We start from the raw sequence: 72,089 nt of genomic DNA, 5'->3' as shown, positions 1-72,089 counted from the left end.
AAAATTGAAAATTTAGGATTGTATGTATCTTTTGCTTCTACATCTCATAAAAATAGTAAAAAACGGTTTTTCCAAAAATTAAAAAAATATATCAGGGGGGGCAACACCCCTTATGACGTACGGGTATGAAACTCCATATTATCCTATTCCCAGACCGCTAGAATATACATGTAAAATTTCATAAAAATCTGTTCAGTCGTTCTCGAGTTATAAATGGTGTAACTAACACAACCTCGACTTTCTTTTATATATATAGATGTAAAATATTTAAATGGCTATTAAAAAATAACGGTCTGAGATAAAAAATTGAAAATTTAGGATTGTATGTATCTTTTGCTTCTACATCTCATAAAAATAGTAAAAAACGGTTTTTCCAAAAATTAAAAAAATATATCAGGGGGGGCAACACCCCTTATGACGTACGGGTATGAAACTCCATATTATCCTATTCCCAGACCGCTAGAATATACATGTAAAATTTCATAAAAATCTGTTCAGTCGTTCTCGAGTTATAAATGGTGTAACTAACACAACCTCGACTTTCTTTTATATATATAGATGTAAAATATTTAAATGGCTATTAAAAAATAACGGTCTGAGATAAAAAATTGAAAATTTAGGATTGTATGTATCTTTTGCTTCTACATCTCATAAAAATAGTAAAAAACGGTTTTTCCAAAAATTAAAAAAATATATCAGGGGGGGCAACACCCCTTATGACGTACGGGTATGAAACTCCATATTATCCTATTCCCAGACCGCTAGAATATACATGTAAAATTTCATAAAAATCTGTTCAGTCGTTCTCGAGTTATAAATGGTGTAACTAACACAACCTCGACTTTCTTTTATATATATAGATGTAAAATATTTAAATGGCTATTAAAAAATAACGGTCTGAGATAAAAAATTGAAAATTTAGGATTGTATGTATCTTTTGCTTCTACATCTCATAAAAATAGTAAAAAACGGTTTTTCCAAAAATTAAAAAAATATATCAGGGGGGGCAACACCCCTTATGACGTACGGGTATGAAACTCCATATTATCCTATTCCCAGACCGCTAGAATATACATGTAAAATTTCATAAAAATCTGTTCAGTCGTTCTCGAGTTATAAATGGTGTAACTAACACAACCTCGACTTTCTTTTATATATATAGATGTAAAATATTTAAATGGCTATTAAAAAATAACGGTCTGAGATAAAAAATTGAAAATTTAGGATTGTATGTATCTTTTGCTTCTACATCTCATAAAAATAGTAAAAAACGGTTTTTCCAAAAATTAAAAAAATATATCAGGGGGGGCAACACCCCTTATGACGTACGGGTATGAAACTCCATATTATCCTATTCCCAGACCGCTAGAATATACATGTAAAATTTCATAAAAATCTGTTCAGTCGTTCTCGAGTTATAAATGGTGTAACTAACACAACCTCGACTTTCTTTTATATATATAGATGTAAAATATTTAAATGGCTATTAAAAAATAACGGTCTGAGATAAAAAATTGAAAATTTAGGATTGTATGTATCTTTTGCTTCTACATCTCATAAAAATAGTAAAAAACGGTTTTTCCAAAAATTAAAAAAATATATCAGGGGGGGCAACACCCCTTATGACGTACGGGTATGAAACTCCATATTATCCTATTCCCAGACCGCTAGAATATACATGTAAAATTTCATAAAAATCTGTTCAGTCGTTCTCGAGTTATAAATGGTGTAACTAACACAACCTCGACTTTCTTTTATATATATATATAGATGTAAAATATTTAAATGGCTATTAAAAAATAACGGTCTGAGATAAAAAATTGAAAATTTAGGATTGTATGTATCTTTTGCTTCTACATCTCATAAAAATAGTAAAAAACGGTTTTTCCAAAAATTAAAAAAATATATCAGGGGGGGCAACACCCCTTATGACGTACGGGTATGAAACTCCATATTATCCTATTCCCAGACCGCTAGAATATACATGTAAAATTTCATAAAAATCTGTTCAGTCGTTCTCGAGTTATAAATGGTGTAACTAACACAACCTCGACTTTCTTTTATATATATAGATGTAAAATATTTAAATGGCTATTAAAAAATAACGGTCTGAGATAAAAAATTGAAAATTTAGGATTGTATGTATCTTTTGCTTCTACATCTCATAAAAATAGTAAAAAACGGTTTTTCCAAAAATTAAAAAAATATATCAGGGGGGGCAACACCCCTTATGACGTACGGGTATGAAACTCCATATTATCCTATTCCCAGACCGCTAGAATATACATGTAAAATTTCATAAAAATCTGTTCAGTCGTTCTCGAGTTATAAATGGTGTAACTAACACAACCTCGACTTTCTTTTATATATATAGATGTAAAATATTTAAATGGCTATTAAAAAATAACGGTCTGAGATAAAAAATTGAAAATTTAGGATTGTATGTATCTTTTGCTTCTACATCTCATAAAAATAGTAAAAAACGGTTTTTCCAAAAATTAAAAAAATATATCAGGGGGGGCAACACCCCTTATGACGTACGGGTATGAAACTCCATATTATCCTATTCCCAGACCGCTAGAATATACATGTAAAATTTCATAAAAATCTGTTCAGTCGTTCTCGAGTTATAAATGGTGTAACTAACACAACCTCGACTTTCTTTTATATATATAGATGTAAAATATTTAAATGGCTATTAAAAAATAACGGTCTGAGATAAAAAATTGAAAATTTAGGATTGTATGTATCTTTTGCTTCTACATCTCATAAAAATAGTAAAAAACGGTTTTTCCAAAAATTAAAAAAATATATCAGGGGGGGCAACACCCCTTATGACGTACGGGTATGAAACTCCATATTATCCTATTCCCAGACCGCTAGAATATACATGTAAAATTTCATAAAAATCTGTTCAGTCGTTCTCGAGTTATAAATGGTGTAACTAACACAACCTCGACTTTCTTTTATATATATAGATGTAAAATATTTAAATGGCTATTAAAAAATAACGGTCTGAGATAAAAAATTGAAAATTTAGGATTGTATGTATCTTTTGCTTCTACATCTCATAAAAATAGTAAAAAACGGTTTTTCCAAAAATTAAAAAAATATATCAGGGGGGGCAACACCCCTTATGACGTACGGGTATGAAACTCCATATTATCCTATTCCCAGACCGCTAGAATATACATGTAAAATTTCATAAAAATCTGTTCAGTCGTTCTCGAGTTATAAATGGTGTAACTAACACAACCTCGACTTTCTTTTATATATATATATAGATGTAAAATATTTAAATGGCTATTAAAAAATAACGGTCTGAGATAAAAAATTGAAAATTTAGGATTGTATGTATCTTTTGCTTCTACATCTCATAAAAATAGTAAAAAACGGTTTTTCCAAAAATTAAAAAAATATATCAGGGGGGGCAACACCCCTTATGACGTACGGGTATGAAACTCCATATTATCCTATTCCCAGACCGCTAGAATATACATGTAAAATTTCATAAAAATCTGTTCAGTCGTTCTCGAGTTATAAATGGTGTAACTAACACAACCTCGACTTTCTTTTATATATATAGATGTAAAATATTTAAATGGCTATTAAAAAATAACGGTCTGAGATAAAAAATTGAAAATTTAGGATTGTATGTATCTTTTGCTTCTACATCTCATAAAAATAGTAAAAAACGGTTTTTCCAAAAATTAAAAAAATATATCAGGGGGGGCAACACCCCTTATGACGTACGGGTATGAAACTCCATATTATCCTATTCCCAGACCGCTAGAATATACATGTAAAATTTCATAAAAATCTGTTCAGTCGTTCTCGAGTTATAAATGGTGTAACTAACACAACCTCGACTTTCTTTTATATATATAGATGTAAAATATTTAAATGGCTATTAAAAAATAACGGTCTGAGATAAAAAATTGAAAATTTAGGATTGTATGTATCTTTTGCTTCTACATCTCATAAAAATAGTAAAAAACGGTTTTTCCAAAAATTAAAAAAATATATCAGGGGGGGCAACACCCCTTATGACGTACGGGTATGAAACTCCATATTATCCTATTCCCAGACCGCTAGAATATACATGTAAAATTTCATAAAAATCTGTTCAGTCGTTCTCGAGTTATAAATGGTGTAACTAACACAACCTCGACTTTCTTTTATATATATAGATGTAAAATATTTAAATGGCTATTAAAAAATAACGGTCTGAGATAAAAAATTGAAAATTTAGGATTGTATGTATCTTTTGCTTCTACATCTCATAAAAATAGTAAAAAACGGTTTTTCCAAAAATTAAAAAAATATATCAGGGGGGGCAACACCCCTTATGACGTACGGGTATGAAACTCCATATTATCCTATTCCCAGACCGCTAGAATATACATGTAAAATTTCATAAAAATCTGTTCAGTCGTTCTCGAGTTATAAATGGTGTAACTAACACAACCTCGACTTTCTTTTATATATATAGATGTAAAATATTTAAATGGCTATTAAAAAATAACGGTCTGAGATAAAAAATTGAAAATTTAGGATTGTATGTATCTTTTGCTTCTACATCTCATAAAAATAGTAAAAAACGGTTTTTCCAAAAATTAAAAAAATATATCAGGGGGGGCAACACCCCTTATGACGTACGGGTATGAAACTCCATATTATCCTATTCCCAGACCGCTAGAATATACATGTAAAATTTCATAAAAATCTGTTCAGTCGTTCTCGAGTTATAAATGGTGTAACTAACACAACCTCGACTTTCTTTTATATATATAGATGTAAAATATTTAAATGGCTATTAAAAAATAACGGTCTGAGATAAAAAATTGAAAATTTAGGATTGTATGTATCTTTTGCTTCTACATCTCATAAAAATAGTAAAAAACGGTTTTTCCAAAAATTAAAAAAATATATCAGGGGGGGCAACACCCCTTATGACGTACGGGTATGAAACTCCATATTATCCTATTCCCAGACCGCTAGAATATACATGTAAAATTTCATAAAAATCTGTTCAGTCGTTCTCGAGTTATAAATGGTGTAACTAACACAACCTCGACTTTCTTTTATATATATATATAGATGTAAAATATTTAAATGGCTATTAAAAAATAACGGTCTGAGATAAAAAATTGAAAATTTAGGATTGTATGTATCTTTTGCTTCTACATCTCATAAAAATAGTAAAAAACGGTTTTTCCAAAAATTAAAAAAATATATCAGGGGGGGCAACACCCCTTATGACGTACGGGTATGAAACTCCATATTATCCTATTCCCAGACCGCTAGAATATACATGTAAAATTTCATAAAAATCTGTTCAGTCGTTCTCGAGTTATAAATGGTGTAACTAACACAACCTCGACTTTCTTTTATATATATAGATGTAAAATATTTAAATGGCTATTAAAAAATAACGGTCTGAGATAAAAAATTGAAAATTTAGGATTGTATGTATCTTTTGCTTCTACATCTCATAAAAATAGTAAAAAACGGTTTTTCCAAAAATTAAAAAAATATATCAGGGGGGGCAACACCCCTTATGACGTACGGGTATGAAACTCCATATTATCCTATTCCCAGACCGCTAGAATATACATGTAAAATTTCATAAAAATCTGTTCAGTCGTTCTCGAGTTATAAATGGTGTAACTAACACAACCTCGACTTTCTTTTATATATATAGATGTAAAATATTTAAATGGCTATTAAAAAATAACGGTCTGAGATAAAAAATTGAAAATTTAGGATTGTATGTATCTTTTGCTTCTACATCTCATAAAAATAGTAAAAAACGGTTTTTCCAAAAATTAAAAAAATATATCAGGGGGGGCAACACCCCTTATGACGTACGGGTATGAAACTCCATATTATCCTATTCCCAGACCGCTAGAATATACATGTAAAATTTCATAAAAATCTGTTCAGTCGTTCTCGAGTTATAAATGGTGTAACTAACACAACCTCGACTTTCTTTTATATATATAGATGTAAAATATTTAAATGGCTATTAAAAAATAACGGTCTGAGATAAAAAATTGAAAATTTAGGATTGTATGTATCTTTTGCTTCTACATCTCATAAAAATAGTAAAAAACGGTTTTTCCAAAAATTAAAAAAATATATCAGGGGGGGCAACACCCCTTATGACGTACGGGTATGAAACTCCATATTATCCTATTCCCAGACCGCTAGAATATACATGTAAAATTTCATAAAAATCTGTTCAGTCGTTCTCGAGTTATAAATGGTGTAACTAACACAACCTCGACTTTCTTTTATATATATAGATGTAAAATATTTAAATGGCTATTAAAAAATAACGGTCTGAGATAAAAAATTGAAAATTTAGGATTGTATGTATCTTTTGCTTCTACATCTCATAAAAATAGTAAAAAACGGTTTTTCCAAAAATTAAAAAAATATATCAGGGGGGGCAACACCCCTTATGACGTACGGGTATGAAACTCCATATTATCCTATTCCCAGACCGCTAGAATATACATGTAAAATTTCATAAAAATCTGTTCAGTCGTTCTCGAGTTATAAATGGTGTAACTAACACAACCTCGACTTTCTTTTATATATATATAGATGTAAAATATTTAAATGGCTATTAAAAAATAACGGTCTGAGATAAAAAATTGAAAATTTAGGATTGTATGTATCTTTTGCTTCTACATCTCATAAAAATAGTAAAAAACGGTTTTTCCAAAAATTAAAAAAATATATCAGGGGGGGCAACACCCCTTATGACGTACGGGTATGAAACTCCATATTATCCTATTCCCAGACCGCTAGAATATACATGTAAAATTTCATAAAAATCTGTTCAGTCGTTCTCGAGTTATAAATGGTGTAACTAACACAACCTCGACTTTCTTTTATATATATAGATGTAAAATATTTAAATGGCTATTAAAAAATAACGGTCTGAGATAAAAAATTGAAAATTTAGGATTGTATGTATCTTTTGCTTCTACATCTCATAAAAATAGTAAAAAACGGTTTTTCCAAAAATTAAAAAAATATATCAGGGGGGGCAACACCCCTTATGACGTACGGGTATGAAACTCCATATTATCCTATTCCCAGACCGCTAGAATATACATGTAAAATTTCATAAAAATCTGTTCAGTCGTTCTCGAGTTATAAATGGTGTAACTAACACAACCTCGACTTTCTTTTATATATATAGATGTAAAATATTTAAATGGCTATTAAAAAATAACGGTCTGAGATAAAAAATTGAAAATTTAGGATTGTATGTATCTTTTGCTTCTACATCTCATAAAAATAGTAAAAAACGGTTTTTCCAAAAATTAAAAAAATATATCAGGGGGGGCAACACCCCTTATGACGTACGGGTATGAAACTCCATATTATCCTATTCCCAGACCGCTAGAATATACATGTAAAATTTCATAAAAATCTGTTCAGTCGTTCTCGAGTTATAAATGGTGTAACTAACACAACCTCGACTTTCTTTTATATATATAGATGTAAAATATTTAAATGGCTATTAAAAAATAACGGTCTGAGATAAAAAATTGAAAATTTAGGATTGCATGTATCTTTTGCTTCTACATCTCATAAAAATAGTAAAAAACGGTTTTTCCAAAAATTAAAAAAATATATCAGGGGGGGCAACACCCCTTATGACGTACGGGTATGAAACTCCATATTATCCTATTCCCAGACCGCTAGAATATACATGTAAAATTTCATAAAAATCTGTTCAGTCGTTCTCGAGTTATAAATGGTGTAACTAACACAACCTCGACTTTCTTTTATATATATAGATGTAAAATATTTAAATGGCTATTAAAAAATAACGGTCTGAGATAAAAAATTGAAAATTTAGGATTGTATGTATCTTTTGCTTCTACATCTCATAAAAATAGTAAAAAACGGTTTTTCCAAAAATTAAAAAAATATATCAGGGGGGGGCAACACCCCTTATGACGTACGGGTATGAAACTCCATATTATCCTATTCCCAGACCGCTAGAATATACATGTAAAATTTCATAAAAATCTGTTCAGTCGTTCTCGAGTTATAAATGGTGTAACTAACACAACCTCGACTTTCTTTTATATATATAGATGTAAAATATTTAAATGGCTATTAAAAAATAACGGTCTGAGATAAAAAATTGAAAATTTAGGATTGTATGTATCTTTTGCTTCTACATCTCATAAAAATAGTAAAAAACGGTTTTTCCAAAAATTAAAAAAATATATCAGGGGGGGCAACACCCCTTATGACGTACGGGTATGAAACTCCATATTATCCTATTCCCAGACCGCTAGAATATACATGTAAAATTTCATAAAAATCTGTTCAGTCGTTCTCGAGTTATAAATGGTGTAACTAACACAACCTCGACTTTCTTTTATATATATATATATATATAGATGTAAAATATTTAAATGGCTATTAAAAAATAACGGTCTGAGATAAAAAATTGAAAATTTAGGATTGTATGTATCTTTTGCTTCTACATCTCATAAAAATAGTAAAAAACGGTTTTTCCAAAAATTAAAAAAATATATCAGGGGGGGCAACACCCCTTATGACGTACGGGTATGAAACTCCATATTATCCTATTCCCAGACCGCTAGAATATACATGTAAAATTTCATAAAAATCTGTTCAGTCGTTCTCGAGTTATAAATGGTGTAACTAACACAACCTCGACTTTCTTTTATATATATAGATGTAAAATATTTAAATGGCTATTAAAAAATAACGGTCTGAGATAAAAAATTGAAAATTTAGGATTGTATGTATCTTTTGCTTCTACATCTCATAAAAATAGTAAAAAACGGTTTTTCCAAAAATTAAAAAAATATATCAGGGGGGGCAACACCCCTTATGACGTACGGGTATGAAACTCCATATTATCCTATTCCCAGACCGCTAGAATATACATGTAAAATTTCATAAAAATCTGTTCAGTCGTTCTCGAGTTATAAATGGTGTAACTAACACAACCTCGACTTTCTTTTATATATATAGATGTAAAATATTTAAATGGCTATTAAAAAATAACGGTCTGAGATAAAAAATTGAAAATTTAGGATTGTATGTATCTTTTGCTTCTACATCTCATAAAAATAGTAAAAAACGGTTTTTCCAAAAATTAAAAAAATATATCAGGGGGGGCAACACCCCTTATGACGTACGGGTATGAAACTCCATATTATCCTATTCCCAGACCGCTAGAATATACATGTAAAATTTCATAAAAATCTGTTCAGTCGTTCTCGAGTTATAAATGGTGTAACTAACACAACCTCGACTTTCTTTTATATATATAGATGTAAAATATTTAAATGGCTATTAAAAAATAACGGTCTGAGATAAAAAATTGAAAATTTAGGATTGTATGTATCTTTTGCTTCTACATCTCATAAAAATAGTAAAAAACGGTTTTTCCAAAAATTAAAAAAATATATCAGGGGGGGCAACACCCCTTATGACGTACGGGTATGAAACTCCATATTATCCTATTCCCAGACCGCTAGAATATACATGTAAAATTTCATAAAAATCTGTTCAGTCGTTCTCGAGTTATAAATGGTGTAACTAACACAACCTCGACTTTCTTTTATATATATAGATGTAAAATATTTAAATGGCTATTAAAAAATAACGGTCTGAGATAAAAAATTGAAAATTTAGGATTGTATGTATCTTTTGCTTCTACATCTCATAAAAATAGTAAAAAACGGTTTTTCCAAAAATTAAAAAAATATATCAGGGGGGGCAACACCCCTTATGACGTACGGGTATGAAACTCCATATTATCCTATTCCCAGACCGCTAGAATATACATGTAAAATTTCATAAAAATCTGTTCAGTCGTTCTCGAGTTATAAATGGTGTAACTAACACAACCTCGACTTTCTTTTATATATATAGATGTAAAATATTTAAATGGCTATTAAAAAATAACGGTCTGAGATAAAAAATTGAAAATTTAGGATTGTATGTATCTTTTGCTTCTACATCTCATAAAAATAGTAAAAAACGGTTTTTCCAAAAATTAAAAAAATATATCAGGGGGGGCAACACCCCTTATGACGTACGGGTATGAAACTCCATATTATCCTATTCCCAGACCGCTAGAATATACATGTAAAATTTCATAAAAATCTGTTCAGTCGTTCTCGAGTTATAAATGGTGTAACTAACACAACCTCGACTTTCTTTTATATATATATATAGATGTAAAATATTTAAATGGCTATTAAAAAATAACGGTCTGAGATAAAAAATTGAAAATTTAGGATTGTATGTATCTTTTGCTTCTACATCTCATAAAAATAGTAAAAAACGGTTTTTCCAAAAATTAAAAAAATATATCAGGGGGGGCAACACCCCTTATGACGTACGGGTATGAAACTCCATATTATCCTATTCCCAGACCGCTAGAATATACATGTAAAATTTCATAAAAATCTGTTCAGTCGTTCTCGAGTTATAAATGGTGTAACTAACACAACCTCGACTTTCTTTTATATATATATATAGATGTAAAATATTTAAATGGCTATTAAAAAATAACGGTCTGAGATAAAAAATTGAAAATTTAGGATTGTATGTATCTTTTGCTTCTACATCTCATAAAAATAGTAAAAAACGGTTTTTCCAAAAATTAAAAAAATATATCAGGGGGGGCAACACCCCTTATGACGTACGGGTATGAAACTCCATATTATCCTATTCCCAGACCGCTAGAATATACATGTAAAATTTCATAAAAATCTGTTCAGTCGTTCTCGAGTTATAAATGGTGTAACTAACACAACCTCGACTTTCTTTTATATATATAGATGTAAAATATTTAAATGGCTATTAAAAAATAACGGTCTGAGATAAAAAATTGAAAATTTAGGATTGTATGTATCTTTTGCTTCTACATCTCATAAAAATAGTAAAAAACGGTTTTTCCAAAAATTAAAAAAACATATCAGGGGGGGCAACACCCCTTATGACGTACGGGTATGAAACTCCATATTATCCTATTCCCAGACCGCTAGAATATACATGTAAAATTTCATAAAAATCTGTTCAGTCGTTCTCGAGTTATAAATGGTGTAACTAACACAACCTCGACTTTCTTTTATATATATAGATGTAAAATATTTAAATGGCTATTAAAAAATAACGGTCTGAGATAAAAAATTGAAAATTTAGGATTGTATGTATCTTTTGCTTCTACATCTCATAAAAATAGTAAAAAACGGTTTTTCCAAAAATTAAAAAAATATATCAGGGGGGGCAACACCCCTTATGACGTACGGGTATGAAACTCCATATTATCCTATTCCCAGACCGCTAGAATATACATGTAAAATTTCATAAAAATCTGTTCAGTCGTTCTCGAGTTATAAATGGTGTAACTAACACAACCTCGACTTTCTTTTATATATATAGATGTAAAATATTTAAATGGCTATTAAAAAATAACGGTCTGAGATAAAAAATTGAAAATTTAGGATTGTATGTATCTTTTGCTTCTACATCTCATAAAAATAGTAAAAAACGGTTTTTCCAAAAATTAAAAAAATATATCAGGGGGGGCAACACCCCTTATGACGTACGGGTATGAAACTCCATATTATCCTATTCCCAGACCGCTAGAATATACATGTAAAATTTCATAAAAATCTGTTCAGTCGTTCTCGAGTTATAAATGGTGTAACTAACACAACCTCGACTTTCTTTTATATATATAGATGTAAAATATTTAAATGGCTATTAAAAAATAACGGTCTGAGATAAAAAATTGAAAATTTAGGATTGTATGTATCTTTTGCTTCTACATCTCATAAAAATAGTAAAAAACGGTTTTTCCAAAAATTAAAAAAATATATCAGGGGGGGCAACACCCCTTATGACGTACGGGTATGAAACTCCATATTATCCTATTCCCAGACCGCTAGAATATACATGTAAAATTTCATAAAAATCTGTTCAGTCGTTCTCGAGTTATAAATGGTGTAACTAACACAACCTCGACTTTCTTTTATATATATAGATGTAAAATATTTAAATGGCTATTAAAAAATAACGGTCTGAGATAAAAAATTGAAAATTTAGGATTGTATGTATCTTTTGCTTCTACATCTCATAAAAATAGTAAAAAACGGTTTTTCCAAAAATTAAAAAAATATATCAGGGGGGGCAACACCCCTTATGACGTACGGGTATGAAACTCCATATTATCCTATTCCCAGACCGCTAGAATATACATGTAAAATTTCATAAAAATCTGTTCAGTCGTTCTCGAGTTATAAATGGTGTAACTAACACAACCTCGACTTTCTTTTATATATATATATAGATGTAAAATATTTAAATGGCTATTAAAAAATAACGGTCTGAGATAAAAAATTGAAAATTTAGGATTGTATGTATCTTTTGCTTCTACATCTCATAAAAATAGTAAAAAACGGTTTTTCCAAAAATTAAAAAAATATATCAGGGGGGGCAACACCCCTTATGACGTACGGGTATGAAACTCCATATTATCCTATTCCCAGACCGCTAGAATATACATGTAAAATTTCATAAAAATCTGTTCAGTCGTTCTCGAGTTATAAATGGTGTAACTAACACAACCTCGACTTTCTTTTATATATATAGATGTAAAATATTTAAATGGCTATTAAAAAATAACGGTCTGAGATAAAAAATTGAAAATTTAGGATTGTATGTATCTTTTGCTTCTACATCTCATAAAAATAGTAAAAAACGGTTTTTCCAAAAATTAAAAAAATATATCAGGGGGGGCAACACCCCTTATGACGTACGGGTATGAAACTCCATATTATCCTATTCCCAGACCGCTAGAATATACATGTAAAATTTCATAAAAATCTGTTCAGTCGTTCTCGAGTTATAAATGGTGTAACTAACACAACCTCGACTTTCTTTTATATATATAGATGTAAAATATTTAAATGGCTATTAAAAAATAACGGTCTGAGATAAAAAATTGAAAATTTAGGATTGTATGTATCTTTTGCTTCTACATCTCATAAAAATAGTAAAAAACGGTTTTTCCAAAAATTAAAAAAATATATCAGGGGGGGCAACACCCCTTATGACGTACGGGTATGAAACTCCATATTATCCTATTCCCAGACCGCTAGAATATACATGTAAAATTTCATAAAAATCTGTTCAGTCGTTCTCGAGTTATAAATGGTGTAACTAACACAACCTCGACTTTCTTTTATATATATATATAGATGTAAAATATTTAAATGGCTATTAAAAAATAACGGTCTGAGATAAAAAATTGAAAATTTAGGATTGTATGTATCTTTTGCTTCTACATCTCATAAAAATAGTAAAAAACGGTTTTTCCAAAAATTAAAAAAATATATCAGGGGGGGCAACACCCCTTATGACGTACGGGTATGAAACTCCATATTATCCTATTCCCAGACCGCTAGAATATACATGTAAAATTTCATAAAAATCTGTTCAGTCGTTCTCGAGTTATAAATGGTGTAACTAACACAACCTCGACTTTCTTTTATATATATAGATGTAAAATATTTAAATGGCTATTAAAAAATAACGGTCTGAGATAAAAAATTGAAAATTTAGGATTGTATGTATCTTTTGCTTCTACATCTCATAAAAATAGTAAAAAACGGTTTTTCCAAAAATTAAAAAAATATATCAGGGGGGGCAACACCCCTTATGACGTACGGGTATGAAACTCCATATTATCCTATTCCCAGACCGCTAGAATATACATGTAAAATTTCATAAAAATCTGTTCAGTCGTTCTCGAGTTATAAATGGTGTAACTAACACAACCTCGACTTTCTTTTATATATATAGATGTAAAATATTTAAATGGCTATTAAAAAATAACGGTCTGAGATAAAAAATTGAAAATTTAGGATTGTATGTATCTTTTGCTTCTACATCTCATAAAAATAGTAAAAAACGGTTTTTCCAAAAATTAAAAAAATATATCAGGGGGGGCAACACCCCTTATGACGTACGGGTATGAAACTCCATATTATCCTATTCCCAGACCGCTAGAATATACATGTAAAATTTCATAAAAATCTGTTCAGTCGTTCTCGAGTTATAAATGGTGTAACTAACACAACCTCGACTTTCTTTTATATATATATATAGATGTAAAATATTTAAATGGCTATTAAAAAATAACGGTCTGAGATAAAAAATTGAAAATTTAGGATTGTATGTATCTTTTGCTTCTACATCTCATAAAAATAGTAAAAAACGGTTTTTCCAAAAATTAAAAAAATATATCAGGGGGGGCAACACCCCTTATGACGTACGGGTATGAAACTCCATATTATCCTATTCCCAGACCGCTAGAATATACATGTAAAATTTCATAAAAATCTGTTCAGTCGTTCTCGAGTTATAAATGGTGTAACTAACACAACCTCGACTTTCTTTTATATATATAGATGTAAAATATTTAAATGGCTATTAAAAAATAACGGTCTGAGATAAAAAATTGAAAATTTAGGATTGTATGTATCTTTTGCTTCTACATCTCATAAAAATAGTAAAAAACGGTTTTTCCAAAAATTAAAAAAATATATCAGGGGGGGCAACACCCCTTATGACGTACGGGTATGAAACTCCATATTATCCTATTCCCAGACCGCTAGAATATACATGTAAAATTTCATAAAAATCTGTTCAGTCGTTCTCGAGTTATAAATGGTGTAACTAACACAACCTCGACTTTCTTTTATATATATAGATGTAAAATATTTAAATGGCTATTAAAAAATAACGGTCTGAGATAAAAAATTGAAAATTTAGGATTGTATGTATCTTTTGCTTCTACATCTCATAAAAATAGTAAAAAACGGTTTTTCCAAAAATTAAAAAAATATATCAGGGGGGGCAACACCCCTTATGACGTACGGGTATGAAACTCCATATTATCCTATTCCCAGACCGCTAGAATATACATGTAAAATTTCATAAAAATCTGTTCAGTCGTTCTCGAGTTATAAATGGTGTAACTAACACAACCTCGACTTTCTTTTATATATATAGATGTAAAATATTTAAATGGCTATTAAAAAATAACGGTCTGAGATAAAAAATTGAAAATTTAGGATTGTATGTATCTTTTGCTTCTACATCTCATAAAAATAGTAAAAAACGGTTTTTCCAAAAATTAAAAAAATATATCAGGGGGGGCAACACCCCTTATGACGTACGGGTATGAAACTCCATATTATCCTATTCCCAGACCGCTAGAATATACATGTAAAATTTCATAAAAATCTGTTCAGTCGTTCTCGAGTTATAAATGGTGTAACTAACACAACCTCGACTTTCTTTTATATATATAGATGTAAAATATTTAAATGGCTATTAAAAAATAACGGTCTGAGATAAAAAATTGAAAATTTAGGATTGTATGTATCTTTTGCTTCATCATCTCATAAAAATAGTAAAAAACGGTTTTTCCAAAAATTAAAAAAATATATCAGGGGGGGCAACACCCCTTATGACGTACGGGTATGAAACTCCATATTATCCTATTCCCAGACCGCTAGAATATACATGTAAAATTTCATAAAAATCTGTTCAGTCGTTCTCGAGTTATAAATGGTGTAACTAACACAACCTCGACTTTCTTTTATATATATATATAGATGTAAAATATTTAAATGGCTATTAAAAAATAACGGTCTGAGATAAAAAATTGAAAATTTAGGATTGTATGTATCTTTTGCTTCTACATCTCATAAAAATAGTAAAAAACGGTTTTTCCAAAAATTAAAAAAATATATCAGGGGGGGCAACACCCCTTATGACGTACGGGTATGAAACTCCATATTATCCTATTCCCAGACCGCTAGAATATACATGTAAAATTTCATAAAAATCTGTTCAGTCGTTCTCGAGTTATAAATGGTGTAACTAACACAACCTCGACTTTCTTTTATATATATAGATGTAAAATATTTAAATGGCTATTAAAAAATAACGGTCTGAGATAAAAAATTGAAAATTTAGGATTGTATGTATCTTTTGCTTCTACATCTCATAAAAATAGTAAAAAACGGTTTTTCCAAAAATTAAAAAAATATATCAGGGGGGGCAACACCCCTTATGACGTACGGGTATGAAACTCCATATTATCCTATTCCCAGACCGCTAGAATATACATGTAAAATTTCATAAAAATCTGTTCAGTCGTTCTCGAGTTATAAATGGTGTAACTAACACAACCTCGACTTTCTTTTATATATATAGATGTAAAATATTTAAATGGCTATTAAAAAATAACGGTCTGAGATAAAAAATTGAAAATTTAGGATTGTATGTATCTTTTGCTTCTACATCTCATAAAAATAGTAAAAAACGGTTTTTCCAAAAATTAAAAAAATATATCAGGGGGGGCAACACCCCTTATGACGTACGGGTATGAAACTCCATATTATCCTATTCCCAGACCGCTAGAATATACATGTAAAATTTCATAAAAATCTGTTCAGTCGTTCTCGAGTTATAAATGGTGTAACTAACACAACCTCGACTTTCTTTTATATATATAGATGTAAAATATTTAAATGGCTATTAAAAAATAACGGTCTGAGATAAAAAATTGAAAATTTAGGATTGTATGTATCTTTTGCTTCTACATCTCATAAAAATAGTAAAAAACGGTTTTTCCAAAAATTAAAAAAATATATCAGGGGGGGCAACACCCCTTATGACGTACGGGTATGAAACTCCATATTATCCTATTCCCAGACCGCTAGAATATACATGTAAAATTTCATAAAAATCTGTTCAGTCGTTCTCGAGTTATAAATGGTGTAACTAACACAACCTCGACTTTCTTTTATATATATAGATGTAAAATATTTAAATGGCTATTAAAAAATAACGGTCTGAGATAAAAAATTGAAAATTTAGGATTGTATGTATCTTTTGCTTCTACATCTCATAAAAATAGTAAAAAACGGTTTTTCCAAAAATTAAAAAAATATATCAGGGGGGGCAACACCCCTTATGACGTACGGGTATGAAACTCCATATTATCCTATTCCCAGACCGCTAGAATATACATGTAAAATTTCATAAAAATCTGTTCAGTCGTTCTCGAGTTATAAATGGTGTAACTAACACAACCTCGACTTTCTTTTATATATATAGATGTAAAATATTTAAATGGCTATTAAAAAATAACGGTCTGAGATAAAAAATTGAAAATTTAGGATTGTATGTATCTTTTGCTTCTACATCTCATAAAAATAGTAAAAAACGGTTTTTCCAAAAATTAAAAAAATATATCAGGGGGGGCAACACCCCTTATGACGTACGGGTATGAAACTCCATATTATCCTATTCCCAGACCGCTAGAATATACATGTAAAATTTCATAAAAATCTGTTCAGTCGTTCTCGAGTTATAAATGGTGTAACTAATACAACCTCGACTTTCTTTTATATATATAGATGTAAAATATTTAAATGGCTATTAAAAAATAACGGTCTGAGATAAAAAATTGAAAATTTAGGATTGTATGTATCTTTTGCTTCTACATCTCATAAAAATAGTAAAAAACGGTTTTTCCAAAAATTAAAAAAATATATCAGGGGGGGCAACACCCCTTATGACGTACGGGTATGAAACTCCATATTATCCTATTCCCAGACCGCTAGAATATACATGTAAAATTTCATAAAAATCTGTTCAGTCGTTCTCGAGTTATAAATGGTGTAACTAACACAACCTCGACTTTCTTTTATATATATAGATGTAAAATATTTAAATGGCTATTAAAAAATAACGGTCTGAGATAAAAAATTGAAAATTTAGGATTGTATGTATCTTTTGCTTCTACATCTCATAAAAATAGTAAAAAAACGGTTTTTCCAAAAATTAAAAAAATATATCAGGGGGGGCAACACCCCTTATGACGTACGGGTATGAAACTCCATATTATCCTATTCCCAGACCGCTAGAATATACATGTAAAATTTCATAAAAATCTGTTCAGTCGTTCTCGAGTTATAAATGGTGTAACTAACACAACCTCGACTTTCTTTTATATATATAGATGTAAAATATTTAAATGGCTATTAAAAAATAACGGTCTGAGATAAAAAATTGAAAATTTAGGATTGTATGTATCTTTTGCTTCTACATCTCATAAAAATAGTAAAAAACGGTTTTTCCAAAAATTAAAAAAATATATCAGGGGGGGCAACACCCCTTATGACGTACGGGTATGAAACTCCATATTATCCTATTCCCAGACCGCTAGAATATACATGTAAAATTTTAAAAATCTGTTCAGTCGTTCTCGAGTTATAAATGGTGTAACTAACACAACCTCGACTTTCTTTTATATATATATATATAGATGTAAAATATTTAAATGGCTATTAAAAAATAACGGTCTGAGATAAAAAATTGAAAATTTAGGATTGTATGTATCTTTTGCTTCTACATCTCATAAAAATAGTAAAAAACGGTTTTTCCAAAAATTAAAAAAATATATCAGGGGGGGCAACACCCCTTATGACGTACGGGTATGAAACTCCATATTATCCTATTCCCAGACCGCTAGAATATACATGTAAAATTTCATAAAAATCTGTTCAGTCGTTCTCGAGTTATAAATGGTGTAACTAACACAACCTCGACTTTCTTTTATATATATAGATGTAAAATATTTAAATGGCTATTAAAAAATAACGGTCTGAGATAAAAAATTGAAAATTTAGGATTGTATGTATCTTTTGCTTCTACATCTCATAAAAATAGTAAAAAACGGTTTTTCCAAAAATTAAAAAAATATATCAGGGGGGGCAACACCCCTTATGACGTACGGGTATGAAACTCCATATTATCCTATTCCCAGACCGCTAGAATATACATGTAAAATTTCATAAAAATCTGTTCAGTCGTTCTCGAGTTATAAATGGTGTAACTAACACAACCTCGACTTTCTTTTATATATATAGATGTAAAATATTTAAATGGCTATTAAAAAATAACGGTCTGAGATAAAAAATTGAAAATTTAGGATTGTATGTATCTTTTGCTTCTACATCTCATAAAAATAGTAAAAAACGGTTTTTCCAAAAATTAAAAAAATATATCAGGGGGGGCAACACCCCTTATGACGTACGGGTATGAAACTCCATATTATCCTATTCCCAGACCGCTAGAATATACATGTAAAATTTCATAAAAATCTGTTCAGTCGTTCTCGAGTTATAAATGGTGTAACTAACACAACCTCGACTTTCTTTTATATATATAGATGTAAAATATTTAAATGGCTATTAAAAAATAACGGTCTGAGATAAAAAATTGAAAATTTAGGATTGTATGTATCTTTTGCTTCTACATCTCATAAAAATAGTAAAAAACGGTTTTTCCAAAAATTAAAAAAATATATCAGGGGGGGCAACACCCCTTATGACGTACGGGTATGAAACTCCATATTATCCTATTCCCAGACCGCTAGAATATACATGTAAAATTTCATAAAAATCTGTTCAGTCGTTCTCGAGTTATAAATGGTGTAACTAACACAACCTCGACTTTCTTTTATATATATAGATGTAAAATATTTAAATGGCTATTAAAAAATAACGGTCTGAGATAAAAAATTGAAAATTTAGGATTGTATGTATCTTTTGCTTCTACATCTCATAAAAATAGTAAAAAACGGTTTTTCCAAAAATTAAAAAAATATATCAGGGGGGGCAACACCCCTTATGACGTACGGGTATGAAACTCCATATTATCCTATTCCCAGACCGCTAGAATATACATGTAAAATTTTAAAAATCTGTTCAGTCGTTCTCGAGTTATAAATGGTGTAACTAACACAACCTCGACTTTCTTTTATATATATATATAGATGTAAAATATTTAAATGGCTATTAAAAAATAACGGTCTGAGATAAAAAATTGAAAATTTAGGATTGTATGTATCTTTTGCTTCTACATCTCATAAAAATAGTAAAAAACGGTTTTTCCAAAAATTAAAAAAATATATCAGGGGGGGCAACACCCCTTATGACGTACGGGTATGAAACTCCATATTATCCTATTCCCAGACCGCTAGAATATACATGTAAAATTTCATAAAAATCTGTTCAGTCGTTCTCGAGTTATAAATGGTGTAACTAACACAACCTCGACTTTCTTTTATATATATAGATGTAAAATATTTAAATGGCTATTAAAAAATAACGGTCTGAGATAAAAAATTGAAAATTTAGGATTGTATGTATCTTTTGCTTCTACATCTCATAAAAATAGTAAAAAACGGTTTTTCCAAAAATTAAAAAAATATATCAGGGGGGGCAACACCCCTTATGACGTACGGGTATGAAACTCCATATTATCCTATTCCCAGACCGCTAGAATATACATGTAAAATTTCATAAAAATCTGTTCAGTCGTTCTCGAGTTATAAATGGTGTAACTAACACAACCTCGACTTTCTTTTATATATATAGATGTAAAATATTTAAATGGCTATTAAAAAATAACGGTCTGAGATAAAAAATTGAAAATTTAGGATTGTATGTATCTTTTGCTTCTACATCTCATAAAAATAGTAAAAAACGGTTTTTCCAAAAATTAAAAAAATATATCAGGGGGGGCAACACCCCTTATGACGTACGGGTATGAAACTCCATATTATCCTATTCCCAGACCGCTAGAATATACATGTAAAATTTCATAAAAATCTGTTCAGTCGTTCTCGAGTTATAAATGGTGTAACTAACACAACCTCGACTTTCTTTTATATATATAGATGTAAAATATTTAAATGGCTATTAAAAAATAACGGTCTGAGATAAAAAATTGAAAATTTAGGATTGTATGTATCTTTTGCTTCTACATCTCATAAAAATAGTAAAAAACGGTTTTTCCAAAAATTAAAAAAATATATCAGGGGGGGCAACACCCCTTATGACGTACGGGTATGAAACTCCATATTATCCTATTCCCAGACCGCTAGAATATACATGTAAAATTTCATAAAAATCTGTTCAGTCGTTCTCGAGTTATAAATGGTGTAACTAACACAACCTCGACTTTCTTTTATATATATAGATGTAAAATATTTAAATGGCTATTAAAAAATAACGGTCTGAGATAAAAAATTGAAAATTTAGGATTGTATGTATCTTTTGCTTCTACATCTCATAAAAATAGTAAAAAACGGTTTTTCCAAAAATTAAAAAAATATATCAGGGGGGGCAACACCCCTTATGACGTACGGGTATGAAACTCCATATTATCCTATTCCCAGACCGCTAGAATATACATGTAAAATTTCATAAAAATCTGTTCAGTCGTTCTCGAGTTATAAATGGTGTAACTAACACAACCTCGACTTTCTTTTATATATATAGATGTAAAATATTTAAATGGCTATTAAAAAATAACGGTCTGAGATAAAAAATTGAAAATTTAGGATTGTATGTATCTTTTGCTTCTACATCTCATAAAAATAGTAAAAAACGGTTTTTCCAAAAATTAAAAAAATATATCAGGGGGGGCAACACCCCTTATGACGTACGGGTATGAAACTCCATATTATCCTATTCCCAGACCGCTAGAATATACATGTAAAATTTCATAAAAATCTGTTCAGTCGTTCTCGAGTTATAAATGGTGTAACTAACACAACCTCGACTTTCTTTTATATATATAGATGTAAAATATTTAAATGGCTATTAAAAAATAACGGTCTGAGATAAAAAATTGAAAATTTAGGATTGTATGTATCTTTTGCTTCTACATCTCATAAAAATAGTAAAAAACGGTTTTTCCAAAAATTAAAAAAATATATCAGGGGGGGCAACACCCCTTATGACGTACGGGTATGAAACTCCATATTATCCTATTCCCAGACCGCTAGAATATACATGTAAAATTTCATAAAAATCTGTTCAGTCGTTCTCGAGTTATAAATGGTGTAACTAACACAACCTCGACTTTCTTTTATATATATAGATGTAAAATATTTAAATGGCTATTAAAAAATAACGGTCTGAGATAAAAAATTGAAAATTTAGGATTGTATGTATCTTTTGTTTCTACATCTCATAAAAATAGTAAAAAACGGTTTTTCCAAAAATTAAAAAAATATATCAGGGGGGGCAACACCCCTTATGACGTACGGGTATGAAACTCCATATTATCCTATTCCCAGACCGCTAGAATATACATGTAAAATTTCATAAAAATCTGTTCAGTCGTTCTCGAGTTATAAATGGTGTAACTAACACAACCTCGACTTTCTTTTATATATATAGATGTAAAATATTTAAATGGCTATTAAAAAATAACGGTCTGAGATAAAAAATTGAAAATTTAGGATTGTATGTATCTTTTGCTTCTACATCTCATAAAAATAGTAAAAAACGGTTTTTCCAAAAATTAAAAAAATATATCAGGGGGGGCAACACCCCTTATGACGTACGGGTATGAAACTCCATATTATCCTATTCCCAGACCGCTAGAATATACATGTAAAATTTTAAAAATCTGTTCAGTCGTTCTCGAGTTATAAATGGTGTAACTAACACAACCTCGACTTTCTTTTATATATATATATAGATGTAAAATATTTAAATGGCTATTAAAAAATAACGGTCTGAGATAAAAAATTGAAAATTTAGGATTGTATGTATCTTTTGCTTCTACATCTCATAAAAATAGTAAAAAACGGTTTTTCCAAAAATTAAAAAAATATATCAGGGGGGGCAACACCCCTTATGACGTACGGGTATGAAACTCCATATTATCCTATTCCCAGACCGCTAGAATATACATGTAAAATTTCATAAAAATCTGTTCAGTCGTTCTCGAGTTATAAATGGTGTAACTAACACAACCTCGACTTTCTTTTATATATATAGATGTAAAATATTTAAATGGCTATTAAAAAATAACGGTCTGAGATAAAAAATTGAAAATTTAGGATTGTATGTATCTTTTGCTTCTACATCTCATAAAAATAGTAAAAAACGGTTTTTCCAAAAATTAAAAAAATATATCAGGGGGGGCAACACCCCTTATGACGTACGGGTATGAAACTCCATATTATCCTATTCCCAGACCGCTAGAATATACATGTAAAATTTCATAAAAATCTGTTCAGTCGTTCTCGAGTTATAAATGGTGTAACTAACACAACCTCGACTTTCTTTTATATATATAGATGTAAAATATTTAAATGGCTATTAAAAAATAACGGTCTGAGATAAAAAATTGAAAATTTAGGATTGTATGTATCTTTTGCTTCTACATCTCATAAAAATAGTAAAAAACGGTTTTTCCAAAAATTAAAAAAATATATAAGGGGGGGCAACACCCCTTATGACGTACGGGTATGAAACTCCATATTATCCTATTCCCAGACCGCTAGAATATACATGTAAAATTTCATAAAAATCTGTTCAGTCGTTCTCGAGTTATAAATGGTGTAACTAACACAACCTCGACTTTCTTTTATATATATAGATGTAAAATATTTAAATGGCTATTAAAAAATAACGGTCTGAGATAAAAAATTGAAAATTTAGGATTGTATGTATCTTTTGCTTCTACATCTCATAAAAATAGTAAAAAACGGTTTTTCCAAAAATTAAAAAAATATATCAGGGGGGGCAACACCCCTTATGACGTACGGGTATGAAACTCCATATTATCCTATTCCCAGACCGCTAGAATATACATGTAAAATTTCATAAAAATCTGTTCAGTCGTTCTCGAGTTATAAATGGTGTAACTAACACAACCTCGACTTTCTTTTATATATATAGATGTAAAATATTTAAATGGCTATTAAAAAATAACGGTCTGAGATAAAAAATTGAAAATTTAGGATTGTATGTATCTTTTGCTTCTACATCTCATAAAAATAGTAAAAAACGGTTTTTCCAAAAATTAAAAAAATATATCAGGGGGGGCAACACCCCTTATGACGTACGGGTATGAAACTCCATATTATCCTATTCCCAGACCGCTAGAATATACATGTAAAATTTCATAAAAATCTGTTCAGTCGTTCTCGAGTTATAAATGGTGTAACTAACACAACCTCGACTTTCTTTTATATATATAGATGTAAAATATTTAAATGGCTATTAAAAAATAACGGTCTGAGATAAAAAATTGAAAATTTAGGATTGTATGTATCTTTTGCTTCTACATCTCATAAAAATAGTAAAAAACGGTTTTTCCAAAAATTAAAAAAATATATCAGGGGGGGCAACACCCCTTATGACGTACGGGTATGAAACTCCATATTATCCTATTCCCAGACCGCTAGAATATACATGTAAAATTTCATAAAAATCTGTTCAGTCGTTCTCGAGTTATAAATGGTGTAACTAACACAACCTCGACTTTCTTTTATATATATAGATGTAAAATATTTAAATGGCTATTAAAAAATAACGGTCTGAGATAAAAAATTGAAAATTTAGGATTGTATGTATCTTTTGCTTCTACATCTCATAAAAATAGTAAAAAACGGTTTTTCCAAAAATTAAAAAAATATATCAGGGGGGGCAACACCCCTTATGACGTACGGGTATGAAACTCCATATTATCCTATTCCCAGACCGCTAGAATATACATGTAAAATTTCATAAAAATCTGTTCAGTCGTTCTCGAGTTATAAATGGTGTAACTAACACAACCTCGACTTTCTTTTATATATATAGATGTAAAATATTTAAATGGCTATTAAAAAATAACGGTCTGAGATAAAAAATTGAAAATTTAGGATTGTATGTATCTTTTGCTTCTACATCTCATAAAAATAGTAAAAAACGGTTTTTCCAAAAATTAAAAAAATATATCAGGGGGGGCAACACCCCTTATGACGTACGGGTATGAAACTCCATATTATCCTATTCCCAGACCGCTAGAATATACATGTAAAATTTCATAAAAATCTGTTCAGTCGTTCTCGAGTTATAAATGGTGTAACTAACACAACCTCGACTTTCTTTTATATATATAGATGTAAAATATTTAAATGGCTATTAAAAAATAACGGTCTGAGATAAAAAATTGAAAATTTAGGATTGTATGTATCTTTTGCTTCTACATCTCATAAAAATAGTAAAAAACGGTTTTTCCAAAAATTAAAAAAATATATCAGGGGGGGCAACACCCCTTATGACGTACGGGTATGAAACTCCATATTATCCTATTCCCAGACCGCTAGAATATACATGTAAAATTTCATAAAAATCTGTTCAGTCGTTCTCGAGTTATAAATGGTGTAACTAACACAACCTCGACTTTCTTTTATATATATAGATGTAAAATATTTAAATGGCTATTAAAAAATAACGGTCTGAGATAAAAAATTGAAAATTTAGGATTGTATGTATCTTTTGCTTCTACATCTCATAAAAATAGTAAAAAACGGTTTTTCCAAAAATTAAAAAAATATATCAGGGGGGGCAACACCCCTTATGACGTACGGGTATGAAATTCCATATTATCCTATTCCCAGACCGCTAGAATATACATGTAAAATTTCATAAAAATCTGTTCAGTCGTTCTCGAGTTATAAATGGTGTAACTAACACAACCTCGACTTTCTTTTATATATATAGATGTAAAATATTTAAATGGCTATTAAAAAATAACGGTCTGAGATAAAAAATTGAAAATTTAGGATTGTATGTATCTTTTGCTTCTACATCTCATAAAAATAGTAAAAAACGGTTTTTCCAAAAATTAAAAAAATATATCAGGGGGGGCAACACCCCTTATGACGTACGGGTATGAAACTCCATATTATCCTATTCCCAGACTGCTAGAATATACATGTAAAATTTCATAAAAATCTGTTCAGTCGTTCTCGAGTTATAAATGGTGTAACTAACACAACCTCGACTTTCTTTTATATATATAGATGTAAAATATTTAAATGGCTATTAAAAAATAACGGTCTGAGATAAAAAATTGAAAATTTAGGATTGTATGTATCTTTTGCTTCTACATCTCATAAAAATAGTAAAAAACGGTTTTTCCAAAAATTAAAAAAATATATCAGGGGGGGCAACACCCCTTATGACGTACGGGTATGAAACTCCATATTATCCTATTCCCAGACCGCTAGAATATACATGTAAAATTTCATAAAAATCTGTTCAGTCGTTCTCGAGTTATAAATGGTGTAACTAACACAACCTCGACTTTCTTTTATATATATAGATATAAGTAAATAAGGAAATAACACTACATGAAAGTAAAACAACTACTTTAAGCAGCAGATGAAAGCATACAAAAACCTTCACAACTGGATTTGTTTTGAAAGTTGGAGTAAAAAATTGTTAATGATTTCTATATTATTGTTGGAAAGGTATGCCTTTATTTTATTTATTCACCATTAAGAAATATATGGATAAAAGTATTAGTGTCTTTTGGATAAATTGGTTTTAAATATTAGATTTATTTACGTTTATATATCTGTATGAAACCAGACATATTGTCCTAATTTGTAAACTGTGTAACTCCATGTTTTTCTGAAAATGACTTATTACTGCCATTTATTTGAAAAAATCCCTATTCGTTTAAAAAGGGATGCACATGCATATTTTTACCAGAAGAGTAAATAGTGACCTCTTCGTATACACTGTATCTCCCCAGTGCCGGATTAACCATTAGGCGGACTAGGCGGCCGCCTAGGGCCCGGGTACTTGATGGCGCCCGCATCCCACACAAATGCATTAATTAATATTTAATTATTTAAGCAGTTATTTAAAAAAAAATTTAAAATGTTGAAAAAATCAAATAAGGCTAATCGAGATAAAAAAAAAGAAAATGGTTAATTTATGATTTCCAATCAAACTCAGTTTTTTGCTTTGTCTTTTGTCAAATATCAGAAAAATACAACCAACTTCAAGACAAAGTTATCTTCCAAGGCATTTTTATATTCCATGTTCTAATCATTCCCTCAATTTGGTAATCAATTTTGTAAGCAAATTTTGATAAAAGCTGGTAATTATTTTGGTATGGTACTTTTTTTTTTCAATTTCTACCCACCGATGGGCCTTGATAGTCCATTCACTCATGGTAAAATATTGCAAAATATCCGGATTTTAAAGAACCTTTGAATTTGAAACAAGAGCTTGGATTGACATGAAATTTGGTATAAGCATAGCTAACATGTCAAATAAAAAAGTGATATTGTGCCAATGTGTGTTTTTGCTCTACGGTTGAGTCCACCCCTTCTCGGGGTTTAAAAAATTATACCGTCAAAATACTTCCGGAAGTGGATAAACTGACTAATTCTAAGCAACTTTTGTTCAATAGAGTTTTTTCATCAATACATTTCGATTTATTTGCAAGTGAATATCTTCATTTTTCAACAAAAAATAACACGTTTTTACACGGTTTTTCGCAAATAACTCAAAAAGTAAGTATTTTATAGAAAAAATATTCTCAGCAAAAATATAGCTTTTAAAAAATTGAAAAAATAGTGTATGTGTGCAGTCTGTAGACCCAGTAGAAGCAGAGTTGTAGCTAATGAAAAGTCTTATTCGTCAAATTCCAAATCGAATATGTCAACGTGAAATAATAAAAAAATGAAGCACTTTTCATGGAAAACTCATCATAACTTGGTTAAATGTTTTAAAAAAGCATTATTCTTGTTTTTTAAAAAAATTTCTATCATAAAAAAAAAGCAAGATACGCTCAGAATAAAGGTGATCCCATTTTTTGGGTAAAAAAAACTGGTGAAAATAACCCCCTAATTACCATCCCAAATGAAATTAATCTTTACCGCTTCACAAGCTACTTTACTTATGTATTGTTTATATGCTCTGTAAGTTTTATCGGTATAAAGTGCTTATTTATAAAAGGGCTGTAGTAGAAAGGTCCTGAACAAGTCACTAATCACGAGTGTATGCAATTTTTTTTATTTAGCTTAATGCCTCGACAACTAATGGCCATTGGCATGGTACAGTGGATTTTTCCAATCAGGTACCTAGTGTAGTGGGTAGTGTGTGTCTTGAGTAAATGTCTTGTTACTTAGCAAAGTCGTCATTGTTTTTGCAAAGAGGCGCTAATTGTATCCGAACGTCTGCGGTCCCTGGTGAGTACCGATCCCACAAGGATAGAAACTATTTTCATTTATTAATTTTTAATAAATGAAAAATTCTCTACCCAGGGTATGCAAATTTTGAACAGTCATATCTTAACCAATTTTTATCTTCCAAAATAGCAAAAATCTGAAATATTCAGAAAATCAAAACCTATATTTTTACTCTTTAAGATTTTTGGTACCACTTAAAATTTTTAAGTTATTTTGAAAAAAAAGACATTTTTTTTCAAAGTTTCAAAAAATTTGTTTTACTTTAAATCGCAATGTTTTGAAATATAAGCAAAGTGAACCGGTGAAACTTACAGATCATATAAATAATACTCATAAGTTTTTTCAAGATTTTCATAAATTTTCAAGATTTTTGTGCCAAAAAAAGGAATCAACATTATTTTAAGCTTTACTTGCTTAATTTTGACACTCGAAACTTGTTTAAAAAAAACATAAATAAAACTTTTTTAACACTTTAAAAAAGTTGTGATGATTTTTCACCGAAAAGTGCTTCATTTTTTGGTAATTTACGTTGAAATATTTGATTTGGAATTTGTCGAAAGAGAATCTACTTTTTATTAGCTCCAGTTCTGCTTATACTGGGTCTACATAAATACACCATTTTTTTAAATTTTGTATACGCTATATTTTTTCTAAGAGTATTTTTCGATAAAATACTTAATTTTGGAGATATTTGCGAAAAACCGTCTAAAAAGGTGTTTTTTTTTAAATGAACATATTCACTCGGAAATAACTCAAAAAGTATTGATTTAGTGAAAAAACTCGATAGAACAAAAGTTACTTAGAATTAATCAGTTAAGTATCCATTATTTTGAATAGGGCAAAATCACATATCGACACAATATCCTTTTTTTTGGTATATTAGCTATGGAATATTAATGAGAAGTTGTTGCGAAATGAAAAAAAAAAGAAAATTGATCTTTTTACATTGTAGTAATTTATTTTTGGAGTAACTACTTCCCAAAACAACATAAATATCTGTAAATTTGTTTTAAGTAAATGGTCGATATAAAGGGGCCTACTTCTTATGGCCGCCTAGGGCCCCATGATGCCTTAAACCGTCACTGTATCTCCCTTGCGGCAAATTTAGTATGAAAAATATGTAAGTCCCCAGTTTGTCATACCACACGACTGACCTCACTGTTTAGAAAGTGATATTTTCAAGAAAAAGTTGGTGGTAAATAATATTAAATATTCATTAAACAATATAGGTACAAATCGCCTTCCGGCAACGATACCGGGACAACTCAAAATTGGTCATTTTTGAGATGTCTACACTAACATATAGAGGATTTTAAGCTCTATAATCCGCGACGACTGAGACTTTTTTAAGTGCAATACTCTCCAAGTGAGGGCACAAGGTCCACTGTTACATTCAGAGTGGTAGGAGGTAAACACGGCGCGAGTAGTGGGCTAACGCTAAAATCCGTCGTGAACCTTTTGAATTGTCTCAGTGTGTATGCCACAATGATCACAAAAATATTCATAATAATGAAATGATTCTTCCAACAATACGGGACAATTCAAAAATTTTTCAATTAATTGCTAATTGTTAACTCGAGTGGTACCAAAAGATTGCCAAAATGAACTGAAAAACAATCTTTGATATCAACTGAAACACAGAACATAGTTTTAGTTAAAAACGAATATAACTCAAAGCATACAATAGCAAAAACAAAAACTTGCAACTCGATTTTCCTGAAACACGTTTTTTTGAGTTGTCCCGGTACGGTTGCCTGAAGGCGAAATGTTAGTGATATGTGTACCTATCTATAAAATATTCCATTCATCCTATCTTTTAAAATGGGAGATACGTAGTATTCACATTAGTCATATTTAGAGAAATAGTTTTTTTGTGTCTCCTGTAAAATTTTGATAAATGGAGTTACACAGTTTACAGATTAGGTCGACGACATGTAATTGCTATGATAGAAAAGAGAATAATAAACAGTCATGATTGTTTGTTCTAAAATTATATTATATGAATGTCTGATTTTAAAATATTCTCAATCATTGTAAAGAACGCAAATACTCTAATAAAAATAAATTTTTGTAGTTGAAGCATTCCCACAAACATAAAATATTTTTTTATGTGAATCATTCCCAAAAAGCTAATGCTAAACCACTAGGTGCTTGGGTAATAGCCAGTTCCAATGGCATAACAAATGCACATTGTATGTGTCTGGCCGGTAATAGTGAAGTTTGCAGCCATATTGCAGCAATCTTATTTGCAGCTGAGTATGCCCACAGCAAGACAGAAGAAAAAGAACCCAATGCATGTACAGATGTTACAGCTATGTACATTCTCTGATGAAAAACTAATGAGTTTTGAAACTGTTCAGTCAGAGTGCTTGTTGCGCTCTCTAAACGAACTGAAATATAAGACGGCTTTGGCTTCATGTTGCTGCGATATGAAAATGGTTATTCATTTTTAATTATAATGCACTTCTTTATCATGAGTATTTATGTATTAGTCTTTTAAGTGTGTATTATCAGATATCACGTGTAAATTCTTTTAATCATTTTCATTTGGTCATTACAGTCCCTTAATCAAAAAATGTGTAATAATTATTTGAAATCAATTTGAGGATTATAAGAGTATGGAAATATATGTGAGAACACAGACTATTATAGTTTTGTCCTATTTTTTATCATTAAATCCTCTTCCTTAAAATTTATAAATATAAAGCAGATAGTTTTCATTGAAATTCAATATATTGGGTCTTATTTGTATGTATTCACGTCGTATATACGTCGTTTGGTGATAATTACGACGTTTTATCAACGTTTTGTAGACGTTATTTGGTTGCCTGGGCCATTGGGATGGACTTTGAGCTCTATACGCTTAACACCGTACCCCTCAGAGACCTTCCAGTAGTTGTAACCCCCCCCTTTCCAGTAGTTGTAACCCCCCTTAGGATCATCCTGGTTACGCCTATGCTTGAATTTCATTAATTATAGATTCATTATTCGAAATTGACGGTGTAGTAGTTAATTGTGGTGTAGAAGTGTTTTTGGCTTCAATACTTTCCTGAAGATGTTTCACCTCGAGGCGTAACTCGCTGACGATTTTGGATAATTTAGGTACAGCTGCCATGCCCTCCAAACATTGCTGACAGAAATACTTCAGTTGACGACTGTTCTTTAGGTCCATGACTCTCAGTTCCGAAGCCGAGAGATCCGTGCATTTTCGATGTAAACTCCTTTCACAGCTATCACAACGTTCGGTGTCACAACTCAGTGCATCCTTGGAGTCACTGATGTCTTTGTCACATTTTAAACAATTCGTTGCCATAATTAAATGTATGAAATAATTGTATTGCAAAGAACGTCGGTCGTAACAGTAGCCACTTCCAAAAGATAAAATTAATAGTAATAAATAAGTACTTAAAGGTTAATGATATTTACTGAATTTTTCTTGATCATCAACCAGTTTGTTTATAAGAACCACTTTTTGCAACTGTTATGGTTTGAGAAATAATACTATCAATTATTTCAATTAATTCACTTATGATGCCAACCTATTGAAAACAAATTGCATTATATTGTAGGTTTCAGACCCAGCAATATTTTGATATTAAAATCACTAATTAAAACGAAAAATTTTCACACAAAAACTTAGTTTTAACAAGAACACATTTATTCAAGCTACTTACCCAGCAAACAGGTTTGAGCCCAGTTACGTGATGATTACGTTAAATTTACGGCAAATTTCAACGAATACGTAACTCGGTGATTTATGACGGGAAAAAAACCTATTTCAGTGCCAAATCATTCACCTATATATTAGTGCTTCCTTTATACATGTTTGACATTAGAATAATATAAAATCATAATGACGAATATTGTACATGTTTTTTATCATAGGTGTGAATGTCGGTTACATCGCAAAGGTACGTTTATTTCACGTAATAATCACCAAACAGAAATAACTTCCTTTGGTTAAATTTTGAGAAATATTTTTGAAAACAAAATTTTACAACGGTGTTGGTTAAATACGTATCGCTTGAATTTTACTCACTGTATTTTATGGACGTCGAACAATTAGATGTATTTCACGTAAAAGTAATGTAAATAATACCAATATTTAAACAAAAAGTTTATGATTTTGTTTTTAAAATCATTTAGCATAACTATTTCAATCCGACCTTGATTTGAAGCTATTTTTGCTATTTTTTTCTTTAAAAATATCACAGGAGCTAAAATGATGTTAAGTCTAATTTTCAAATCGCGCGCGGTGATGACGTACTATCAAGCCTTTCTCCTCCTTTAAATTAAATACTATCACGTGACCACGGTACGTGATTAACATAGTTGGTTCGAAAACTAAATTAATCGATTTATCGAATAATAGATACGTTTCGATAGGATTATTTTTTATATTATTCTGGTATTGAAATAGATTTTTAGTAAGACCAATTAGTTAATAGTAGAAGAAATTTAAAAACAAAAAGAAAATACGTAATACTAATTTAAAGTAAGTAGAATAGTTTAACAGTAATTTAAAAATAATCGATTTTTATAATCGATGATCATAACCTCTAATATCAGCTTCTCGCTTCTCACATTTCTCACAACAAAAAGTGAAAGTGAAACGTGAAGAGCTTTATTTCCCTCGTTTTATTTTAGTCGGGTTTATTTATAATAATGTCTTTCGTATTAACGTTTACCTCACTACTCGAGGGTTGAAGTGTCGTGAAAAAACAAGAAAGTGTCGTCAAAATAAAAAGTGACCTGTGTTGTGTTTTGTGTTGGCAAATTTTATAATGTGTCTGTACGTCGGTAGCATTTTTGGTTCATTATCTTGTATAATAATTATACAAGACAAATGTTTTAAAGTCTCTAAATTCTACTAAATAAATACATTGTTAATACTTTATATGCTTGTTTTATTTATATCATATGAGGATAATAATTACGTGATTCATAAGTTAATTAAGGTCGAATTATTTACCTGAACCGAGGACGTATCTTTCACGTGAATACTAATATATACATTCCCTAAAAGATACGTTAATCAACACGTATTTGCAACGTGAATTTCCCGAAACATTTTATTGCTATTTAAGGTAAATAACACGTCTATTGAAGACGAGTTATTCACGTAATTTAAAGACGTATTTTCAATGTGACATTCCAACCAAATTTTCACGTGAAATTCACGTAAGCAATTTACGTATATTGGTGACAAATGTACCCAAAATTCACGTAATTAACACGTCGGTCTGTTTGCTGGGTATTGTTGCTGTCAACTCTAACCTCTCACTTCTCCCTCTCTAAGCCAAGCCGCACACCAAAGAAACATGAAACGAAAAACATGAAACATGAAACGAAAAACATGTTTCATGAAAAGAAAACACTTCTAAACAAATCTCAAAGTCCGCCTACCAATGAAACGAGTGTGATTCATGCTCATGACACATTTTTATTTTCGGAGAGTTTCTCCGGACATACATACTACTACTACTATATGACATAAATGGCCGGACATATATTTGTTTAGCAGTGGTTTATTTCCATGAAACGTAATTTACGTTTCATGTTTCTTTGATGTGCGGCTTGCCTAACCTAATATTATGTACTATACGTCAAAAAATCATAATTTAAAAATAAAAATCGACCTATCAGAGCTTTAACTCTGAAAATAATTAAGTTGAGATAATAGACCGTTTCCACACTTTATGAATGCACTGTATAATTGTCATGTATAGGTTTTTTATTAAACTTATAAAACACCGTTTCTGATTTTATTTTATACATATTAAAATAAAATTCTAATAGGTTATGTGACCAGTTTACGCTACATATATTTCCACTGTGTGTAACAACTAGCTGATGATTTTCTGTTGGAGTGAATGAAAAGGGAGTGGTAAACTCCAACAGAAGTAGTAAAGAAGAAGATCTACTTAATGTAGCCAAAGGACAAAAATGTGTGGCTTCTCCGTTGAAGAAGCTGGAGTAACTAAAATACAACTTTGTAGTAGTATTTGTATGGAAGGATGCCAAGACAAAGAATATCGAATTGATACAGGACTAGAGATGAGAAATCATTAATAGATAGATATAACTTGAATGGCTAGCTAAATATGTATGAGAAGGGCCACTTGACACTCAAGGAAGGATTCGGCCAATTTGCACGGCTATTTTTGGCCAGACAATAGATTAAAGGAAGTGACAATGATGGCTCGAAAAGAAGATATGAAGATAATGTTCAGAAAATAGATAGAGTAAATATAATAATATACTGAAAATAGAATGAATTTTTGGGCGCCAGAAGAAGGATAACTAGGTTAACGCTCTTCCAGGTATTCTACGCTGCTATAGAGTATGTTAAATTTGTAGTACAAGTATGTGAAAAGTTATTAAAGATTATTAAATTATAAAATATACTACTAAAAATAAAGGAGTAATAAGAAAAAAAAAATCACAATAAATGTATATTTATTGAATGTAACTACTAGATCTTTTTAACAACCTCTGAGTTAGGACAAGTAACTAGTGTGTAACTCTAACATGACAGGAAAAAGTGATACTAGTGAAAGTCAATTACAAAATCATCATACAACTATGATCTAAGAATACTCTTTATAAGGTTAGAAAAACTGACTACGGGTACCTCTAATACAGGAAGTACAACTTACAACTAGGTTAGTAGAACCCTCACCAAATAATAATTGTACGTTTATAATACGTACACCTTAATTAAATACTACCTGATACTATATATAACATATAAATACCTCACTGTGAGTGGGACAGGCACAAGCCTTATTGAATAAATAAACCTACGAGTGGATACACAGATCCTTTTCCTAACTCGTGGTTTATAATAGTAATAATAACAAGTGAAACCAAAAACTAATCTGAGGGATTAGAATCCAGAAGTTCATATGAATTTAATAAATTAAAGTTAAAGTTAAATAAAGTTAATAAGTTAAAGTTAAGTAAAGTTAATAAGTTCAAGTTAAATAAAGTTAATAATTACAATTTTGACTAATATGTGAAGTTAATTTTTAAAAATTTAATTAAACATATACTAAAATAATGGAATGAGTTTAAATAATTATACAAAAGTGGAACACAGCCTAAAAATAATCAAGATAAGAGTACCGACTACTATTATCAGGGAAAATATCTGAGCTCAGAAATTTATACCTTTATAGATTGCAGAGTGTTGGGGAACGCTATCAATTAAATATTATGTTGTAAAGAAAAAAAAACCTATAAAAAATATAAAGCAGGAAAAATGTGTGTGCAATTGAACTATAAAAAAAAATGTACTAAATATCACAAAACCAGTCTGTCTTTAATAAGAGCACAGTAAATGTTCCCAAACAAACCACTCTTTCCTAATCTTGAAGTTGATGTAATGAGCACCCAAGGGTGCTAACTCTCGCTAGCAGCTGTCCTGCTGGAGGTACAGGAGAGGAAGACTGGTAGAAAGCAGCTGAAGGTACTCAAAACTGTTGGAAAGCAGCTGGAGGTACTCAAAAAAAGAAAATGTGGAAATAATCCAGGCTGGTCGCCTATTGATTGTTTCTCTCTGTGTGGTCTGGCCTTGGTGTTGTTGTAGGGTGGCTTTAAGATTTCATGGTAGGTGCTAAAAAAAAACACAGTGTGGTGTTACTACCAATCTACCAATGTCAAAAAAAAGAAGCAAGAGATACGAGGAGGTGTTTTTATTCCTATGGGAATAAGAAGAAATAGGTCATTAAGTCCAAAAACTTGAATGACTAGACAGCTTGACCTTTTATCAGGTTGCTATCAGATGACCTTGGTCAAATAACACAAGTAATTTCCAATTGAAATACAAAATATAATTACTGTGAAAGAATATTTTATTATAATATATACACCGGTATATAGATATATTATACAAGGATGAAATATAGTAAGACTAAGCGATGGATACTTATTTGATCATCGTTCAAAAGATAGGAGTTCTGTAGACTTGAAAGGAATATAAAAAATGGAGTTTAAATTAGCTCTATTTTCCAACTGGAAGCACAAATTAACAACGAATATTGAATTATCTCTAGATGAGTTTGATCCATGAAAATAAAACATAAAAACCATGAAAATAGACTATGTGAAACTTAGTTAGCAAATGTCAAGGACTTCCAAAATGGCTGAATAAAATACTTAATAAAATGTGTATTTACCGGGGTAGAACTCATTGGATATAGTATGCTCTAAAATTCTTCAAATCCACTGCTGCTGGATAACTTCACTATACTTTTATTGTAATATTTAATCAATTTGGAACTGAGAATTAGAGGTGAATAATTGAGTCTAATGACCCCGCACACTACGATTCAGACCGAACACTCGAGAAACAATGGCAATCCAAGGCTCACGTTCACAGCTGAATCCTTCGTACCCCTCTACTAAGCATTGGCTGTCAAAGTGGGGAAACCAATGTTGCCACGTTTTAAATGTGACGTCATCAAGCATTTAAAAATTCTGAGATGGGTTTAAGTTCTATTTGAATAAACATTGAAAGAAAATAATTCTGAAAATAATTAAATAATATTTTGGATAGTTAAATAATATCTTCCCATCAATAATCGATTCTATAAGGGGCGGAACGTCACATTCCCTTTCAACCACCAGAAAAAAAAATTTTATTTAAAAAAAATTTTTTTTTTTTTTTTTCAAAATATTAAACTAGAGTAGTAGTGCTTAGTGTATCATTCCCCGTTGATTCGCAAGATTACAAATAATCACCACTAATAATCAAGGGAAAGTAGGATGGTCACTGCAGCAAATAACGGAAATTGCAAAATATGACCCGAAGTCCTAGTAAAAGTGCTAAAGATGAGACATAATTTATAATGCCAAATAAGTGTCGAATTGGCAGTAAATCCAAAGTTGAACTATCCATGGACATCAGATTTATAAGGAGTATATCCAAGGACGAACAACCAGGCAAAGGTGAGAGCCAATTCATACCATAACGCAAGTACATATACTAAAGTCACCAATGAAATCAATAACTATAATAAGTGAAGAATCAAACACTCAATCCTAAATTGGACTAGCAATGGACACCAGATTCGTAATAGCATATCCAGAGAAGAACAACTAGGAATATTTATAGAATAATTTTCACCAATACCAACTAATATAAATAGTGAACATACCAAAGGAATGCAAACACATTAACCAAAATAAATGTGGAATCAGACACTCAATCCAAAGTCAGACTATCAATGGACAACAGATTCACAAAAGCATATCCAATGAAGAACGACCAGGAAGATTTATGGACCAATTCACATCCATACTAAATCATATAAATAAATTAGGTCTACGTACACCCACATCCGGTAATACGAACCTATACAACCAAATAAACAAAATAAGTGAAGAATCGGACACTTAATCCAAAATCGGACTAGCAATGGACACCAGATTTATAGGAGCATATCCAAAGAAGAACGATCAGGAAGATTTATGGACCAATTCTCACTAATACTAAATAACTAACTAAATTAGCTCTAGATCTACCCTCATCCGGTAATATGAGCCTATCGAAACTAAATAGTAAAAATAAAGGATGAACTTATAAGTTCTATGACTCCATGGTAAATACAAAATATGACGGGAACGAGCTCCCAATCTTTCATAAGACTGTATATTCATGTGAACATACATAGGATTATCCAGGAGATATTCCTGAATCTAAGCAACAATTAATGCCTAAGGAAAGAAGAGGGAATCTACTAAAAAGAAAATCAATAATTTGTCCCAGTGGGTTAATCACTAACATTACGACTCTACGTCTATGGAAAGTCAAGCATCTATATACTATGAACTAAGAGACATAAAATAAGCAAACTAGACTTCCCTATTATCGTGTGAAAATGTGCCTGGAATATTTGGAACAATTGCACAAGAATGGTTAGGAAGTGTTGTACACCATTTCCCAACCAGAAATATTATCATGGATAAACATCTGCCTACTCTGACAAGAAAGACATGGATTACGAAATCGGATAGCAGTGATCAGTTGCTGAACTTCGAACCCACGTATTCACCAACTTTGAGCATTAACAGACTAGTTCATAAGAAGAAATATGAAGGACTCAAGAATTCATTTATAAATCAAAATTCCAAATTCATTCCAGAATCATCCTGTGGAGGAAGTAAGAATCCGAATTAATATAAAGTATTTAAGGTACCTGTGACAAATATCAATAAAGTAACCCAATAACAAATTAACAACCACAACTTCTTTCCAATATGGCAAATCCAATGACATGATATAAAAACAATAAAAAAAAATAATAGGTATGTAATCAAATATCCAAGATATAACACATAATCTAAGATATGGTAGTGTAACATAGCTCCATCTATATTAAGCAAGAATACTTGTATGAGCCCACACATCCAAATATCTTAATATATAATAATCAACAGCCCTTTTATTCTGAGAGGTTGAGTACAAAACTAAGAGTACAAGTGGAGGTTATTAACTTGGTAATACTACTGGCTGGATTAGTATTTGAGAATATTTGTCGATAATGACTCAAATGCAATCTATAATACAAAAAAATAATAATAAACTCATACAAGCGGTATTACACAAGAATTCGGTACCTAATAACTAATACGTGAGAAATCATCAAGCCATGCCGAAGGATAAAAATTGCTATGGTCAGGCATTATCTGGTGATTAACAATTTAAACTAAAATACTATACCATAATAAAACTAATTAAAGGCAAACACAGGAAGATATTAGCTTAAACAACCCTGTTAAGCTAATCTTCTTCCGATGAAGTTGAAGAATCCACATCGTCCATGGTGTTGTCAGGCAGTAAATCCTTTACATGAAATTGACCAATTCGCTTATTAGTCGAATTGTCCTTTAATTCATAAATCAAAGGAGATATTACCCTTGAGACAGTACATGGGACATATTTCTGGCAAAACTTTGCAGAAATGGCATCACCCTTATTGGATTTGACAAAATTGCGCTTTAAGACTCGATCACCAACAAAGAATCGCAGATCTCGTTTCCTCAAATTATAGTGCTGCTGGTTCCTTAGGTAAGAAGTTTTTAACTTCTTCCTAATGTCTGCGAAAATATGAGGTAACGTCTGGAGATCATCTAAGCGATGAAGTTTCTCAGATATTTGAGGAAGATTTTCGGAATTGTCTGAAATTACACCAAAATAATCACCTGATAAAGCCACATTCCTACCAAAATTCAAATATGCTGGAGAGCACTGGGTAACTTCATGGACAGAAGTCCTTATGGCTTGAGCTATGGAATGAATATATTGATCCCAAGCTCTGTGATCAGGGTAAGTATAGGACCTTAGAGCTGTGACAATACTGCGATTTACTCTCTCAGTATGATTTGCTTGTGGATGGTAGGCAGCATTATAAAAGGTCTTTTGAACCTTATATTTAGCTAGAAGATCTTTAAAGGCCTTCGATACAAACTGAGGACCGTTGTCACATGACACAATTTGAGGAACACCATACACCAAAAAGACTTGTTCCTCCAAATATTTTAAAATTGCTGGAGTTGTGGCCTGGCGAAGGGGACAAACTAAAGGAAATTTAGTGAAATAATCCACAACTACCAGGCAATAGGTATTACCCTTGTAACTCCGAGGATAAGGTCCAATGAGATCCATTGAGATCATCTGCCAAGGAAAATTTATGTTCCTGAAGGAACCCATAAGTCCAGCCTGTGGTAGGTTACTTGGTTTACAAGTAGCACAAACCATGCATTTAGAAATGTACCTTTTTATAGACTTCCGCATACCAGGCCAATAATATAATTCGGCAATACGGTGATAAGTCTTATAAAAACCAAAATGACCCGCCGTAACTTCATCATGAAATATATGCAGAATATTTTCCCTATTTGGCGTAGGTACAACTATTTTCCACTCCGACATATTGGATAAGGACTCTATCGGACTTAAGATGTGTTTGTACAGAATATTATTCTCTACCTTAAAATCAGGATATTTTTGTGGGTCTTGAGTGACCCTATCAATCATATTCTGATACCACATATCAGGACTTAAAGAGGACAGATCTAGGACATTAATATCATGGACACGTGAAAGAGCATCTGCGACCACTACCCCGTTTGCCTTTCTATGGACAATCTTATATGAATAGGCAGCCAGTTTGCATATCCATCGAGAAAGCCTCTGTGAAGGGTTTTTCATACTATGAAGCCATACTAAGGAACTATGATCAGTAATTATAGTGAAATTACGACCTTCCAGATAATAACGAAAAGCTTCTAACCCATGGATGATAGCTAAGAGTTCTTTCTCCGTAGTTGAATAGTTTTTCTGGGCCTTGTTCAACTTCTTACTAGTGTACGCTATGGGGTGTTCGGAGCCATCTTTCAACTGAAATAATACGCCTCCAGAAGCTGTATTAGAGCAATCTGTCATTAGATAAAAATGCTCATCAAAATTAGGTGACATCATAACCGGAGCGCTCGTTAAAGCATCTTTAACGCGCCTAAAAGCTTCGTCAGCCTCAGGAGTCCAAGTAATGGTCTGTCCCTTTTTCCTGTTCTTCAAAAGATCAGTAAGAGGTGACAACAAAGTAGAGTAGGACGGTACAAATCGCCGATAATAGCCACACATTCCCAATATCCTACGGACTTGGGTGGTGGTCTTTGGTATAGGAAAATTTTTGATAGCAACTATTTTCTCAGGATCAGTCCTCAGCCCCTGGTTATCCACAACATAACCCAAGAACTTAAGACTAGGGCGACAAAACTGACATTTATCCAGATTGACCGTTAGATTAGCTTCCTTAAGACGTAAAAATAACTTATCTAAAATTTCCATATGAAGGGAAAAATCAGGAGTGACAACCAAAATATCGTCTAAATAATAGAAAACATAGGGCTCTAACGGTGGACCAATGACTAAATCCATCAGACGACACATTGTCTGAGGAGCAGAAACAAGACCGAAAGGCATGGTGACAAACTGGAATAATCCTTTACCACTGACAGCAAAAGCAGTATACTTCTTGCTCTCTTCACTCAGTGGGATCTGTAGGAAGGCCTTAGACAAATCAATAGAAGAGATGTATTTGGCATTCTGAAGTTTGCTCAAAATCACATCTATTCTGGGGATAGGATAAGCATCCCTGTTAGTTGTGATACTGTTTAGTTTTCGACCGTCAAAGCAGATCCTGAAGGATCCATCCTTCTTCTTCGTTAACCAGAGCGGAGAACAGTAGGACGATGTTGAAGGTTCTATGATATTTAAAGCAAGCATCGAATCTACTTCCTTTTCTAAATCTGCCTGCCAGGCTTGAGGTATGGGGTACTGATATAATCTGAAAGGAGTGGGATTTCCCACTTCGATAGTGTGAGAGATTAACGACGTACGACCTAGTTTGTCTTTTGAAGAAAGAGTAGTAAATTTAGAGATCATACTCTCTAATTGCCTTTGTTCAGAGCTTGATAAACTAGCAAAATCGTGAATAGCACTAAGGGTAGATAAATTAAATTCAGATATGGAAAAAGAAAAATCAGAACAACTTAAGGTACTATTGAAAGCATTGAAAAAGTCCATACCTAAAATTATAGAATTCTGCACGGAAGGAATAACATAAAATGTAATTTCCCTACATAAATCTGCCACTGTGATTTTAATTTGGAGTTTGCCCGTAATGGACTGAACTGTACCATCTGCAGTAGATACTTGCAAAGATGAAATGGGCATAATGGGAATACTAGAATTTTTCAATAAATTTAACGAATGTGCCCCTATCAATGAAATATTAGAGCCACTATCTAACAAAGCTAAACACGATTGTCCTAAAATTTGAATAGGAAGATATGGCCTATTATCATTTTGTTTCCTAACTAATAACGAATTAATATCTAGATCTAAAGTATTTGGTTGTCTACAACCGTTATATGGAACTAACCCAGACGTATCATCATCATTAACAAAACTAGAATCTAATATAGATAATGGAACCACATTACTATCACAATTATTATTGTTACGTTGAACACTACCAATCAAAGAAGCGTTTGTAAATGACCATCTGTGATCATTTGAATCAAGCGAATCTAACGTATTATCTATAGAAATAAATTTCTGGTTTAATTTTGTTTTGTGGTGTGTGCTGCTTTCTTGAACGACACCCCCTTTCCCTTTTCGTGAAGATGGGTTTGGGTTGCTGGATGTGCTTGGTCCAGCAGTTTCGTTTGACGATGGGGTTTGATTCCCTGATTGGATGTTGGACGGAGAAACGTTCAGGGGACGGACCTCCGACGTGTCGTTTCCCGAACACTTAGAACAGTTTCTTTTAAGGGTGTTCTCTCGGCCACAACCATGGCAGAAAATACGATTTTGAGGAATCCCACAATTGTAAAATGGGTGACCAGGCTGATCACAATTCCAGCAGACAAGAGAACTAACAACCGAAACATTATGTTCATGACCCTTATTTAGCCAAGAACGTTGCCTAAAGGAAGTTGGCTGAGAAGAAGAGTTAGAAGAGGATCGAGATGTGGATGGAGGTTGAGAAGACCAGGATAACGTTTCCTCCAAACGTTTGCATTTTATAGTAAGGTCATCAATGTTCTGAATGTCCATAAGAGCTAATTGTTGATGATAAAAGGGCAATAGACATTTAAGGATGATTTTAATTTTAGCTAAATCTGACAAAGGAGTGTCTAAACGACTACACATACCTAATATAGTATTAATAAACATAGTAACAGATTCCCCAGGTTTCTGCTTATGATTCTTAATTTGATCTAATAAATCATCCTGGAATGAATACGGAAGAAAATCCGACTTCAACTTTTTAATCAGATCAGACCAACAAGAAAAATTACCCCTGTTATTCATAAACCATGTAAAAGCGGTCCCGGTGAACAACTCAGCAGAAGCAGCAAACAAATCCTCTTCAGAAACACCTCTAGATATTCGAAGACATTCAACCCTTTCTAAAAATGACATCACATCAGTGTGCTGTTTTTCACCTGAAAATGAAATACCCCATTTGTGTACTTGAACAGGTTTGGAGTACGTAAAGCTAGGTACATTGACTGAAGCATTAGGAGTAGAGGTAGCAATGGGGTTAACTCTAGAATCAAGTTCACCCTCTAGTGTTAATATTTTAAGAGAAACAGACCTCTTGAACGGTTCCTGTTCTTCAGAAGGACAGTGTAGCAAGTGTACACGGGCAGAAATATGGCCTAGACGAGATGTTAATCGCGCATACTCTGTATCCTTTACAGTTCCCCTAAACTTTTCGATTTTTTTAGACAAGCTGTCCAATGTTTCAGTGATTCCTTTTTGTTGTTCCTCAAAAGGAAGGGATACAGCTGAAATTTGGGAGAAAACTTCTATTGCCAGCTTCTTGTTTCAAAGCACCTCTCAAAAGATTGCGTTTTTTATCGACAGTTGTCGACTCCTCTGGCATTATGTCCCGAATCTTTAATTCATAATCCAATTCATCCACCAGAAGATGTTCAGCTTTAAAAGCACACATGATGAGAGCAAAGTTATTGACAAATAGTCCAAAGAACAGAAATATGAAAAATATGAAAATATGAAAGTTTGCACGCAAAATATATATAATATAAACCGAGAAAATATCAGCAACACACCAACAAAATCAAAATAGCCAGCAAAAAAAAAAATATATATATATAATGCAGTATATAATCTAATAAATAAGATCAAATAAATATATAAGATCAAATAAATGGATAAATAATCCAATAAATATTGTATACTCAAGTAAACCTACTACCTAAATACTGGAAGTAACTTTTTTTATTTATATGTAACTTACCACCACTCTAGAAAAAATATATATCTATAATAATAATAATAATAATCAACACTTAGTTGTACCTCCAACTATACCACTATTGACTGAAGAAATAAAAATTGTTATATGAATTATATTATTAATAGCAATATTAAATATAAGTTCCCAATAAAAATTCAAAATCTAACCCAGAATGTAAGCTGCACAAACATATACTATAATGAGGTCCCAAAATATAAACAAAAATCAAAACAGCGTTTAAGAATACCTGATATGTATCAGAAATTAAAAATAAAATAAATAAGTAACAATATGTGTATAGGATACCAAACGGAAATAACAAAGAGATTTCAGATAAAAGAGAAGAATTGACCTAAATGAATACTGTCTCAGACCAAAAATAAAGCCACCACGTTGGAAAGCCGATGTAACAACTAGCTGATGATTTTCTGTTGGAGTGAATGAAAAGGGAGTGGTAAACTCCAACAGAAGTAGTAAAGAAGAAGATCTACTTAATGTAGCCAAAGGACAAAAATGTGTGGCTTCTCCGTTGAAGAAGCTGGAGTAACTAAAAATACAACTTTGTAGTAGTATTTGTATGGAAGGATGCCAAGACAAAGAATATCGAATTGATACAGGACTAGAGATGAGAAATCATTAATAGATAGATATAACTTGAATGGCTAGCTAAATATGTATGAGAAGGGCCACTTGACACTCAAGGAAGGATTCGGCCAATTTGCACGGCTATTTTTGGCCAGACAATAGATTAAAGGAAGTGACAATGATGGCTCGAAAAGAAGATATGAAGATAATGTTCAGAAAATAGATAGAGTAAATATAATAATATACTGAAAATAGAATGAATTTTTGGGCGCCAGAAGAAGGATAACTAGGTTAACGCTCTTCCAGGTATTCTACGCTGCTATAGAGTATGTTAAATTTGTAGTACAAGTATGTGAAAAGTTATTAAAGATTATTAAATTATAAAATATACTACTAAAAATAAAGGAGTAATAAGAAAAAAAAAATCACAATAAATGTATATTTATTGAATGTAACTACTAGATCTTTTTAACAACCTCTGAGTTAGGACAAGTAACTAGTGTGTAACTCTAACATGACAGGAAAAAGTGATACTAGTGAAAGTCAATTACAAAATCATCATACAACTATGATCTAAGAATACTCTTTATAAGGTTAGAAAAACTGACTACGGGTACCTCTAATACAGGAAGTACAACTTACAACTAGGTTAGTAGAACCCTCACCAAATAATAATTGTACGTTTATAATACGTACACCTTAATTAAATACTACCTGATACTATATATAACATATAAATACCTCACTGTGAGTGGGACAGGCACAAGCCTTATTGAATAAATAAACCTACGAGTGGATACACAGATCCTTTTCCTAACTCGTGGTTTATAATAGTAATAATAACAAGTGAAACCAAAAACTAATCTGAGGGATTAGAATCCAGAAGTTCATATGAATTTAATAAATTAAAGTTAAAGTTAAATAAAGTTAATAAGTTAAAGTTAAGTAAAGTTAATAAGTTCAAGTTAAATAAAGTTAATAATTACAATTTTGACTAATATGTGAAGTTAATTTTTAAAAATTTAATTAAACATATACTAAAATAATGGAATGAGTTTAAATAATTATACAAAAGTGGAACACAGCCTAAAAATAATCAAGATAAGAGTACCGACTACTATTATCAGGGAAAATATCTGAGCTCAGAAATTTATACCTTTATAGATTGCAGAGTGTTGGGGAACGCTATCAATTAAATATTATGTTGTAAAGAAAAAAAAACCTATAAAAAATATAAAGCAGGAAAAATGTGTGTGCAATTGAACTATAAAAAAAAATGTACTAAATATCACAAAACCAGTCTGTCTTTAATAAGAGCACAGTAAATGTTCCCAAACAAACCACTCTTTCCTAATCTTGAAGTTGATGTAATGAGCACCCCAAGGGTGCTAACTCTCGCTAGCAGCTGTCCTGCTGGAGGTACAGGAGAGGAAGACTGGTAGAAAGCAGCTGAAGGTACTCTGTTGGAAAGCAGCTGGAGGTACTCAAAAAAAGAAAATGTGGAAATAATCCAGGCTGGTCGCCTATTGATTGTTTCTCTCTGTGTGGTCTGGCCTTGGTGTTGTTGTAGGGTGGCTTTAAGATTTCATGGTAGGTGCTAAAAAAAACACAGTGTGGTGTTACTACCAATCTACCAATGTCAAAAAAAAGAAGCAAGAGATACGAGGAGGTGTTTTTATTCCTATGGGAATAAGAAGAAATAGGTCATTAAGTCCAAAAACTTGAATGACTAGACAGCTTGACCTTTTATCAGGTTGCTATCAGATGACCTTGGTCAAATAACACAAGTAATTTCCAATTGAAATACAAAATATAATTACTGTGAAAGAATATTTTATTATAATATATACACCGGTATATAGATATATTATACAAGGATGAAATATAGTAAGACTAAGCGATGGATACTTATTTGATCATCGTTCAAAAGATAGGAGTTCTGTAGACTTGAAAGGAATATAAAAAATGGAGTTTAAATTAGCTCTATTTTCCAACTGGAAGCACAAATTAACAACGAATATTGAATTATCTCTAGATGAGTTTGATCCATGAAAATAAAACATAAAAACCATGAAAATAGACTATGTGAAACTTAGTTAGCAAATGTCAAGGACTTCCAAAATGGCTGAATAAAATACTTAATAAAATGTGTATTTACCGGGGTAGAACTCATTGGATATAGTATGCTCTAAAATTCTTCAAATCCACTGCTGCTGGATAACTTCACTATACTTTTATTGTAATATTTAATCAATTTGGAACTGAGAATTAGAGGTGAATAATTGAGTCTAATGACCCCGCACACTACGATTCAGACCGAACACTCGAGAAACAATGGCAATCCAAGGCTCACGTTCACACTTGCGTCTAGAGAAAACCAAATACTTTGCTTCGGAGCTTCTAGACAATTGACAGTTCTCTGGATTTGACGGGCAATTTGAAAAGTATACATATTGTACCTATACTACTTATACATCATATACAACTTATACATCATTGAGTTTAAGACAGTAAATGAAAAACCTCACTTCGCTTGGTAGATTATCTATATAAATGTAAATTAAATTCAAAATATACTTATTAACCTAATTATATAGTACATATTAGCAATATTTTAAATAAAAAACTTCATGTAGGTACCTTATAATAATATGTACCTATATGTATAGGATATGTTACTTATAGTTCGGTACCTCTTGGGGACTTAGCAATTTTACCAGTATTTTGAAATTCTCTATAAAATAATTAACCATAGGAAAGTTATAAATTACAGTCAAATAATTAACCATTATTATAAAAGTTATATTATTACCACATCAAAAACAGTATATAGGTACCTACTACCAAAGAAAAACATAAATATTTCACATAATAAAAATATTCTTAAACAAAAATGATTGTTTTCAATTAATAAGAAAAAACCTTAAAGGAAATTTTAGGGTTTAAACAAACCATCTATTAGAGAAATTCAAAATACGGGTGTAAAATTTCTAAGTCCCCAATAATTCTAACTGTCAATTGTCTAGAAGCTCCGAAGCCAAAGTATTTGGTTTTCGCTAACCTCAAGTCACGTTCACAGCTGAATCCTTCGTACCCCTCTACTAAGCATTGGCTGTCAAAGTGGGGAAACCAATGTTGCCACGTTTTAAATGTGACGTCATCAAGCATTTAAAAATTCTGAGATGGGTTTAAGTTCTATTTGAATAAACATTGAAAGAAAATAATTCTGAAAATAATTAAATAATATTTTGGATAGTTAAATAATATCTTCCCATCAATAATCGATTCTATAAGGGGCGGAACGTCACATGTGCTACAAAAGTGAAAGAAAACAAAAATTTTAAAATCTTTTCACGTGGTGCCTATATTTTGTGGTGTCTACTAAGATAGGCGTTTTTGCTGCTGTTCCATTGAATTATTTTACTCAGACGAAATGTCTGAACAAGAAAAGAGAGTTTTTAAGCCCCTTATGGACGGCCGGAGTGATGACGTAGAAGTGTCTATTTTTATTGACATATGTCATGTCAGATTTTTCCAAACCTTTCCAAACAAACGTTGTTTAGTGTGGCAAATTTGTATTTTTTATTATTTTTTCAGTTTTTACAGAGAATATTTCTATTTTTTGCAATATGTAAGTATTGTTATAATTACTACAACAATTTTACAAGGTTGTGTAAATAATAAAGCATGATGTTTTATATACATAGCAATAAAATGTATGTATGGGTGAAGTAAGGTTAGAATTTATTTGATTTTTAGAAATTTTAGATTTTATTTTTTTTAGATTTTATACTAATTAAAAAGTCTTGAGATTCGGTAAAACCTTACTTTTCAACGTGTTTACAGTCTTTGTTTGGAAAGTGATCATCATAACACTGAATATAGCCGCAGTTGGCCGTGACGTCACACTACGGCCATCTATTGCAGTAAAGTTAAACAAAATACGCAACTAAATGGGAGTTTTTGTACGTCTCCATCGGTTTTACATCTAGATGGCGCTAAAAGTTTTCTGGTCTGAGAATGTATACGGATTTAGGTCTTAGAATATAAAAGAACAGGAAGGAGTCTGTCATATATCAACAACACCTTAAATTTCTAGCGGAACTGGCCATCTTGAACGTCTGTGGATGACTCATAAGTTTTTGTCAACGAGGTAGAAGGTGTTTGTGTATTGGATCAGCTGTGTGCATAGGCGTACCATCTGGTAAAGCTCCTGTATATGCAATCAATTAACTGAAGTTATTAGTATAATAAAATGTTATTTAACTGACTTTTCAACAAAATATTATATTAATACGTATTTTCTCTTGATCTATAGCGGTTTCTTTAACATCAAAGATGTAATAAAATCGTTAAGAATTTATTTTCTTCCCTCTTTCAAAGGTACGTCACTGGAGATAGAAATCAAATCTGACAGCTGATCACCATTTGCAACCTCCTTCCTGGCTCGGAGTCATTTCGCATTGTACTCCTTCCTGGTTTATTTTATATTCTAAGATTTAGGTAAATTTGTAAATTTCGTGCTGCTATTTTTATTCACTGGGAGCATAATCTCTGAGTAGATACAAGCAGGCGTAGCTACCTGAGTTCGGGATTATAGACCCAACAGTATTGAGATAATTTATTGTATTTACTTATTAATTGTTCTTTTTTTTATTTACAACAATCCGCTTCAACCTAAGAAGGTTATTAGCGGGATAGTAATAGTTACACTTTGTTTAGTAAGTTGCAGTCTTTTAGAAACAAAAATAGTTTATTAGCGTTATTATAGTCTAAAATGTCTTTAAGATTGTTAGCTAAATGGTATTTAATTCTATGGCTATTGAACTTTTACACTTTTCCACTAGCACATGTTTCACTGTAAGGGGTGAACCGCATTCATCACAAGTTGAAGGTTCTTTTTTTTTTCAGCAAATATTCATGAGAAAATTGGGTATGTCCAAGTCGTAAACGGGAAATAATTGTTTGCTTTCGTCTAGATACCTCGGGTGGTTGCCATGGTTCAACGTTGTTTTTTATCTCCTGAAGCTTTGATGATGTGGATTTCCATTTATTGTTCCAATTTTCGAAAATATGTTTTATGAAGTAGCTTTTGAGATCCATACTTACAGATTGGAGCGACATGGGAATACTGTTATCATTTATGGCTTTCTTTGGCATTTCGGTCTGCTGCTTCATTACCTGCTACTCCAACATGTGATGGGACCCAAAGAAACTTGATTCTTAGATCTTCAGTATGCAATTTATGTAGTTCTTCCTTTATTGGTAAAGCTATTGGATGCTGCGTGTAAATTTTCCTTATTACGTGTAGTGATGACATAGAATCTGTGACGATTAATATCTTATTCATCTTGTTCGCATTTGCATGCAGTATTGCTTGGTAGATCGCATAAAGTTCCCCAGTTAATACAGTTGCAGTATCTAGAATTTTATGTTTGTGAATCTCTGTGTTGTTAACAATTGCCACTCCGACTCCATTTTCAGTTTTAGACGCGTCTGTATAGTATACTGTGTAATCGGAATGAGAGTTAATTAGATCTTTGAAGTGTTGTAAGATGAAATTAGGGTTAGTGCTATTTTTTTTTGGAATTGTAATAGACTGCAATTGACTGTTGGAATTTTTACAGTCCAAGGTGGAGATGAAGATATTTCTTTGTATTGATATAAGGGTGGAAATTCCTGCCAGTTAAGTAGCTCCATTGCATGGTGGATTCTGCGAGAATAAGGGAGATTGAACTTTGAAGGGTCATTAGTCATGGATAGATCTAAAATGTTATTTATTGGAATTCTTTTATGTACATTTATGTTAGAAGCGTAATTAAAGGTTAACAGCTGTCTACGAAGCATTAGAGTGGGTTCGCCTATTTCAGCTTGTATGCTATTTATTTGAGTTGTTCTGTATGCTCCAAGTATAATTCTTAGGGAGGTGTTATGTAGCGTATCCAAAGGTTTCAACGTTGTTTTGCTGGCAGATGCATATGCGACACATCCGTAGTCAATCTTAGAGCGAATTAAGGATCTATATAGCATGAGCAGTGTTTTATCTTCAGCACCCCAAGTCCTGTGAGCTAGATACTTTAACAAGTTAAGACCATTTCGACATGAAAGAACTAACTGCTGAATATGACTTTCCCAATTTAACTGTTGGTCAAATATCATTCCTACTAATTTTATTTCGTTTGTATAGGAAAGATTTTGATTCTCAAGCGTGAGATTTGGTTTATCCTCAATACGTTTTTTTGAAAATATTATACATTTTGTTTTATTAGAACAAAAACTAAAACCGGTGCTTAAGGACCAATTTACTAGTTTATTTAAGTGTTCCTGTAATATTGACGCCATATGATTTACGTTTTTCCTTTGATGTAAAGAATCAGATTGTCAGCATATAGTCGTGCCTGAACCGGTTTCGCAATGATTTTTACTATATCGTTTATTGCTATTAAAAATAGAGTAGGTCTGATAACTGATCCTTGTGGGATTCCGTTTTGTTGTTCTCTAAGATAGGATATAGCGCCATTCGCTCGGACTTGAAATGTTCTTTCAGTGAAAAAATTGTTTATATAGGCTAAAATATTTCCTTGATATCCCAACTTGTTTAGAATGTTCAATATACGGTGTTTCCATACTGTATCAAATGCTTTAGTTATGTCAAAGTAAATCGACATACATTTTTGGTTATTTTTAAAAGCTTCGTGAATAGCGTTTTCCAGATCGATAATGTTGTCGTTTGTAGATCTGCCTGGTCTAAAGCCAGCTTGTTCGATAATCAGTTGATCATTGCGTTCCAGGTTCCACATTAATCTTCTGTTGACTATTTTTCCATAAGTTTACATGAGGAACATGTTAATGATATAGGACGATATGATTCTGGGTGTAATTTATCTTTATTTGCTTTAATAATAGGAATAACAATGGCATTTTTCCAGATTTTTGGAAATGATTTTTGTGCCCAAATAATATTGAAAATTTGGAGCAGAAACTCTTTTGCTACTATGGGAAGTTTTTTAATGAATTGTATTGGTATGTCATCTGGACCTGGTGAAGTGCCTTTTATGTTATTAAGTGCATCTTCAAATTCCCCATAACTAAGAGGTATATTAATAGCGTTAAATTCGTCGGAAATTGTAATAGGTACTGCCTCCTCCTCTTGTTTGTATGTTAGGAACTCGTTACTGTAACTTTGGTTGGATGAAAATTTTTGATAGGTATCAGCTAGTTCATTTACTATATCCTGTGGCTCAGTTAGTAGCGTTTTTTCTTTTTGTAGGCTCACAATTTGTTGGTAGGTATGCTGCCCTGTTATTTTTTTAACTTTTTTCCAAACTGATGATATATTTGTACTACTGCTTATGCTAGATATGTATTTCTGTCATGATTCTTGTTTGCTTTTTTTAATTATTCTTCTTGCTTCAGTTCTACGTTTTTTGCACTCTGTTAATAGATCTATATTTTTGTATTTTTTGTAGCGGTTCCAAATTGTTTTACTTAATTTAATAGCGGCCTCACATTGTGAATTCCACCAGGGAACTGGTTTGCGTTTTTTTTAAAGTTGAGATTTACCTATGGCTATGTTAGCCGCATCCAGTACAAGCTGATTGAAGTTCTTAAGTGTGTCATCAATGGAGTCTGAAATTTTAATCTGATCCATTCTGTTTGATACAATTCTCTCAAATTCAATCCAATTTGCCTTTTTAGTTTCCATTTTTGAGTTGGTGTTGTATTTGTGTTTAAATTTACTGTATGCTTTATTAAGATTGGGAAGTGGTCACTACTATATAAATCTTTTAATGTTGTCCAGTCGAGTTGGGTGAGCAATGAGGCTTCACATATGGAGAGATCAATGGCGGAAGAAGTTCCCGTAGCCATAGTGAATCTTGTTGGCGAGCCGTCGTTAAGTAGGCATAAGTTCATAGTGTTCAAAACGTTTTCTAACATATTTCCCCTTGTTGTTGTTTTATTTGATCCCCATGTAATATTATGGCAATTAAAATCTCCCGTGATTATTCGAGGGGAAGGAATTTGTTGGAGAAGATTAAGTAGTTCGGGTTTAGTTAGAGTCTTGTCTGGTGAAACATAAATGCTGCAAATATTGAACTTTAGAGGGGCAAGTATTGTTACAGCAACTGCTTCGATATTAGTTGTGAGGTTTATATTTTGAACAGGTATATTTGACTTTATATATAGAGCTACTCCTCCACTGGCGTAGTTCTGATTGGGTCGATTGGTGCAAAATCCTGTGTAACCTTTCAGGTTGTGTGTTGAGTTATTTTTGAAGTGAGTTTCTTGTAACGAAATAAAAACTGGTGCATATTCTGAGATAAGAAGCTGTAACATGGTTAAATGGGTGTAATACCCATATAATTTCCATTGTAATATACTATTGAAAGTGATTTATTGTTTAGTTGAAGCACATGAATCACTATCGGGTTCAGATACTTCATGTTGTAATAGTCTTTCTAGCTTTTTGCGTAGTCGTGTGATTCGATTTTTTAATTTTGAGTCAGTAAAATGAGGATGAGTGTCTACAAGCATTTTAATAAGTAATGATAAATCTGGTGTATAATCCTTAACAATATTATAGACATCTTTAGCTCCGCATGTCTCATTTAGTAAATCCCGAAATTCATCGTAATTTAGGACATATGATTTTGAATGTTTATTGATAAATCTTTTAGCAGCTTCTTCGGTTTCTACTGTTTCTTTGGTTATTGTGTAAATTTGATTTTGTAATTTCTGATCAACTTGTATCTGTTGTTCTTGGGGTGAGTCTTGAGTGGATGGTATTATGTTTTTTTCGGGTTCAGAATTGTTGTCGGCCCTTATTTTTTTGGATAAATGTCTTTTGGTTGAAGTTGATGTTTCTGTTGTTGAAAGGGTCATATTTGACACCTCCATAGAATTTATTGGAAGAGGAGGACTTGATGAATTATTTGCTTGGTTATCTGTTGTGGGAATCTGCGAGGTGATACTTTGAGATGGATTAGAAGTTGGAATAGTATTTGGCATATTAGAATTGATTAGGGAAGAGGTTTCTGATGAGCATTGTGAGGCAAGAAGGCCATTTTGTTTGCATTTGAACCAAAGCGATTGGTCGCTGGACAATAATATTTTGTAGCTAACATTATCATGATTAACCATGAAAAAAATCAGGTATGGTTATATTATCTAGGGGTTCTATGTATACTTGACGCCTAAAACTGGTATGTGGCTATATTCAGGATTTGTAGCTCCAATTCTCAAACATGTTATTGGCGACATTAATTTCAAATCTACGTTCTGGAGAAGATTGCTCGACATTTCCTGTGCTATTGTTGGATGAACATTAGATAAGAGAAGACGTTCCGATGGGGTGACTAATCTACGTGCTAGAAGTACTTCATTATTTATTTTTATGGATCCTGTTTTATTTAGAAAGTCATCAACTACAGCTATACTTGAAAGATAAACGCATTCTCGGTTATTAGAGATTCTTGATGAATAAATAATATTTTTTGGTTGGACGAGTGGTCCTAGTTGCAAAAGATAATCTTGCAGTTTTGCGTCAACTGAAGATAATGGCTTCTTCTTTCAGTGGCAATTTTGAAGTAGTTTGTTGAGATGCAATAGTAGAGTACATTGGAGTGTTTTGAGAAGTGGTAGGAGTTTCCATTGTTGATAAAGTATTATTCATCATTTAATTTTACTTGAACGATTTATTTTAATTATAAACATATTCAAGTACGGCCCTGGTTTTAATTGTTGTTAATAAAAAACCAGTCCGGTGTAGTGTTGATATGAAGATTTTATGTAGATAGATTTCCAAATAAATATATTATTTCAATCTAATTAATGTTCTTCTACTCACGTTTTTGGGTCTTCTTATAACACTAACCTTATTGAACAGGTAATTTAATATGGTGAAATTACTAGTATAAAATTGCGAATATATCGGAGCTGAAATTAAACACGCTTTGTGGTTCGGAATCAGGTCCGGTCTCCCATTGTTCTTTTCATGCATTTAAATTTGAGTTATCATTCAACTATAGGGCTTTTCATCGATTGTCATTTGTTTCGAGCTTCTGTCAGATGTTGTATAATCTGTGTAGTGTAGGAAACAAAGGTTGAACCTTGCAAAATGGACACAAGTCCGGTTTTATTTTTTTTTCTGGTATATCAAGGGGTGCTTATTATAAGACTAACTTTTTCTGAAAAAATTTCGCCCCGGAACCTCCCTTTTCACCCCTTTAAAGGGGGTAATTTGTGGTTTTTGCGGAACGTAGCCCTTCCTGTAACTTTTACAAAAAATTTCTTTTATAGAAATATGAAGAGGACTATATTTTCTACGATTTATTTCCACACCATCTCTCTATCATCCACCGTTTAGCGGGGGTGGCGCCCTAAAATTGACAAGTTTTTAAAAAAGATGTTTTTTAAAAAATATATATTTTTCCCTAACTGTAACGGAAATTAAGAAGAAATCCTGCGGCAATTATTCACAAATAATTGACTGATTTTTTGGTATAGGTTTCACTTAAGGATAATTTCCCTTTTTTTAATTACAGGGTGTTACATTTTAAAAAACCTCTTTTTATACCATCTGAACCGTTTATGCTAGAGTAAAAAGAATTTCAGCGATTACCCATGTACTGGTGCTATTTACAAATTTGTATAATGCACCCCCATTTTTTCCCCGGAACCACCCCAAAAAAGAGAAGAATTAATAAATAAATTGATTTTCTTGGAATCCTTCACACACAATGCCCTTTATTAATATGCTTCATATATAATTTTGTGCAAGTTATTATTACCCATGCATGGACACTAACAGCGATTTCCTAGTGCAACCCCTGTAGCCAAAAACAATAAATAAAATGGGGGGTTGAAATTTTTTTTTGTTTTTTGCTTTTTGATCCATGTGGGCATATGCTTCATCAATAGTGCTTTTCAAAAATATATATGGTTATTGCAACATCCCTGCGCAAACCACCCCTATCCTTGAAAATATACTGCAGAAACTACCCCTATACCTTATCCAGCATGTTTTTACGATTTTCTCATTACCTATTCATTTTTTTTAAACAAAACTTATACAAGGTTAAAGACCACTATTTACTCTAAAAATTAGATCCTATTCATTTTTTTCGTTTAAGCAACCGTTACGGCACAGTGGCGCCGTAAACCTCATATATGATTTGACGGGCTCCAGTTTTTGTTTTCTTTTTTCGTCATCTGTTCGTTTTATTGATAAAGTACTTATGCAAAATAAAACAACACAGTGTAACCTACAAATTATGACTTATGCTGTGGCCATGATAAATGGCCATGCTGTGACAAAGCCACAGTGGTGGCCCAAAATAAATTTTTGCATATTTTCGCCACCTACATGCATTTTATTGCATTAATGCTACCTTAACAGCACAATATTTACCCTTAGGTGGTCGCTACGCAGTGGCGGATCCAGGGAGAGGTGATGGGGGTGATCACCTCCCCCCCTCTCAAACCAAGTGATATTATATTCAAAGATTATAAAAATATTCATTTATTTTTATAGAAATTTAACCAATTGGCACCCCCTCTTAACGATTCTGGATCCGCCACTGTCGCTAAAGCATAAAAAGTCATTCTTATAAAAATAATATTAATATAATATAAGTATTTCTATAAAAATAAATGAATATTTTTATAATCTTCAAATATAATATCACTTGGTTTGAGAGGGGTGGGGGTGCCATCACCCCCATCACCCCTCCCTGGATCCGCCACTGCTTAGCGACCACTTAGGAGTGAATATTGTGCTATTAAGGTAGCATTAACGCAATAAAATGCGTGTAGGTGGCAAAATATGAAAAAATTTATTTGGGGCCACCACTGTAGCTTTGGGGAGCAAAGAATGTAAAATGTGCATAGATCATGATTTGTAGGTTACACTGTGTTTTATTTTACATAAGTACTTTATCAATAAAACAAACAGATGACGAAAAAATAAACAAAAACTGGAGCCCGTCAAAGCATATATGAGGTTTACGGCGCCACTGTGCCGTAACGGTTGCTTAAACGAAAAAAATGAATAGGACCTAATTTTTAGAGTAAATAGTGGTCTTCAACCTTGTATAAGTTTTGTTTAAAAAAAATGAATAGGTAATGAGAAAATCGTAAAAACATGCTGGATAAGGTATAGGGGTAGTTTCTGCAGTATATTTTCAAGGATAGGGGTGGTTTGCGCAGGGATGTTGCAATAACCATATATATTTTTGAAAAGCACTATTGATGAAGCATATGCCTACATGGATCAAAAAGCAAAAAACAAAAAAAAATTTCAACCCCCCATTTTATTTATTGTTTTTGGCTACAGGGGTTGTACTAGGAAATCGCTTTTAGTGTCCATGCATGGGTAATAATAACTTGCACAAAATGATATATGAAGCATAATAATGAAGGGCATTGTGTGTGAAGGATTCCAAGAAAATCACTTTATTTATTAATTCTTCTTTTTTTCTGGGTGGTTCCGGGGAAAAATGGGGGTGCATTATACAAATTTGTAAATAACACCAGTACATGGGTAATCGCTGAAAGTCTTTTTACTCTAGCATAAACGGTTCAGATGGTATAAAAAGGGGTTTTTTAAAATGTAACACCCTGTAATTAAAAAAAGGGCAATTACCCTTAAGTGAAACCTATACCAAAAAATCAATCATCTATTTGTGAATAATTTCCGCAGCATTTCTTTTTAATTTCCGTTACAGTTAGGGAAAAATATATTTTTTTTAAAAACATCTTTTTTAAAAACTTGTCAACTTTGGGGCGCCACCCTTGCTAAACGGTGGATGATATAGAGATGCTGTCGGAAATAAATCGTAGAAAATATAGTCCTCTTCAAATTTCTATAAAAGAAATTTTTTGTAAAAGGTACAGGAAGGGCTACGTTCTGCAAAAACCATAAATTACCCCCTTTAAAGGGGTGAAAAGGGGGGTTCCGGGGCGAAATTTTTTCAGAAAAAGTTAGTCTTATAATAAGCACCCCTTGATATGCCAGAAAAAAAATAAAACCGGACTTGTGTCCATTTTGCAAGGTTCAACCTCTGTTTCCTACACTAGTGTACAATATTAATATACACGGATTATACGACATATGACAGAAGCTCGAAACAAATGACTGTGAATGAAAAGCCCTATTCAACGCTAACAGTTTAAAATAATTATTAAAGTTAGTATTTTCTAAACTCGTTTTTAAATTAGCAAGAATAATAACAATTGTAGTTGTAATATTGTCTTTTAATTTGAATTCTTGAAACAAATCATTGAATATTATTAATAAAAAAATTATTTAACGAGAAATTTTTTTTGTGGTTTTATATAGGTATTGTACATTTATATTATTTGCCCCCATAATCTCAATAAAAAATTAGGTAGTTATTTTCGTGGGTAGCGGATAGGAACTCCTTTGGATAGTCCTACCAGGGAAAATGAATCAATCCCTGCCCTCCGTAGATTCCAGGGGTTTCCTGACCCGGGTTTAGTTTCCTAAACTAGTACCTGTTTAGGGTACCTTGTCCAGGGTTACGGATGAAGTCCACAACGGCAGCCATGGCAGAGAAGAACACCTTCGGTACGGTATGGATGGCGGACGTGGCAACCCCTTGATTTTAGGGTTTGTATGGAATCAAAACAGCGCAGCGTCTGACTCAGAATGAGCGGCTGACAACAGCGTCTGACTAGCCCAGTCGGGATAGCATTTGACCTTGCATTAGGAGCTGCCCCAAATTTTATTTTTCTAATCTTTAGGGAGGGTCAATATTAGTATAAATTTAAAATCTCGACTGAATTCCACCGTTGCGTTAGCCGCCATCTTGATTTTAAACGAGAACCGTTTTTGCTCAATATCTCCGCCATTTTCAATTTTTTGACAAAAAGTGTATAAACTGAAATTGTTGAAAATGCGATTTTCTATAATTTCATTTATTATAATTTTTTCGTGCGGTCGATATTTTCCGAGTTATGAGGGGAAAATAGTGACAGTTGGAGCATAATTATTGAATTATTGAATTATCTCGTTTATTATTAGTTTTACAACAAATATTTACCTATACAAAAATGAAGAGAATTAAATTTTGTACAATTTTGATGCCGTTTATTTTTTTAATAAAATCAATATTTAAGGTAGTACGTATGTGGTAAAAGTGCGAGCGTAAGACCTGATTGATTTTGTAGCAATTGTTTTTGTTCAATATCTCCGCCATTTTCAACTTTTCGACAAAAAGTGTAAGAACTGAAATTGTTGCAATTATGATTTACTACAATTTTTCGAGAGAACCAGTGGCGGGTCTACAAGGGGGGGAAATGGGAAAATTTCCCCAACAGGGTCCAAAATTTAAAAAAAATTGTTAGAACATCACGATATGTTAGCTGGCATAAAACTTAAAATATCGACAGACAAATTCAACCAATAAAATCCGCTAGTTAATAAAATTAAGTGAACTTAATGTATATAATGTCTTTTTATGTCTTTTATATACTTAGATTATTTTCCCCCTTAACTCGGAGAATATTGATCGTATAAAAAAATTGTGCCAAAGAAATTGTAGGAAATTGCATTTCCAACAATTTTCTTTCCCACCATTTATGTCGAAAAGTTGAAAATGGCGGAGATATTAAGCAACAACAGTTCTCATTTAAAATCAATATGGCGGCTAATGCAACCGCGGAATTCAGTCGAGATTTTAAATTTACACTACTATTGATCTCTCCTAAAGGATATAATTATAAAATTTGAGGCAGCTCGGATATAAAATTCAATTCAATAAGTATGCTTCCCCCACCACTTTTTACTATTTTCCCATGTAAATTGTTAAAAATGAATTGTAGGAAATTATATTTTGAACAATTTTAGTTGAAAATGGCGTAGATATTGAACAAAAACAATTGCTATAGAATTAATCCGGTCTTACGCTCGCGCCATTACCGCATACGTACTACCTTAAATATTAATTTTAGCAAAAAAATGAAAGACATCAACATTGTGTACAATTTAATTCTCTTCATTTTTGTTCAGGTCCATATTTGTTGTAAAACTAAGAATAAACGAGATAATTCAATAATTCAATAATTATGCTCCAACTGTCACTATTTTCCCCTCATAACTCGGAAAATATCGACCGCACGAAAAAAATTATAATAAATGAAATTATAGAAAATCGTATTTTCAACAATTTCAGTTTCTACACTTTTTGTCAAAAAATTGAAAATGGCGGAGATATTGAGCAAAAACGGTTCTCGTTTAAAATCAAGATGGCGGCTAACGCAACAGTGGAATTCAGTCGAGATTTTAAATTTATACTAATATTGACCCTCCCTAAAGATTAGAAAAATAAAATTTGGGGCAGCTCCTAATGCAAGGTTAGGCCTGTTATTCGTCTAACCCGACTGGACTAGACCCAGAATGGGCGGCTGAATGAAAACTCGCCAACCCGCCTGACAAGTGTGGCGTTTTAATGTCAAAAAACCCTCTTCAAAGAAAAACATGTCGAATCACAAAACAAACGGAATATTACCCCAGGTGGGTAGAGATAACAACTCACAGTCCCACACCGACAAACCGGTCCGCCTCAAGGATTCTGGGGGAGGCAAACATTCGACTAAACTAAACATAGGTACATATAACATCAGATCCATGAATGAAGACACTAAACTCCACGAATTAGAAGAAGAACTAACTCATATAAAATGGGATGTCATCGGTCTGTCAGAGATAAGAAGAAAAGGAGAACAAAAAATACTATTAAACTCGGGAAACATGCTGTTCTACAAAGGTAATGAAGATAACGCCAACAACAACGGAGTTGGTTTTATAATAAACAAGAGAATCGTTAGATACATACAATCCACACAGGGTATATCAGACAGAGTAGCCTACATTATGCTTAAATTAAAAAGAATGTCGTTGAAAATTATACAGGTATACGCACCAACAAGCACATATAAAGATGAAGATATTGAAAACTTCTACGAAGAAATAACACTCGCTGTGGAAGAAAAGAACTAAATTGACGCTAATAATTGGAGACTTCAATGCCAAATTACGGGGAAGAATAGACGAAGACGAACACAGAATAGGACAATATGGATACGGCGAAAGAAATAATAGAGGACATACATTAATGAACTACTTGGAGGAGAGACAACTTTTTGCTATGAACTCGTTTTTTAACAAAAAACCGCAAAGAAAGTGGACATGGCTAAGTCCCAACGGCAATACTAAAAACGAAATAGATTACATCCTTACAACACAAAAAGCCATCATCAAAGATGTTACAGTACTGAATCGTTTCTCAACCGGTAGTGACCATAGACTTGTCAGAGCCAAACTCAGCATTAATAGCCAATTCGAAACAAAAAAGAAAATGGAAAATAGATCGAAACTAGATATGGGAAAACTTAAGAAAGCAAAAGAGGAATATAAACAAAAAATAAGGGAAAGTATACCGGCCACTAGAGATTTGGAAAACAAAAATATCGATGAAATAAATCAGCTATTAACCGATACATTAGCAAAGGCGGGAAAAGAGGTAGCACAAACAAGAATAGAAAAGGAAAACTATATATCCCAGGAAACAAAAAACCTCATGAGCAAAAGAAAAACATTAATAGAACAAGATAAGAGAAACACAATAGATTACAAAGAGGTAAACAAAGCTATCAGAAGGAACATCATGGAAAGTCAAAGGAGAGTACAGGAAGAAAAAATAGAAAAAAACCATTGAACAAAATAAAAATATGAGGTGCTTAAAACCACAGCTTTGAAGCATACAGATTAATAGTGTAAAGAAGAAAGAAGGCATAGAGACCAATAACATAGAAGAAATTATACAAATAACACAAGAATATTACAAAAACTTCTAAAATACAAAACAGAAACCAACACAAGAAATCCTTAAGCCCTTAAGCAACTACAAATAAAAATAAAAAATGTCAATTCCGACTTACAACCAGAAATCAGTAAGAATGAGATAAAAAGAGCACTCAAGGAGATGAAGAATGATAAATCGCCAGGAAAAGACGGGATAACTGTAGAAATGCTAAAAAATGGTGGGAAAACAACTAGAGAAGTTTTGTACACACTTATGGAATAAAATATTAATGACAAAACAAATACCCAACACTTGGAACGAAGCAGAACATTGTTACTATTTAAGAAAGGAGATAAAAAGGATCTATAGCGATACGCTTTAATTACTATTTTTGCTAATTTTAATTTTAATATTTTTTCTCAAAAACGAAACAACGTTAGTAATTCGAAATGCACATTTAAATACAAATGTTAAGAGACATGGCTTTACCCTGTCACATCTGTTTTTCGTCTGTGCGGTGCAACAAGCTGCACCCTCATTAATTAAGTACTTTATCAGACAATTATTGTGTCAACAACTCACTTAATGCAGTCGAAATTGTTTTTCTTAAAACTGCAAAAGTAGACGCCAGACCTAGTGATTTATTTGCTCATCTGGTCAGGGGAAAAGGAAGACAAACATTATTATCGTTTGTGGTTTTTTCTTCAGTCACTACACAGCACGTGATCGATTCACACACACACTGACTCAACCCTCTCCGAGAGACCTAAACGAAACACATTTTCGTTACAACAATAAAATTACCGTTCGTTTTATTATATTCATTTTTAATTAAATTCCGGCAACACACCTATCGGAATATTGGTGACCCCGCGAGTATTTAAAACGCCGCGAAAATTTAAAAAAAAGTTAGTATTAATAATATATTTTTGCCGGGTAATAATATACAGTGAACATCGAAAATGACGGACGGTAATACCAGTGCCAACACCAGTGCTTCAGTCGATCGGATTTCAGTTAAAATCCCACCTTTCTGGCACAACGATCCTGAAATATGGTTCCTGCAATAGACCAGTGCAAATAGCAAAAAAACAATAAAAAATTAATAGCAGGATGAGACCAATTCCAAATGAAAGTACACATATTAGATAACATGTGGAACATTTTTCACCAAATCTGGATGAGGGGAACATGGGTTGGGGGAGCGCTTTTAGGGGTGAAAACGGTTAATTACGATTTGCGGCAAAACGGCACATCCTATCGAAAAAAGTTAATTGGCAAAATTGTAGGCTATAAGATCTACAACTTTTGTAAATAAGCATTTTTCACATAACCTCAAAATATCCTAGAAAATTGGAAAATTCGATGTTTTTGATTTCATATTCAAAATTTTCGAACAAAAAATCAGATGGTTGGAATGGCTTCATGGAAAAGTTACATAATAATTTGAGTTCAAAAATTATTCCTCTGCCATTTATAAATAATCCGCCCGGCGATTATAATACCACCTTTACTTCGTTGGTAGAAGCAGCTAAGCAATGCTAAAAACAGCAGCAGAAGATTGCGTTTGTTACGTTTGACCAACCGCTGTACCAAAAAACTCGTGAAATTTTATCCACTATAGATGTAGACAATGATCCCTACAATTTGTTGTCAATCCAAGTAAGACTTGGGGGATTTCATTTATTGATGTCCTTCCTCGGAGCAATTAGATTCATCATGGATGGTAGTGGACTGAAAGAGGCCTTTTGTGAAATTTATGCTGAAATTTCGTCCGATAAAGCTCTTTCTGGGCACGCATATGCACGATCTATAAGAGGACATTTTCTAGTTCAACTAGCCTTGTCAGAATTAATTTTCCATTTCCTTTCAATTAATCAATTGAGTTGTCAGACACAGAAAAGGGGCAAATGGATGCATTTTTGCTGGATTTAGGAACAGAAAATTTTGAAGACAATTTACAGCACAATGATATGAAGGTGATAAAAAAAATTTATTGATCATCTTAATTCATTAAAAACAATAGGTCCTACTGCAAGACTTTGGATGCAGTACTGGGAAATGATCTCATTAGTTAAAGATTTCATACGGGCTGAACGTTCAGGTAATTGGGAATTGCACTTAACCCATTTAGTCCTGAAACTTTTTTTTTGCTTAAACATGAATGTATACTTTGAGTAGTGATTGAAAGGGCTTCAAAAGTCAGGGAAAAATAAATAAAAAAATATCCGACCTCCAGATTGGCCACAATTTGGTGTTCTTTTAAAAGGACAGTAGGACTATAAGTTACTTTAAATAAAAAAAAAATTTCCAAAAACATTAATTTATTAGCAAGTACAATTTATATTCACTGAGTGTGATAATTATAAAAACATTCTTTAGGATGAAGGACAACATTACACTTATTACAAATAAAATTTGCCTTTTTATGGCAGTGTGCGCATCTTCGTTGCTGTTCTTGATAGGTTACTAAATGATCCAACCTATCATAACGTGAGTGTTCCCGTCGATTGCTTGGCGCTTTTGAAGGTCCCCTTTTGGTGGTTCGCTTGTGCGTTTCTAACAGCTCAACTGCAATAGCCCTTCGGAATGCTAACTGGTCAAGTTTTCCGCCATCCTGTTTTTGCAAGTGGTAAGCATTCTGAACTGCCATATCGACACAATGGGTTATCAAAGCAAAATACCACTTTTTTCCTCGTATAGTTGTTCGATACTGAGCAATATTCTGGTCGCTTCTGTCAACTCCACCCATGTTTTCGTTGTACAGCTGTATGAACTTAGGCTGATTTGTGTATATATGCTTCTTCTCGGATTGTGAAAATCGTTTTGCTTTATTTAGGGGGAAAACTGAAGACACGTTCGATGCAAAAGCAACGACACTATTATCATTCCAATTACATATTATACTATCATCATCTACCATGAAATAATCAAAAGCACCTCTCTCCAATTTTTTCATCTCTTTTGTTGTTTTTAGGGGACATTCTGGAATTCTATTTACTCTTATGGTACCTGTACCTTTTATGTTTCTGAACTTCAATTCTTTCAGGAGAGACAAAGATGTGAAGTAGTTATCAAAAAACAAATGAAATGGCGCGAATGGCATCTTCTGTAAAACATCGGCGTATTTGAGAACAACACTTGACCCTAAACCTAAATGACTATATTTTGGTGGTAGAGTTGAAGATGCTCCCTGATATGGATCAAAATAAATGATATATCCAAGTCTTGTTGCTCCAACCCAAAACTTGTAGCCCCAGCGAATGGGCTTTCCACGGAAAAATTGTTTGCAACTATGGCGCCCAAAATAGGGCACCATAGCTTCATCTATACTGTGGTTTTCTTCTATTGGAGCATATTCGAAGAATTTTTTGTTCAGAGATTCGAAGATTGGTCTCATTTTAGAAAACTTATCTTGCTTATCCAGTTGGGTGTTATCATTGCAGTGAATATTTGTCATAATATATTGAAATCGATCTCTAGATATAGCTGAACAAACTACTTTATTATTTGTATCATCAGAATTTTGCCAATACATTTGTTGGAGAACTGTATTCTCCACCCAAAATAAATTCTATTTCACCAACAACAAATTTCCGCGCCGCCTCTGTAACAACCATAAATAATTTCATTACGCAGTGCCCGAAGAAAACTTCCAAGAATGTTAATCTCCGCCTCCAAAAACCCAAACACCCCAACGGGAAAATTTGTTAACGGTATGCAAGAGCGGGGTGCAACAGTCAGTCAGTCAACTATCAACACTCATTAAGAACGTACGCAAAAACCTCTTTTCATTTACGCTTTTTTGAAGAGAATTCTTCACGCCGCAATTAGCAAAAAGCCGGTACAAAGTGTAAATATATGTGTAGTGGCGTCTTTCACGGATAAGTTGTTAACTCAATTGTTCACATGTAAAATTCTATTTCTTGCCCTTTTCAACTTCATTACAGTCATAGCAAAATAGAAATTGTTTTATTTACATTAACAATTCAACAGGCCAGAATTACAGCATCTTACGGTTCATTAAAAGTTCTCCTCTTAGCTATCGAAGGCTTAGCGACACATTGAACTTACTGCAAGTGCAAAACGCTGGAAAGAGACATTGGAACTACTCCAAACTCTCCATGGAGGAATGTTGAACACCGGCGTCCCTCCATTTTGTTCCTCCGAGACCGGATTTTATTTCTAAGAGCCGAATTTGGCCCTTAAAGCCACATTTGATCCATCGACCGAACTTTTCTGGCCAAAAAACACTCAATTCAAGTTTCTATCTAATTCTATTATTTTGTTAAAAAACATTTCTGGCTAATGCCAACTCTTTCTAAAAGACATTATAAGTGTCGCGTTTTTCGGATATTCTCGTCGAATAGACAATAATTCCAAGAGACAAAGTGATTGCGTTATTTATTCTACGGACAAATAAACATTCTGTGAACAAAAACAGTGATAATAGTTTACTTCAAGAAGTGGTGTTCAAGGACTAGCTGATTCCAGGAAAAGCAGCCCACATTCAAGTACCAAGAGCCCAGGGGTGACGTACAAAATAAACTTTTCTATATATGTAAATTCAAAAAGTTAATTTTCAAAGATCTCTTGCGAAATGTTACTCTAATAAAGTTAAACACTATTTAAAGAACTATTCAGGGTTGAATTTTTGGTTTAATATTGCATGCTTGTTAAAATTCAAAAATAAATAATAATTTTATTCAAAAATAAACAAATTAAAGTTATTACAATGAGCAAAAAAGGTTTAAGTAAATTATTAAACAAAAAGCATTCCATTCTAGATTCTGTTAATAGAATTCAAACGTGGCTAGAAGCAAACCATGACTCGGAAAAAGATGTTTTCTCATTCAAAACAAGAGAAGGTCGATTACAAGACCTGTTCTCTGATTACAATAACGTACAGGATGAAATTGAATTCCTGGACGATTCTCAAAAATGTGATCGTGCCATATTTGAAGAAAATTATTTTGCGGTTCTGTCAAAAATACAAAGTTCGATTAGAGCATTGGATATTACCAATACAGGGAGCGTCGCTGCCGCTAAGCAAGTGGCCGTAAAGCTCCCGGCAATAAGCATATGCAAATATTCCGGGCAAATAGGGGACTTCGAAAGTTTTTTTGAGCTCTTCGACACACTGATAATACAAAATCAGTCCCTTTCTGACATCCAAAGGTTTCTTTATTTGAAAAGTTACCTACAGGGTGATTCTCTTAAGTTGGTGGATTCTTTGAAAGTCACAAATGAAAATTTTTCGATTGCTTTAAATATTCTAAAGAACCGCTATCAGAATAAGGTCACAATCATAAATTCTTACTTAACAGAAATTATAGACATTCCTACACTGAGAAACAGCTCACCGCAAGCCCTCAGAAATTTTCTAACTACCGTAACAAAAAATATGCAATTGCTAAAAAATTTGCAATTTTCAAGTACAGAGCTCATTGATATAATTTTAGTTTTCCTGCTAGAAAGCAAATTAGATTTTTCAACAAGGAGACTTTTTGAAACTGAGCGAAATCATTCAGATGTACCAAAATTAGATGGTTTTCTTAAATTTCTTGAAAAAAGGTGCATTGTTCTGGAAAGCCTGGAAAATACAAATCCTAGGCAAGCCAAAAACGTAAAAGTTTCACATCATGCATCCAGTAATAACACATCAGAGGATTCAGATAAAAATAATACGTCAAATAATTTAGTTTCTGACTTTTATTGCATTTTCTGCAAAAAGCAAGGTCATAAAATTTACAAATGTCACTTTTTCAAAAACATTCAGCATGATGACAAAATAAAATTCGTGAATTCAAAAGGTCTCTGCGTAAACTGCCTAGGTAGGCATAATTCTAAAGATTGTTCATCAAAACATGCATGTACCGTTTGTAAAAGGCGCCACAATACAATTTTGCACATTCTGGCACCAAATAATAATTCGGGTAAACATAATACTTTTTCTACGACCCATAAAAATGAAAGTCCGTCCACTTCTACAAATTCAAACAATTACGAACGCGAACATTCGTCAAATTCAAACTTTCAAGGTCCTTCGTTTCAAGGGCAAGAACCGTTCACAAATTCCTTTTCTGCCTTGTCCGTAAAAAATTTAAACATACTTCTAGCTACGGCCAAAGTAACCATTTTCGACAAAAACGGGAAACCTTTAACGGCCCGATTGTTACTCGATACGGGAAGTCAAAATAGCTTTTGTACCCAGTGTCTCGCTGATAGGCTGGGCTACAAGCCATATGACATATCTCTAAACATTTCTGGCATAGGCCAAAGTAATTCGGTTTCAAAAAAGATGGTCAACATAAAAATGCATTCTAACTATAATAAAAAGTCTTTCAAAATTTCATGTGCCATCTTAGAAAATATTACTTGCAATCTTCCACAGTTCCGCATTCTTACAAAAAAATTACCAATTCCAAGGGACGTTTTTCTCGCCGACGATTCCTATCACAAACCTAGTCAGGTAGACATCTTGGTTGGGGCTGATTTGTACTACGACTTAATTCTTCCTGACATAATTCCTCTGGGCCCTAGGCTTCCAATTTTGCAGGCTTCTCATCTGGGGTACCTAATAGCCGGCGTGATTGCTCCTCACTTGACGGCACCTACAGTAGCAAACAATGCTTCTGGAGATGTTGCTCTACTTTCTACGTGTAGCACGGACGAGCTGCTCACGAAATTCTGGAACATGGAAGAACTTTCTCAAAAACCTATTCTGTCGGAAGCTGACGAGCTGGCCGAACAAATATTTCAAACTACAACAAAGATCCTTGAAAATGGACGCTTTGAAGTAGATATTCCATTAAAAAGTGCACAAGAACACCAATTACTGGGTGATTCATTTTCTATAGCCAAACGGCGTTTTCTTTCACTCGAAAATAAATTCCAAAAAGATAAAAAATTATTTTTCGAGTACAAAAATTTCATTGACACATATATTTCTTTAGGGCATGCTGAATATGTACCTCTTTCGTTCGTAAATGAAAATTCGGACAAAAAATATTTTATTCCACATTTATGTGTCATCAACGAACAAAATAAAAGTACAACTTTGCGTGTCGTCATGGACGCTAGTTGTAAAAGCTCTACAGGAAAAAGTCTGAACGACATTTCATTAAAAGGGTATCAGGTTCAACCCGATTTATTCGACATTCTGGTTCGTTTCAGGCAATACAAATTCATATTTTCCTGTGACATTCAAAAAATGTTTCGACAGACGTGGATCAACAAAGATCAACGCATTCTACAAAATATTCTATGGAGGGACGATACCCACGATTCTATAAAATGTATTCAATTAAATACTATCACATACGGGACGAATAGCGCCCCGTTTCTTGCGACGAGAGTCTTGCAAGAAATTTCAAATAAAAATAAAGTTCAATTCCCATTGGCCTCGCATTTTCTCGAAAACCAATTCTACGTAGATGATGGTTTATGTGGGTCAAATAATATTCAAGAATTGCTCGAAATACTTCAGCAATTAAATTCTGTTCTAAACCGCCATGGGTTTACTTTACATAAATTCCATTCAAATTCATCCATATTCCTACAACAAATCAACCCAGAACATTCAAAAAATACTACTCAGGAATATGACCTAAATTTCGATTCCACTTCCAGTAAGGTTCTAGGCCTAAAATGGGACCCTGCGGAAGACAAAATAACAATTTCCGTCCCCGAAAATAATTTCTGCCCACCAATAACAAAAAGAAAAATCCTATCTGCGTTAGCGCAATGTTTCGACCCTCTGGGACTCATCAATCCGTTTATTGTTAAAGGCAAAATGCTTATGCAAAACTCTATCTGCAAAAAATTCACTGGGACACAGAAATTTCGGACAAAACTATTCTAAACGATTGGAACAACTTTCTACAGGACTTGTCACAATTAAAACAATTAAAAATTCCTCGTTTCTATTTTTCTGAAAAAATAATTCTGAAGATTGAGCTTCATGGATTTGCAGACAGCAGCATGGCAGCTTATGGCGCATGCGTATACCTAAGAACTTTCTATTCGGATGAGACCATCTCTTGTGCATTAGTTTCTTCCAAATCAAGGATAACTCCGTTAAAGACGGTAACACTTCCTAGGCTTGAGCTGTGCGCAATGGTTCTTCTTTCAAAACTTGTTGCAAAAATAATTTCTATCTTTGAAAATCAATCTATAAAATTTCATTCAGTCAGCCTCTGGTCAGACTCCCAAGTAGCTCTGTCGTGGTGTAAAAGTCATCCAAGTCGGTGGTCGGTTTTCGTGGCTCACCGGGTAGCTCTTGTCCAAGAGTTGACTCAAAACTTTACATGGCTTCACATAAAGTCTGCGCAAAATGCCGCAGACCTTCTTTCTCGAGGAATGTCTGGTTCTGAAATTCTCAGTAGCGACTTCTGGTGGCAAGGTCCCAAATGCTTGCGAGATAAAAATTTCAATGTTTCCAATCTAGTAAATGACAAAGTTCTCGAAAACCTACCCGAGGAAAGAAAAATAAGCCTCGTGGTAAATTCTAATGTGGAAAATTTCTGGATAAAAATTTTCTCACGTTTCTCAAATATTTCACGCTTAAAACGTACAGTAGCATACGTATTTCGTTTTATTTCTAATTGTAAAAAACAAAAAATTTCTGAACCTCTTTCTGTTGCGGAGTTAAATTATGCAATGGATTTCATCATCAAGAAAATACAGGGTGATGCATTTTCAAAAGAAATTTCGGCGCTTAAAAATAACAAATTTATTTCGAATAAAAACTTCATGTCACTAAAACCATTTTTAGATTCTTCTAATTTTCTCAGAGTTGGAGGCAGACTTACGAACTGTCCCGACATAGACTATTTGCAAAAACATCCGATACTGCTCCCATCCAATAATCCTATCGTCAATCTTATCATCAAAAATGAACATCTCAGATTGGGACATGCTGGTGCGCAAACAGTTCTCTCAAATCTTCGTTTGAAATTCTGGGCTCTCAATGGTCTAAAGGAAGCAAAACGAATCATTCGCAACTGCACCATATGTTTCCGATTTTCGTGTGCTCCTGCACAACAGCTTATGGGTAATTTACCTGAAGATAGGTTGTCCATTACAACAAGACCTTTTCAAAAAGTGGGTGTAGATTATGGTGGACCCTTTCTGTTAAAATCTTCTTCACTCCGAAAAGCGCCAAAAATCAAGGCATACATAGCCATTTTCGTGTGCATGGTGACCAAAGCTGTGCACATTGAGGTTGTTTCTGATCTAACAACTTCTTCCTTTCTATTAACACTTAAGAGATTCATTTCCCGACGTGGTAACCCAACCGTCATTTACAGTGACAATGCCACATGTTTTTCTGGTGCAAAAACCCAACTCTATGACTTATACAAATTTTTTCAAAATAAGTCTAATTCTCAAACCATTATGGAATACCTTTCTGAAAATCAAACCTCATGGAAGTTTATCCCCCCTAGATCTCCTCATTGGGCTGGGCTCTGGGAAGCTTCAGTAAAAAGCGCAAAATATCATATGCGTAGGCTAATAGGCTGTTCTTCTTTCACTTTCGAACAGTTTTACACTGTCATGGTTCAAATTGAAGCTGTGATGAATTCAAGGCCTATCTGTTCCATGTCCAGCGACCCTTCAGATTACACCTTTCTCAGTCCTGGGCATTTTATAATTGGCTCCAGCCTGTCAGCGCATCCTGAGCAAAACTTACAAAAAATTCCGGAAAATAAACTATCCATGTTTCAGCAAATTGCAAAAATACAACAAAGTTTCTGGAAAAAGTGGTCTGTTGATTACTTGAACCGGTTACAAAATTCTCCAAAATGGTCCCGACCAAGGGAAAACGTAAAAGTCAATGACTTAGTTCTTCTGAGAGAGGATAATGTACCTCCTCTAAAATGGCCTTTAGCACGGGTAGTTGATACAATGCCCGGGCAAGATGGCAAAGTCAGAGTGGTCAAGTTGAAGACCATCGATGGTCAATTCACAAGGGCAATCTCTAAAATTTCGGTTCTCCCTAATCAAGGTAAAGAAGAGTAGGTTAGACCACAAGGCTCTAACGCCGGGGGGAATGTTGGAGAACTGTATTCTCCACCCAAAATAAATTCTATTTCACCAACAACAAATTTCCGCGCCGCCTCTGTAACAACCATAAATAATTTCATTACGCAGTGCCCGAAGAAAACTTCCAAGAATGTTAATCTCCGCCTCCAAAAACCCAAACACCCCAACGGGAAAATTTGTTAACGGTATGCAAGAGCGGGGTGCAACAGTCAGTCAGTCAACTATCAACACTCATTAAGAACGTACGCAAAAACCTCTTTTCATTTACGCTTTTTCGAAGAGAATTCTTCACGCCGCAATTAGCAAAAAGCCGGTACAAAGTGTAAATATATGTGTAGTGGCGTCTTTCACGGATAAGTTGTTAACTCAATTGTTCACATGTAAAATTCTATTTCTTGCCCTTTTCAACTTCATTACAGTCATAGCAAAATAGAAATTGTTTTATTTACATTAACAATTCAACAGGCCAGAATTACAGCATCTTACGGTTCATTAAAAGTTCTCCTCTTAGCTATCGAAGGCTTAGCGACACATTGAACTTACTGCAAGTGCAAAACGCTGGAAAGAGACATTGGAACTACTCCAAACTCTCCATGGAGGAATGTTGAACACCGGCGTCCCTCC

The 72,089-nt window shown here is 32.5% G+C and overlaps 1 long non-coding RNA gene across 2 annotated transcripts; it reads right to left on the bottom strand.

Moving 5' to 3' along the window:
- Positions 1 to 46,056: 46,056 nt before the first annotated feature.
- Positions 46,057 to 47,658, bottom strand: LOC126879647 (uncharacterized). 2 transcript variants are annotated; one of them, XR_007696171.1, is made up of 4 exons: positions 47,545 to 47,658; positions 47,233 to 47,326; positions 46,751 to 47,137; positions 46,057 to 46,189 (listed from the first exon to the last, which is right to left on the bottom strand). It is a non-coding gene; the product is annotated as an uncharacterized LOC126879647 (long non-coding RNA). The 2 variants fall into 2 exon arrangements; XR_007696170.1 differs by having other exon boundaries at positions 46,751 to 47,326.
- Positions 47,659 to 72,089: the final 24,431 nt, after the last annotated feature.

The sequence above is a fragment of the Diabrotica virgifera genome, chromosome 2 (genome assembly GCF_917563875.1).
Source record: "Diabrotica virgifera virgifera chromosome 2, PGI_DIABVI_V3a".
Taxonomy (NCBI): domain Eukaryota; kingdom Metazoa; phylum Arthropoda; class Insecta; order Coleoptera; family Chrysomelidae; genus Diabrotica; species Diabrotica virgifera.
Note: the sequence above shows the minus strand (reverse complement) of the source record. Positions and strands in the feature narration are given on the sequence as shown.